The 72,089-nt window shown below is 48.0% G+C and overlaps 2 long non-coding RNA genes across 3 annotated transcripts in view; both read right to left on the reverse strand.

Moving 5' to 3' along the window:
• The window catches only part of LOC142905940 (uncharacterized), a 6,157-nt gene extending 5,879 nt beyond the window's left edge, over positions 1-278 (reverse strand). Inside the window, exon 1 of one of the 2 annotated variants that reach the window (XR_012929961.1) lies at positions 144-277. This is a non-coding gene — a long non-coding RNA (uncharacterized LOC142905940). Of the gene's footprint in view, positions 1-143 lie in introns of both variants that reach the window. The other variant, XR_012929962.1, reaches the window with a different exon arrangement.
• Positions 279-34,177: 33,899 nt separating this feature from the next.
• On the reverse strand, positions 34,178-58,491 carry LOC142905941 (uncharacterized). The gene is made up of 4 exons (XR_012929963.1): positions 58,281-58,491; positions 45,873-45,979; positions 42,633-42,755; positions 34,178-40,903 (listed from the first exon to the last, which is right to left on the reverse strand). It is a non-coding gene; the product is annotated as an uncharacterized LOC142905941 (long non-coding RNA).
• Between the last annotated feature and the right edge of the window lie 13,598 nt (positions 58,492-72,089).

Here is a 72,089-nt window from a genome sequence, read left to right on the forward strand (position 1 = left end):
TGTTTACACATATTCATTAGATCCGATTAGCATGCCTACTCTCAGTGCGAAGAAATGTCAACATAATACATAGTTGACATGATGCTAGGGTTGGATCGGTGGGCCTAGTTTTCCACATGTTTTACATTTTCATGATTCAATACCGATAGTTTCTCTTCCTTGTGAAGCCTCTCTCCAATCTTCCTGTTGTGAAGGTGCATTTCAGCCAGATGCTGCCCCAACAAGCCTGAGCCCCTGTCAGAGTGTACAACACAATAGACCTGTCAAAGAAAACATTAACTTTATCATGTCAACAAACCCCAAGTAATAATTCATATGCAAACTAAACTACATCATATTTGTCCAGGTGGTCTGTGGCCAAGAACCTCGCTTGAAAATACGAATATATCAGTTCACATTCTGGTTTAGGTGACTCAAAACAATATTTTTCTGGGGTTTATACAATGAGTGTTACTTCCTGGGAAGTCAATCCTATGTAGACTATAAATGAAACCATTTTTTATATTACCAGAGCTATTTTTCAGAACCGACCTGGCCACAAATGATAGCCTAACGAAGTGGCTTATCACATGGAAATGTATAGCAGCCAAATGCTCAAAATACTCATGTTTCTAAATGTGCAGGGAAAAACTGGAGAAACCGGAGAAAAATCTGCACGACCACGGGGAGAACATGCAAACTTCAAATATACAGCAGGCGTCAAGGTCGGGATCGAACCTACGAAGTCCAATATACCAGGCGAGGCAGTTAACATCTCCTAGCCACCATGGCGCCCCATTCTCTGACTTATCCACCCACCCACCCACTCGTAAAGCCACCCACTCACTCACCCTGCCACGTACTGAATCTCTAAACCAACAACTCAACCACCCACTCACTCACCCTGCCACGTACTTAATCTCTAAACCAACAACTCAACCACCCACCCACTCATCCAACCTCTCACTTACTAAACCAGCCACTCACCAACCCACCGACCCACTCATCCACCTATTCACTTAAAATAGTTCAACTACAATTGAATTATTTTAAATTCACCAGGCAAGGCCCACTGAGCTATATAGATCCTTGTCGGAAACGACGTGGCAAACAAATCATAGCTCAAAGAAGTGACTTATCACGTGGACATTTATAGCAGCCAAAGCCTCTAAATGTATATTTCTAAATATGCATGAAAAACTCGGAGGTCCCAGAGAAAAATCCATGCAACCACAGGGAGAACATGCAAACTCCAAATATACAGGCGTCACGATCGAGATCGAACCCACGATGTCTTATACAAATGGCGAGGGAGTTAACATTCCGCTACCCTGGCGCTCCACTCTGACTCAGCCTCCCACCCACCCACTCAAACACCCAGCCAAGCACTCATGAACCCAATCACCGTGGCACCCACTCAATCGCGAAACCCACTCACTCATCAACACACCCAGCCACTCACTTAACCACTTACCTACGAACCCACCTGCATACCCCCCACTCACTAACTCAACGACCCACTCACTCAACACTCCACTAACCCACCCAATCACCTATTCATGCCCCAAATCACACACTGACCCATTCACCCACTTAATCTATAACTCATGCACTCACCCACCCACCTGCTCACCAGCCACTTATCTACTCACCCACCCACTCATCCTGCCACCTACTCAACCTCTAACCCACCCACGCACCGAACTACCCACCTACCCAATCACCCATCCAATAAACTACAACTAAACTATTTTGTATTTTACCAGGTAAGCCCCACAGAGCTATATAAAACATTTTAGAAGTGATCTGGTTACAACTGATACGTGAACGAAGTGGCTTATCAAGCTGACATTTCTTCTAAACAAATCTTGACTCTAAATGGGGAGGGATGACTCTGGAGGACCCGGAGAAAGATCTACGAAGACACAGGCAAAACATTAAAACTCATAATATACAGGCAGCAGGGTCAGAATCGAATACACGATTTCCTGTATACTTAGTGAGGTAGTTAATATCTCACCATAGTGGCACCCCGCTCTCTGACCCACTCACCCAATTACACACTAACTCACCCACTCAACCTCCCACATTAACTTACCCACCCACCAGTCACTCCCCCATTCACCCAACCACCCCCTCACTCACCCAACCACGCACCAACTCACCTACCCACTAACTCACCCACCCATCTTCTCCCGCACTCAGCCAGCCACCCGCTCAATCACGTGCCGACTAACTTACTCACACACTCACCGACCAATACACCCATTCACCCATTCACTTACCCACCCACAATCTCACTAGCCAAGCCAACCACCCAGCCCCTCACTCACCCACTTATTCAATCACTCACTACCCCACACACTCACCCAACCACTTGCTCACTTACCCATACGCTAACCCAACCACTCACTCATCGACTCACCCACCCACTAACTCATCAAAATTAATTCTCAACCACTCACCCAACCACCCACGCAATCTCATACCCACTAACTCACTCACCTACCCATTTATGCACTCACGCACCCACTTACTCACTCACGCACCCACCAACCAACCCACCTACCCATCTCTTCACTCACTCACCCACCCACACAGTCAATCACTCACCTACATACCTACCCACTAATACTCACCTACTCATCCAACAACGAACTCACCAACCCACCCGCCAACTCACTCAGGTACTAACCCACTCAACTTCTAACCCACACACTAACCACCTAACCACCTACCCACACACTCACTCACTCACCCACACACTCACTCACTCATCCACCCACCCAAACATCCACTCATCCACCCACTAATTCACCCACCCACTCACTCCCTCATCCATCCACTCACCTACTCGCCCATCCACTCACTTACTCAATGAGCCACTCACCTTCTCACCCAGTACTTACACATCAACTGACTCTGCCACCCACTCAATTCCTAACCCACCCACTCACCCAACCAGCTGCCCACTCCCTCAGCCACTCACCTACTTACCCACCCCACTTACACATCCACTTACCCTGCAATCCACTCAATTTCTAATCCCCCACTCACCCAACCACCCGCCCACTCATCTACTCACCCATTACCACGGAATTATTCACCCACCCATCAGTCAACCACCCAATAATTCAACCACTCACAAACTAAATCGCCTATTAATTAAACCACCCACTACCTCAACCACCCACTAACTTAACCACCGAGCCACTCACCCACTCAGCAAGCCACCCACCTATATCTCTAACCCAATATTTCACTCACCCACCGCCCACTCACCTACACACTAAATTATGTTTATTTTACCAGGTTAGGCCCAATGAGCTACGTAGCTCGTTTTCAAAACAACCTTCACCACAAATAAACCGACCATTAAAATTATAGACTGATCATTTCTTTGTCAGTGGGCAAACGTACAAAATCAGCAGAGGATCAAATACTTTTTTCCCTCACTGTACATTGCGGGGGTCACAAAAATATCTCCAAAATCCTGAATAAACACAAAATCCAGGTCCAATTCAACACAGTACAACAAAATCCGTGATCTGGTTCCATCTGTAAAGGATGTGGTTCCAGACATACAGTACCCGGGCGTTTACAAACTAAAGTGCCTCTGTGGTAGCAGCTACATTGGAGAAACCACACGACATATATCAGACCCCATCCGCGAACATAAAGCAGACTTGAAACACGGTAGGACGAACTCCTCTGCCGTGGCAGATCACTGTTATAATTCAGTGGGCTCACATGACATTGACTTCTCCAAGACAGAGGTTCTTTGCAAGCCAACCGGCTACCATGAGAGATTCGTTCATGAGGCCATCCACATATACAAGCACAGATACAATTTCAACCGAGAAGATGGATTCTGGCTTAGTAACCATTGGAAAGATGTTTTAAACCATTTAGGTTCTTAATTGATTGTATTTTATGGTGATTTTCAGACCGCAGCCCTTTCGCTGGCACTGCCTCTTAATACTTCTCACACCACGGTCAATGGTATGGTTTACAACATGTAGTATAATAATTAATAGTATAACATTGTAATGTTTAACATAACTCATAAGGCAATATATAGCATCGTAATTTCATAATGAATATACATCAGTGTGGTATATAGTTGGGTTCATAGAATAAGACATAGTGTAATATCACAAGTCTAATAGTTTATAATCTAAAGCAGGGGTCGGGAACCTATGGCTCGCGAGCCAGATGTGGCTCTTTTGATGATTGCATATGGCTCGCAGATAAAACAAAATATTCTCACTTGTTTTAATCCATCCATCGATTTTTCACTGCGCATGTCCTGTTCAGGGCTGCAGGAGCAATTGTCCATTATTTTAATTGGATGATACTGGCCTACGTTTGCCGTTGCTGGGTAAAACAGGTAAACGCCCCCTTTTGAATCAGTCTGAGACTGCGTCTGCTCGGTCATTAGCTCAAAGCTAACCCTTCGACGAAGAAGATGGCGAAAAGAAAAAAAGACGACGAGTATCGTACATTTCAGGACGAATGGACCGAAGAATTCGCCTTTGTGGAGAGAGCGGGTTCTGCGGTGTGTCTAATTTGCAATGACAAAATTACATCGTTGAAACGGTCGAATGTAAAGCGGCACTTCGACACGCGCCACGCTACCTTTGCATCAAAATACCCTGCGGGAGACAGCAGAAAGAAAGCGTGCCAAGAGCTTCTGAGCAGGGTGCAAGCTAGCCAGCAGCAACTCCGCGTATGGACCCGGCAAGGTGACTATAATTCGGCTAGCTTTGCTGGTTCTTTAGCAATAGTGAGGAACAGAAAACCATTCACAGATGGCGAGTATGCTAAAACGTTCATGCTGGATGTAGCCAATTAACTTTTTGATGATCTTCCGAACAAAGACAAGATAATCAAACGGATACAAGACATGCCTCTGTCGGCAAGAACTGTTCATGATCGTACCATCGTGATGGCAAACAAAGTGGAGGAAACGCAAGTGAAGGACATAAATGCAGCGCCGTTCTTTTCTCTGGCTTTGGATGAGTCAACAGACGTGAGCCATTTGTCGCAGTTCAGCGTGATTGCAAGCTATGCTGTTGGTGACACACTGCGCGAAGAAAGTCTTGCTGTTCTGCCATTAAAAGGGTCCACAAGAGGTGAGGATTTATTCAAGTCTTTCATGGAGTTTGCTCAAGAAAAAAGTCTACCTATGGATAAACTTCTCTCAGTGTGTACTGATGGTGCTCCGTGTATGGTGGGGAAAAACAAAGGATTTGTGGCGCTTCTCCATGAACATGAAAATAGACCCATCCTAAGTTTCCATTGCATTATACACCAGGAGGCACTTTGTGCTCAGATGTGTGACAGGCAGTTTGGCGAAGTGATGTCGCTGGTCATTCGTGTGATCAACTTTATTGTTGCCCGAGCCTTAAATGATCGCCAGTTTAAAACACTGCTGGATGAAGTTGTAAATAACTATCCTGGTCTGCTTTTGCACAGCAATGTGCGTTGGTTGTCAAGAGGGAAGGTGCTTAGCCGTTTTGCGGCTTGCCTGAACGAAATCCGGACTTTCCTTGAAATGAAAGGCGTCGGGCATCCTGAGCTAGCCGACACCGAGTGGCTCCTCAAGTTTTACTATCTCGTAGATCTGACTGAACATCTGAACCAGCTCAACGTGAAAATGCAAGGCATTGGAAATACAGTGTTATCCCTTCAACAAGCTGTATTTGCTTTTGAAAACAAGCTGGAGCTTTTCATCACGGATCTTGAAACAGGTCGTTTACTACATTTTGAAAAACTGAGCCAATTTAAAGATGCATGCACAGCAAGTGAGCCCATTCAAAACCTTGATCTCCACCAGCTAGCTGGCTGCACATCCAGTCTCCTACAGTCCTTCAAAGCACGCTTTGGAGAATTTCGTGAGCACACTCGTCTTTTTAAGTTCATCACCCATCCAAACGAGTGTTCACTGAACACAGCCGACCTGAATTACATCCCTGGTGTCTCCGTCAGAGATTTTGAAGCAGAAGTGGCTGACCTGAAGGCCTCAGACATGTGGGTGAATAAGTTCAAGTCACTGAATGAAGATTTGGAAAGAATCACACGACAGAAAGCGGAGTTGGCGAGCAAGCACATGTGGACAGAAATGAAAAAACTCCAACCCGAAGACCAGCTGATTCTCAAAACTTGGAACGCGCTTCCTGTCACATACCACACACTGCAGCGTGTGAGTATTGCTGTATTGACCATGTTTGGATCTACGTATGCATGTGAGCAGTCATTCTCACATCTTAAAAACATCAAGTCCAACCTACGATCACGTTTAACGGATGAAAGCCTCAACGCTTGCATGAAGCTTAACCTCACCAAGTACCAACCCGACTACAAAGACATCAGCAAATCCATGCAGCACCAGAAGTCGCATTAATGGTGAGTGTTATAACAACATTATTTAAAAGAATAAATTCAGAGGCTTATTATACTGACATTTAGTTGAATTCACTTTTAAAATATATTATATGGCTCTCACTGAAATAAATTTCCAAATTTTTTGCTTTCATGGCTCTCTTAGTCAAAAAGGTTCCCGACCCCTGATCTAAAGTATAGGGTAGTGTAAAGTAACGCATTGTATAATTCAAAAGTGGAATTTGTCTATGATATGATGTTATACAATGTAGTTTAGATTGGAAGGTATAATATTGTATTATATAGTAGTCCAGTTTACAGCATAGTCATAAGGCAACTCAGGACACAACAGCGCACCTTGGCTGTTGCACTTGCCCCTTTTCTTGTTTCCTCTCTGCCTGTGTTCCCAGCCCCCTCCCTCCTCCTCTCCGGAGGTGATGCAGGTAACATGCAAATTCATATTTTAACTCCGCCCACACAGCTTAATAGACGCGGTCCTTGCATGTCAGCGTTCATTCAAGCTCTGTCTTCCGGACAGACCTGTCTCTTCACTTGAAGAAGGCCACTTGTGTTGTGGCCAAAACGTCGTGAGAATTTTATTGTCTTATTTAATTTTATTATTTTATTCCCATTCTACGTGACTTTACCGAAAGAACCAAGAAGATGAATCCTTGCAGTCATGAAAGCTTTAAACTGAAATTTACTTTTTATTTCACCAGGCAAGGCCCATTAAGCTATACAGATCCTTTTCAGAATAGACCTGGCTACAAATGATAGATATACGAGTGGCTTATCACAGATACATTTATTGCAGCCAAATCCTCTAAACGCATGTTGCTTCTAAATGCAGAGGGAAAACCCTGAGGATCTAGAACAAAATCCAGGCGACCACGGGTGAGAACTTGCAAACTCCAAATATACAGGCGACAGGGTCGGGATCGAATCTACCACCTCCTGTATACTAGGCAAAATAGTGAACATCTCACCACCTTGGCGCCTCACTCTCTGACTCAACCATCCACTCACTTACACACTAACTTACCCACTCAACTTCCCATGTTAAATTACCCACCCAGCCGTCACTCACCCATTCACTCACTCACCCAACCCGTCACTCACCCCTCCACTAACCCACCCACTCACTCATTAACTTGCCCACCTATCTTCTCAACCACTCACCCAGCATCCCACTCAATCTCATACCAAACTAATCTACACACACCCACACACCCACTCACTGACCCACTCACTTATGCACTCGCCCAACCACCCACTTACTCCCTCATGCACTCACCAACCCACCCACCCATCTCCTCACTCACACACCCACCCCATCAATCACCCACCCACTAACTAACACCCACACACTCACCTACTCACCCACTCACCGACCCAGCACTCACTCACCGAGCCACTCAATTGCTAACCCACCCACTCACCCACCCACCTGCCCACTCACTAACCCACCTGCCCACTCACTCACCCAGTCACTAACGCACTCACTCAATGTATAACCCACCCACTACCCACCTAACCTCCTTCCCACACACTCATTCACCCAACCACATACCCACCCACACTCACCCATACACTCACCTACTCGCCCAGCTGCTCAATAATTTACCGAGCCACTCACCTAATTACCCAGCCACTCACCTACTCACTCACCCACTTACACATCCACTCACCCTGCCACCCACTCCATTTCTAACCCACACACTCACCCAACCACCTCCCACTCCCTCAGCCACTCACCGACTCACCAAATCACCCACTACCCAAATAACTAATCATCCACCCACCCATCACTCAACCAAACAATAATAAAGCCACCCAATAATTAAACCACCCATTAACTCAACCACCCACTAACTCAACCAGGTTTATTTTACCAGGTCAGGCCCACTGAGCTATACATATCGTTTTCAGAAGCACCATCGCCAAAAATTATAGCTCAAAAAAGTGGCTTATCATGTATACATTTATAGCAACCAACTCCTCTAAATACATGTTTCTAAATGTGGAGGGAAATCTACAGGCATTAGGGTCAGGATCGAACCCACAACCTTCTGTATACGAGGCGAGGTAGTTAACATATCGCCACTGTGGCCCCCCACTATATGACTCTCCCACCCACTAACCCACACAGTCACCCACTCACTTAAACACCCACCGTCACATGCATCCAGGCACTGACTCACCCAGCCACTCAGTACCCATAAACCCACCCAGGCACTCACCCATGCACTTGCCCACTCACCCACCCACCCAATTATCCACAAACTAAACTAAATTTTCAATATATTTTTTTTATTTTACCAGGTCAGGCCCACAGCAAAATAGATATTTTTCAGAAGCCACGTGACCACAAATAACAGTTCAATGAAGTGGCTTTTCACGTAGAAGCTAAATTCTATAAATGCATGTGTCTAAATGCAGCAGGACAACCCGGAGAACTCTGATTAAATGTCACGCGACCACAGGAACAACATGCACACTCCAAATTTCCAGGCGTCAGGGTCGGGATTGAACTCACAACCTCCTGCATAAAATACGAGGAAGTTAACATCTCGCCACAATGGCACTCCACTATCTGACGTAGCCACCCACTCACAACAAACCCACTCAACCCTGACAACTACTCAATCTCTAACCCACCAACCCAAGCACACAACAACCCACCTACCCATTCACCAACCCAGCCAATAAACTAAACTAATTTTATTTTACCAGGTAAGGGTCACAGAGCTATATACTGTACATCACTTTCAGTAGTGACCTGGTTACAAATGATAGGCCAACGAAGTGGCTTATCACGTAGACATTTATTGCAGCATTATTGCAGCATGTTGATTTTATATGCAGAGGGAAAACCCGGAGGACATGGAGAAAAATCCATGCGACCAAGGGGAGAACGTGCAAACTCCAAATATACAGGCAGAAGGGTCGAGATCGAAACCACAACCTCCTGTTTTCCAGGTGAAGTGGCTCGCATCTCACCACAATGGCGCTCCATTCTCCGACTCTCCCATCCATGAACCCACACACCCACCCACTCAAATACCCACCCATTAACTCAACAACCCATGAACTCAACCACCCACTAACTCAACCAGCCACTTACTCAACCAGCTACTTACTCAACCACCCACAAACTCAACCACCGAGCCACTCACACACTCACCAAGCCACTCTCTCAATCTATAACTCACACTCATGCATCCAGCTACTCACCCATCCACCCACCCACCCACACACCAACCCACTCACCCACGCACCCAGCCAATCATAAAAAAACACTGAACTAAAACGATTTTTTTTTCCAGGTAAGGCCCACAGCTATATAAATCTTTATCAGAAGCAATCTGCCCACAAATAACAGCTCAATGAAGTGGCTTTTCACGTAGAACGTTATAGCAGCCACATTCTATAAATGCATGTTTCTAAATACGGAGGGACAACCCGGAGAACCTGGAGAAAATTCCACCCGACCATGGGGAGAAGATGCAAACTCCAAATGTATACAGGCCTTAGGGTTGGGGGGAACCTACGAACTCCAATATACCAGGCGAGGGAGTTAACATCTCGCCACTGTGGCGCCTCATTATCTGACTCACCCACCAACTCAACTACTAAAGCCACCCACACACTCACTCACCCACTCACAAACCCACTCATTCACTAACCCACTGACTCATCAACACACCAAGCCACTCACTCAAGAACTTACCTATGCACCCACCTACACACCCACTCACTCTAAATATACAGACGTCAGGGTCGGGATCGAACCCATGACCTCGTTTATAAAAGACGAGGCAGTTAACATCTCGCCACCATGGCACTCCACTCTCCGACTCAGCCACCTACTCACCCACCCACTCACAAACCCACCCACTGGATCTCAAACTCACTCACTCACCAATTTACCCACCCACTCACCCTGACACCCACTCAATCTCCAACTGACCCACCCACGCACTCAAAATCCCACCTACCCACTCAACCATCCAATAAACTGAAACTAAACATTTTTTTTTTACCAGGTAAGGCCCACAGAGGTATAGCAAGTGACCTGGTTACAAATAATAGGTTGACGAAGTGGCTTATCACGTAAACATTTATTGCATTCAAATCCTTTAAACGCATGTTGATTTGAAATGCGGAGGGAAAACCCGGCTATTTTAATGCACACAATGGACCAGAAGGACAAGCGCAAAGGGTTCACATAATGCGCATGCATAATGTACGTTGACTCATTAATCTCTCCCCCCCTCCCCACTTTGCATCAAGAGCGCCAAAGTGTGGTCACCACATTTATGCCTCTTTATAAGGAACGAAACAGACTAACTTCTCCACAAATCTGGCTGTCGCCTGATGAAGCTAGTTGTAATTACTGGCGAAAAGTTGTACTCAGATTGTAAATGTTGTGGCTTGACTCTCCAACACACCGGTGTGCTGTACTAGTGATAAATTGTCATGTTCTGATTACGTGACAACCCTTACTAGTTGGCTGTGTCGGGTGGTGGTGGGTTTTAACGACACATTTATATATTTATGCGATCTAACCCAAAAAAACCCTCTATTATGGATAATATTGGTCGCGAAAGCCTACGTGTAAAACAAATCCCAAGGAATAAAAAAAATCGATGCGACCACGGAAGAAGATGAAAACTCCAAATATACAGGCTTCAGGGTCGGGATCGAATTGATTACATCCTGTATTCTGGGCGAGGGAGTTAACATCTAGCCACTGCGGTGCCTGATTATCTGACTCACCCACCCGCTCAACTACTAAAGCCACCCACACCCTCACTCACCCACTCAAAAACGCACTCACCCTGCCACCCACCCGCTCATACAAATCGGGCATCAATACCGTTGCTTTGTATGATCTGTGAAACGCAGAATATTGCAGATAAAATCGGACATTTTGAGCTTGCTGCAGGATCGATTGAGTGGAATCAATACAATTAGTCTTGATTCACGATCAACAAAGACCATATATAGGAAAATCTCTGATCGGTGATTTGGATTGCATCATATTGCAGCGCCCCTTTGATGATGTTATAAAGCACTTGCCCCAACAGTCTGTTAAAGGCTACACGGGGGATCTTTGTGTGCGAGTAGCTCACAGATGCTTGAGAGATCTGGGCACTGTCCGATCATCAGTGAGCTCCTCCGGCAGGCGAGGCTGAGTTGGCTGTTGTCTGTGCATTAAGAGGTGTTAAATATCCCACGCAGAGGAGTCTGCTTACAGGACAGATAAAAGGTTCATCTTCTTTGGTTCTTTCGGTAAAGTCACGTAGAATTAGAATAAAATAATAAATTGATAAAATAAAATAACACAATAATATTTTCCCGACGTTTCGGCCACAACACAAGCGGCCTTCATCAGGTGAAGGGACGAGACTGTCTGGTAGGACAACACTCCAGCGCTGTCCTACCAGACAGTCTCGTCCATTCACCCGATGAAGGCCGCTTGTGTTGTGGCCGAAACGTCGTGAGAATATTATTGTGTTATTTTATTTTATCAATTTATTATTTTATTCTAATTCTACGTGACTTTACCGAAAGAACCAAAGAAGATGAATCATTGCAGTCACGAAAGCTTTAAATCGAAAGATAAAAGGTTCTTCACGTACCGTGTCCCGTGTCACCTAAACGTTAAATGGGGCCCCGGTAAATTCAGTGTCCACCGCTGAATCATCTTTCACCATCACCACTCGTCCATGAAGGCCAATGCGACGAGGCCATAGATAGACGGCGCGTTATAACGGAGAAGGGGGGGGACCAGGAGAAACGTCGTACTACGTGACATCACAACACCCTGCACACAACCGTAGTGGCAGATTAGGGAGCGCATCATTCACGAATATGTGGTTTAAGTGGTTGAGAGTAGATTTTGGTGTAAACTGATCACGATGCTTTGCGTGGCCTGCATTTAAAATGTAATGTGTGGGTGCGTGAGCAGATATGAGTGGGTGAGTGCGTCAGTAAGCCGGTAGGTGAGTATGTGGGTGGATGGAGGGGGATGGGCGGGAACGCCATGGGCTGGAGTGGAGGCGGACTGATGCGTTACGGGAGGATATGGAGCTGAGTGGGCTTTGCCGACGACTGGTACCAGCGGTGTCGGGATCGGCCTCTGCGGGGGAGGCTCGTGAAGGACGCTTCTACTGGACAGTTGGAGACAGTCGCCCTCCACCAACAACGGAGGAGTGACGCTCACAACAACGAGCGGAACACCGGATGATAAATATGCAGCAATTTGGCACAGTACGGGGTACAGGTGGTGCATCTGCCAGTCATCTCAGTCAGCCAACCCATGGCACCTGGGTCTGTTCCAGGACCTCCGGTCAGCGAGCCTTCGACACTTCACGTGGCTTCAAGTGCACCTGGCCTGGCACAGGCGCCGTGGTGACGTCACTGTCACATATTGGCGAATGGCGACGGTCGATAACGCGGCGGTGGTTGTGAGAAATGCCATTTTGGGGAGGGGGGGGGCGCCAAACCTGACCAGCTGTAAACCTCACGTCGCCTCGCAGCCACACAGTGGCAACAGGGAGTTCTGGATGGGTGCAAGGGGCTGGTAATCCCCCTCCACCTTCAACTAAATAACCACACACGCGAGCCCTTGGGGCTCTCTGTGAGTCGATGGATCTGTGTGTGGTGAGTCTATGAGTCTCTGTGAGAGTCCGTGGGTCTCTGTGTGGTGAGTTTATGTGTGTCTGTTTTATGAGTCTATAGGGCTCTGTGCGAGTCTGTTTGATTCGGTGGTTCTCTGTGTGATGAGTCTATGCGTTTTTGTATGACTCTATGGGTCTCTATGTGGTGATTCTATGGGTCTGTTTGGTGAGTCTATGGGCCTCTCTCTGAGTCTATGGGTCTCTGTGGGGTGAGTCTATGCGTCTTTGTGGGGTGAGTCTATGCGTCTCTGTCTGATGTGTCTATGGGTCTCTGTGGTGAGTCTATGGGTCTCTGTGGTGAGTCTATGGGTCTCTGTGGTGAGTCTATGGGTCTCTGTGGTGAGTCTATGGGTCTCTGTGTGAGTATGAGTACGATTGAGTCTATGGGTATCTGTCTGGTGAGTCTATGTCTCTGTTTGGTGAGTCTATGTCTCTGTTTGGTGAGTCTATAGGGCTCTGTGCGAGTCTGTGGATCTGTTTGAGTCTGTGGTTCTCTGTCTGATGAGTCTATGGGTCTCTGTGGTGAGTCTATGGTTCTCTGTGCAAGTCTGAGGGTATGTGCGTGGTGAGTGTATAGGTCTATGTGTGATGACTCTATGGGTCTCTATGTGATGGATATCTGTGGTGCACATATCCTGGCACAAGCGCCGTGGCGTCGTCACCACCACTAAGTGGAGAATGCTCCTACCCCTGCTCCTGCTTGTTCTTGTGCTCGGGAAGGAGAGAGAAAACTAGACTAAGGTCCACTGAGCTAAACATCTCTTTTTCAGAAGCGACTTGGTACCAATGATAGCTCAACGAAGTGGCTCATCATCACAGTCACTAAAGTTTTAAGTCAAAACTTTAAACGAATGTTTCTAAATGTGGAGGGAAAAACCGGAGGACCCGGAGAAAAAGTCCACACGACCACGGGGAGAGACAGAGACACGCAAACTCCAAATATACAGCAGGCATCAGGGTCGGGGTCGAACCCACAACCTCCTGTACACCAGGCGAGGTAGTTAGGGGGGAAAGCAGAGACAGCGAGAGGGAGGAGAATTAGTCAAACTCACACTCAGTATTACTAACCATGATACACTCACCATCATACTCACACACAAGCCCACACACATCAACAGTCGCCATTCACCACTACGTGGCGGTGATGTCCCCACAATAACTCAGGTGCCAAGGTTTGACGGCTGTGCCAGGCTAAGTGCAGGAGGAGGCCACGGGCCAGACTCAGGTGCCATGGGTTGACTGCTCTGCGTGGCTAGGTACAAGAGGAGGGCTAGACCCTGGTGCTATGGGTTAACTCAGGGGTCGGGAACCTTTTTGACTAAGAGAGCCATGAAAGCAAAACATTTGGAAATTTATTTCAGTGAGAGCCATATAATATATTTTAAAAGTAAATTCAACTAAATGTCAGTATAATAAGCCTCTGAATTTATTCTTTTAAATAATGTTGTTATAACACTCACCATTAATGCGACTTCTGGTGCTGCATGGATTTGCTGATGTCTTTGTAGTCGGGTTGGTACTTGGTGAGGTTAAGCTTCATGCAAGCGTTGAGGCTTTCATCCGTTAAACGTGATCGTAGGTTGGACTTGATGTTTTTAAGATGTGAGAATGACTGCTCACATGCATACGTAGATCCAAACATGGTCAATACAGCAATACTCACACGCTGCAGTGTGTGGTATGTGACAGGAAGCGCGTTCCAAGTTTTGAGAATCAGCTGGTCTTCGGGTTGGAGTTTTTTCATTTCTGTCCACATGTGCTTGCTCGCCAACTCCGATTTCTGTCGTGTGATTCTTTCCAAATCTTCATTCAGTGACTTGAACTTATTCACCCACATGTCTGAGGCCTTCAGGTCAGCCACTTCTGCTTCAAAATCTCTGACGGAGACACCAGGGATGTAATTCAGGTCGGCTGTGTTCAGTGAACACTCGTTTGGATGGGTGATGAACTTAAAAAGACGAGTGTGCTCACGAAATTCTCCAAAGCGTGCTTTGAAGGACTGTAGGAGACTGGATGTGCAGCCAGCTAGCTGGTGGAGATCAAGGTTTTGAATGGGCTCACTTGCTGTGCATGCATCTTTAAATTGGCTCAGTTTTTCAAAATGTAGTAAACGACCTGTTTCAAGATCCGTGATGAAAAGCTCCAGCTTGTTTTCAAAAGCAAATACAGCTTGTTGAAGGGATAACACTGTATTTCCAATGCCTTGCATTTTCACGTTGAGCTGGTTCAGATGTTCAGTCAGATCTACGAGATAGTAAAACTTGAGGAGCCACTCGGTGTCGGCTAGCTCAGGATGCCCGACGCCTTTCATTTTAAGGAAAGTCCGGATTTCGTTCAGGCAAGCCGCAAAACGGCTAAGCACCTTCCCTCTTGACAACCAACGCACATTGCTGTGCAAAAGCAGACCAGGATAGTTATTTACAACTTCATCCAGCAGTGTTTTAAACTGGCGATCATTTAAGGCTCGGGCAACAATAAAGTTGATCACACGAATGACCAGCGACATCACTTCGCCAAACTGCCTGTCACACATCTGAGCACAAAGTGCCTCCTGGTGTATAATGCAATGGAAACTTAGGATGGGTCTATTTTCATGTTCACGGAGAAGCGCCACAAATGCTTTGTTTTTCCCCACCATACACGGAGCACCATCAGTACACACTGAGAGAAGTTTATCCATAGGTAGACTTTTTTCTTGAGCAAACTCCATGAAAGACTTGAATAAATCCTCACCTCTTGTGGACCCTTTTAATGGCAGAACAGCAAGACTTTCTTCGCGCAGTGTGTCACCAACAGCATATCTTGCAATCACGCTGAACTGCGACAAATGGCTCACGTCTGTTGACTCATCCAAAGCCAGAGAAAAGAACGGCGCTGCATTTATGTCCTTCACTTGCGTTTCCTCCACTTTGTTTGCCATCACGATGGTACGATCATGAACAGTTCTTGCCGACAGAGGCATGTCTTGTATCCGTTTGATTATCTTGTCTTTGTTCGGAAGATCATCAAAAAGTTCATTGGCTACATCCAGCATGAACGTTTTAGCATACTCGCCATCTGTGAATGGTTTTCCGTTCCTCACTATTGCTAAAGAACCAGCAAAGCTAGCCGAATTATAGTCACCTTGCCGGGTCCATACGCGGAGTTGCTGCTGGCTAGCTTGCACCCTGCTCAGAAGCTCTTGGCACGCTTTCTTTCTGCTGTCTCCCGCAGGGTATTTTGATGCAAAGGTAGCGTGGCGCGTGTCGAAGTGCCGCTTTACATTCGACCGTTTCAACGATGTAATTTTGTCATTGCAAATTAGACACACCGCAGAACCCGCTCTCTCCACAAAGGCGAATTCTTCGGTCCATTCGTCCTGAAATGTACGATACTCGTCGTCTTTTTTTCTTTTCGCCATCTTCTTCGTCGAAGGGTTAGCTTTGAGCTAATGACCGAGCAGACGCAGTCTCAGACTGATTCAAAAGGGGGCGTTTACCTGTTTTGCCCAGCAACGGCAAACGTAGGCCAGTATCATCCAATTAAAATAATGGACAATTGCTCCTGCAGCCCTGAACAGGACATGCGCAGTGAAAAATCGATGGATGGATTAAAACAAGTGAGAATATTTTGTTTTATCTGCGAGCCATATGCAATCATCAAAAGAGCCACATCTGGCTCGCGAGCCATAGGTTCCCGACCCCTGGGTTAACTCGTGTGCCACCACCTGCACAACCACCACAATAACAACCACACAACAATAACCACGACCAACAACTGTAACCACAGTTTAACACGTAGGCTTTCGCGACCAATATTATTCATAATAACGGTTTTTGGGTTAGATCGCGTTTATTTATAAATGTGTCGTAACCCTCCACCACCCGACACGGCCAATCAGCAAAAAAAGTGTCACGTTGACAAAAGACAAATAATTCACTACTTTAGCCCACCGGTGTGTTGAAGAGTGAATCCACATTTACAGTTTGAGTACTGGGCTAAAGTAGTGAATTATTTGTCTTTTGTCAACGTGACACTTTTTTTGCTGATTGGCCGTGTCGGGTGGTGGAGGGTTACGACACATTTATAAATAAACGCGATCTAACCCAAAAACCGTTATTATGAACTGTAACCACAACTATAATTTAACCACAACTATAATTCCCATCAGCCACACGGCCCTCTGGGAGTGCCTCTCAACAGCAGCAGCAGCAGGGCCGAGCTCTGCTTGAAGCAAACTCAGCAGAACGTGACGGCTGTGGGCCAGGCGCCTCCTCTGTCTCCCCCCACCGCCGCCGCCGCCACTGCTGATGTGGACACACCGCGCGAGGTTCTCACCTTCAGGCTGAGTCGACGTAGAGGAGGCCCAGCGAGCCGCCGCTTCAGAAGCTTTCGCGAGCCACTGACGGTGGCCGTGAGCTGGAATCCAAATCAGCCGCTCGCCACCCACAATCCACAGCGCGCGCCGCCTCCACTCGGCCCCGGCCTAAGCGGAAGTAGCAGCGGGGGAGGGGGGCGGGGCATGGGGGGTGAGGGGGCGGGTGACGAGGGGAGGGGGTTGGGGCATGGGGGGTGAGGGGGCGGGTCGCGAGGGGGGGCATGGGGGGTTGTGAGGGGGCATGGGGGGTTGCGAATGTGGAGGGGCGGGGGGGGAAGGGGGGTCACGAGGAGGGGCGGGGGGGGGCAGGGGGGGTAGCGAGGGGGAGGGAAATGTCGGGCCATGGGGCGTGGTCGCGCATGGGGAGCAGGGGGGGAGGAGCTCAGGTGTGAGGGGGAGGAGCTCATGGCTCTGACGTCACGGGGGCGTGGTTACTTTGTACCGCCCCCGCGTCTCGTGCCACGTGCTTCCCATTGGCAGTTTGGCCGTTAGAGAGGCCCGGACAGACCCCAGAGCAGGAGTGGAACCGAGCTGTGGGTGAGTGGTGGCGGTGGTGGTGTGAGTCTCTCTGTGCGAGGCTGTGTGAGTCTCTCTGTGTGAGTCTGTGTGTGAGTCTCTCTGTGCGAGTCTGTGTGTGTGTGAGTCTGTGTGTGTGTGAGTCTGTGTGCGTGAGTCTCTCTGTGTGAGTCTCTGTGTGCGTGTGAGACTCTGTGTGAGTCTCCCTGTGTGAGTCTCTGTGTGTGTGTGTGAGTGTGTGTGTGAGTCTGTGTGTGTGTATCTCTGTGTGAGTCTCTGTGTGTGTGTGAGTCTCTGTGTGAGTCTGTGTGTGTGTGAGACGCTCTGTGTGAGTCTCTCTGTGTGTGTGAGTCTCTGTGTGAGTCTGTGTGTGTGTGGAACGGTCGTGGAGCTGACAGCGCGCTGCGCTATGAACCCGGCGTCCCCGAGTTGGATTCCCTCTAAAGGCCAACAGCAGTAACGATTATCTGAACCGGTGCTGGGCCTCCCCTAGATCGACTTAACCTCGAATGAGTACCTGGTGTGGTGTGTAAAGATCGCCACTGGGGAGACAAAGGCGGCCGGGCGTGGTCCTGGCAATCCAACACCCTCGTGTGTCGTGCCGGCCTTCATACGTACTGCTGGCTAACAGCACTTGCCCCTACAGCCTGTTAAGTCTCTACGGGGATCTTTGTCTTTGGTGTCCCATACTGGCAGGGGGAGGAGTGGTGGTGTTAATGTTGGTGGTGTTAGTGGTGGTGGTGCTCGTGATGGTGGTGGTGTTAGTTGTGTTAGTGATGGTGGTGTTAGTGATTGTGGTTGTTAGTAGTGGTGATAGTGGTGGTGTTACTGGTGTTAGTGATGGTGGTGTTGGTGTTGGTGGTATTAGTGATGGTGGTGTAAGTGAGGTGATCGGATGCCATGGTGATCCCCATCTTTAAGAAGGGAGAACGCACAGACTGTAACAACTACAGGGGCATCTCACTCAGTGTGCCGGGAAAGGTCCTGGCAAGGATTATTCAACACTGCCTTACCAGGCATGCTGAGGAGAGGCTTGCGGAGCCCCAATGTGGTTTCAGGAAAGGGTGGTCCTGCACAGATGCCATATTTTCTGTCCGTTTGCTAAAGCAGAGGTGTAGGGAATTCCAACAAGACCTTCATCTCTGCTTTATTGACCTGGTAAAGGCCTATGACACCATCAGTAGGCCTGGGCTCTGGGTTCTTCGTGCTTTCGGAGTCCCTGACCCGCTGCTCACGATCTTTAAGGACCTTCATTATGGTTAGCGGACCCGGGTAAAACTGCATGGCCGGGAGTCGGAGCCATTCCCTGTTCACCTTGGGGTGCGACAGGGATGTCCTCTGGCTGCAACATTATTTAACATCTATTTCAACCACGTAGTTCGTGAAGCCTTCAGTAGCAATACCGGAGGAATTTCCATCTGGTACAGATACAGTGGGAGGCTGATCAATGCCCGGATGCCGTCAAGGGATGGCTCCCTATTGGTCAACCACGTTATGTATGCCAATGACCTGATAATTGCGGCTCACTCAGAGGAGGAGTTGGAGGCGCTTCTGCTAAAACTGGAGTGTGCCACTAAGAGGTGGGGCCTTACCATCAGCCCCACCAAAACGAAGCACCTGTCTGGGTATTTTGTACCATCGGGCACTCCACCCCCACAACTCCCAATCGGTGATGGGGCAGTTGTGGAGAGAGTGGAAAGTTTCCCATACCTGGGCAGTGTGCTCATGACCGTCTCCGGTTTAACAGCAGAGGTCTCACTCCGAATCAGTCGAGCGGCATTATCTTTTCAGCAGTTGCGTAACGCTGTGTGGAAGCTACCTGGTCTGTCGCTCCACACGAAGCTTCGGGTCTTCTCAGCCGCAGTCATTCCCTCCCTTCTCTACGCTTGTGAAACATGGACCCCCCTAATGGAACATCTTTGCCAGTTAGAAACGTTGAGGCTGGCCTGCCTCCGATCAATCCTGGGTTTACCCATGCTGGATTGTGTGAGGAGCTCACAAATCCTCGAAAGATCTGGACAAAGCCCCATCAGTGAGCTCCTCCAGCAGGCAAGGCTGCGTTGGCTGGGCCATGTAGCCCGCATGCCCAATCACCGCATGCGCAAGCAGCTTTTATTCGGCCGGATCGAGGGGGCTGAACGGACGCGGCACGGGCTAGAGAAGAGATGGAGTGATGTGGTACAGCAGGATGTGGAGCTGAGTGGACTTGCCGATAACTGGTACCAGCTGTGTCAAGATCGGCCTCTGTGGAAGAGGCTCGTGAAGGACGCTACTGGGCAGTTGGAGGCAGTCGCCCTCCAACAACAACGGAGAGCGCAGGAACGACGCTCACAACAACGAGCAGAGCGCCGGATGGCTAAAGCACAGCAAGTTGGCACAGTAAGGGGCACAGGTGGTGCATCAGCCAGTCATCTCAGTCAGTCGACCTATGGCACCTGGGTCTGCCCTGTGACCTCCTGCCAGCGGGCGGGCGTTCGACACTTCACGTGGCCTCAAGGTGCACATGGTCTGGCACAAGCGTCGTGGTGACATCACCGCCACTTAGCAGCGAATGGCGGTTGTTGTTGTTGGTGTTAGTGATGGTGGAATTTTTGTTGCTGGTCTTAGTCGTGGTGGTGTTAGTGATGGTGGTATTATTGGTGCTGGTAGTGGTGTTCGTGGTGGTCTTAGTGGTGGTGTTAGTGGTGGTGGTATTATTGGTGGTGGTATTAGTAGTGGTGTTAGTGATGGTGTTAGTGGGGTAGTGTAGCGGTTAGCGCGCTGCGCTAAGAACCTGGCGACCTGGGTTTGATTCCCGCTCACGGCCAACATTGGTGACGATTATCTGAACTGGTCCTGGGCCTCACCCTAGATCGACTCAGCCTTAAATGAGTACCTGGTGCGAGGTGCAAACATTGCCACTGGGGAGACAAAGGCGGCCGGGCGTGGTGTTGGCCACCCACCCCCTCGTGTGCCGTGCCAGCCTTCATAGGTGCTCGCGGACAGCACTTGCCCCAACAGTCTGTTAGGGCTATACGGGGGATCTTTGTCTTTGTTCTTGGTGTTAATTGTGGTGTTAGTAGTGGTGTTCGTAGTAGTGGTGTTCGTAGTGGTGGTGTTCGTAGTGGTGGTGTTCGTAGTGGTGGTGTTGGTGGTGTTAGGAGTAGTGTTAGTAGTGGTGTCCGAACAGAGGAGCAACGCTCACGACAACAACCTTTGAGCCGGGCATCTAAAATGCAGCAAGTTGGCACAGTCATCTCAGTCACCTGGGTCTGACCTGTGACCGCCTGTCAGTGAGCCTTCGGCACTTCACGTGGTCTCAAAGTGCACCTGGCCTGGCACAGGCGCCGTGGTCACATCACCGCTACTTAGTGGCGAATGGCAGTTGTTGTTTTTTGTGTTTTTCGTGTTGTGGGTGACTGGTAAGGATGTGAGTCCGTGTTGATGATGAGAGTCCGCATTGTGACGTGACGTGCGTTTAGACGTGGGTGTGTCACGCCCCTTCAACTCTGCGTGTCCCTCACCTCTGTCTCCCGCTCTCAATGCAGAGACCCGGACTGCGCGAGAGACACGGTGAGCTCTGAGCACCCTCGTCTGCAAGTTGCTACTATGGAGGTACATGTGGCTCCTCGACTCGTGTGGTGAAGTATGGGTAGACGTGTGTTCTCCCCTCTGCGTGTGCCTACCTGTCACCTGTATACCTGGGTGTGCTTCTCCTTGCCCGCCTAAGTGTGTGCGCGTCTATCAGAGTGTCTCTCCGAGATCCTGTTGGTGTACGTGCCCGTCTACGCGTGAGCATCTACAGCGCTGTTATCTATCCACTGATGGATGAACGCCTCCCTCCCTGAGACCCTACTACCCCTCACATCCTGTGATGGAATAATCCAAGCGCCGATTTTGTCGCACCATCTCTCTGGCGGCTCTCCTCTCTGATGTGTTCTGTTCCTTGGTTGTCGCTCCGTTATTATTCTTGACCGTGAGCCATTATTGTCCCTCCTAGCCATGGCTCGTCCGGACCGAGTCCCACTCACTCCTCTTACCAGTTTGAACGATCCCATTGACCTGCGTGTGACCTCGAAAGCCACACGTCTTTCATTGTAAATCCAAGCATGGCAACTGATATTGAACAAATATCCCAACGCTGAGAACTGGCAACATCTCGGCAGGACCCTCCTGAATGTGGAGCCCAGGATGTCAGAGATGCTGGCTCAGTGCTCGCCCACTGCACTTGCTCCAACATCTTAATCAAGCCCATGTGGTGGACCTTTGTCTTTGTGTGTAGATCAGCCGAGCTGGAGAGGCTCAGAGTAACGGCGAGTCTTGCACCACGTGGAGTGCGCTGTCCTCAGCGCGCACCGGCTCCATCCGCAGCAAATTGCCACAAGGTAAGAACAGAAATGAGTGACGTCAAGATGGCCACGCTGAATGGTGGGACATCACGATGGTCATGTTTCAAGGGGGACGTCACAGTGACCATGATGCATGGGGGGACTTCATGGTGGCCATTTGGCATGGGTGATGTACCGTTCGACTTTTGCCGTTCTCTGGTCTAATACCGACGAGACAAGGTCATAAAGAAGGCTGTCTCTGGTGCAGGCCAGTCAGTTTCAAAGACAATGCCCATATATTATCAGAGCATGTTTGTTTGCATATTTTTCCACAAGTACGTGTGGTAAAAGGTAGCTATTTGGTGTTTGAACATATTAACACCTGTTTTTGTGCCAGAAAGGGTAAAAGCTATTCTTATTTCATAAAATCCTTCTTGGCATATCTGTGTTATATTTATCTAATTCATTAACCCTGTTGTCAAACCCAAGCAACCTAAGATGTCCTCAGAGCTGCATATAGCTGGACATCGAACAAAGATGGTCACTGCATGGCACGCTTTCAGATGTGCTTCTGCAGTCATCTGGAATGCTCTTCCGACATTAGGCAGCCATTGGAGCGATGCACTTTTAAATCAATATTTTTTGCGAACTTGTTAGTTTGTTGTCTTTCCCCCTCACTTCTGATTAGCAGGGCTCCCGAAGCAAGGTTTAACATACGGACATAACTGGTATTGGCCAAAACATCCAAATCCCTTGCAAATTCCTCAAATTGGGATCACACAGCAGACGTAATGGCAGCAGCGTCACCCCCATTCTCTGTAAATCATCTGCAGGAACCTCCTGAAAAGGAATCTTGAGACTTTTTGAGGCTGTGCTGCGTAAACGAAAGATCACCGACAGCTGTTGTTATTCTCTTGCCTGCAGAAATCCTGGCTCTCTTTGGCCCACAAATGACCCACCGGGAGAAGCTGGAGCTTGTCGCCATACAGAAAGTATGGTACTTTGCGCTCAGCAACAGATCCCGTGGACACAACAACGATGGATACGACGACCACGAACATCATTACATTCCGGTGAGACTCGCCACAAAGCCCCCGCCGTGGGGGCGGTCACAGGGCGCAGCGGTCGCGGGGTTCGTGGCTTCTTGTTATTGCAATTTAAGCACCAACCAACCAGAGAAAGCACACGTGCACTCTCCCACACACTTCACAATCAGAAGTTTATTTCCCAAGTTAAGCCCATTGAGCTAAAGAGCTTTTTTTTAGGGTGACTCGGCCAGCAGACATCAGAGCATTCCACAATTACAGATTTAAGAAAACCAAACACTTAATAAAAGCAATTATTTTGTAAAATAATGCTCACATGTTGTGATTTTCAAAATATAGTCAGTCTAAATTTGTGTAATTTTGTGCAGGTTCACCATGAGCACCTCCACTACCGCTATGAAGTGCTGAAGAAGATTGGGGATGGAGGTCAAGGCCAGGTGATCCGGTGCCTTGACCACAAGATGAACACCCTGGTGGCAGTGAAGATCTTGAGATCACCATTGAGGTAAGAATTCAGAGTGGTGTCGTCACAAGGACGACGTTGTTGTTACGTCCAGTGCTGTCGGCGGCCGTGTGATGAGGTGGTGACAACTCGTGCCTCACGTAGAGGGTCCCCGGTTCGACTCCTGATTCGGGTGCTCTCCTGTGTGGAGTTTGTATGTTCTCCCCCTGTTCTGGATCAGTTCACTCTTACATTGCATTAAGTCTTCATTTAACCCGGTAGATGCATTCCTGAAAAGTTCCGCGTTAAGGGAAATCACATTAAGCAAACATAATATCCCCATATAAAATGTAACGATAAAGTTTTGCAAGATATAATACACGCACACAGTGATGTGAAGAGATCGATAACGGAGGGCATGCTGTCACGTCACGTGATCATTCCGCATTCCGCCTACTGTGTCATACCGCTCAGCCTTGCAATTTTATAGCGGGCACATTCCACGTTATAATGGGCGCTTTCCTGCATTAGAACAGAAGCATTCCGGATTATAATGGGTGCGGTCCGCGTTATAACGGGAGCCTTCCACGTTATCATGGGCACGTTCCATGCTATAAAAGGCATGTTCCACGCTGTAATGGGGTTGTCCCATGTCATAACAGGCGTGTTCCGTGTTATGACGTGTGCGTTCTGCGTTATAGCAGCTACATCATGGGACCTCCTTTGCCAGTACCAAAATATACTCCCAAAGAAGGTCCATGATGTAGCCGTTCACCCTGAGCTCTCATTACTCTGATAACGCTTGTCTTTGTGCTGTACGCCTTTTGGCGTCCTCTGGTCTAACATCATTTTTGAGACGAGGCTCAGAAGAAAGCTGTCTCTGGTGTGGACCAATCAGTTTCAAAGACAATGCATATATTATCAGAGTATTTTTTTTGTTTACATTCTAACCACAAGTATTATGGTTAATGCAGACATGATTCCTTGTAAAAGGTTTCAGTTTGGTGTTTTAACATCTTAACACCTGTTTTGTTGCCAGAAAAAAAGGGAAAATCTATTCTGATATTTTGGTACTGGCAAAGGAGGTCCCATGATATTCCACGTTATAATGCCTTGCTCTGTGAGAGCCACATTCAGTCACGACTCAGCTGTGGCTCAGTCTCTAAAACTCAGGCTCAGCTCTCGCTCAGCCGTGGTTTGGCTCAGGCTTGAGCCGCTCAGCTGCTGTTAAAGATACATGAGTGGCTCAGCCGTGGCTTGGCTCAGCTCCTGGGAATCCTGAGTGTGGCTGGGGCCATGCTCGGAGTCGGCTCAATTCACACATTAGGGAATCACTACGTTCAGGCAGCACCCCAAGCCCCCTTCTATCCCTTGCTTATTTGATCCTCTTCTCGATCCTTTCTGGAACCTTCCATGAGCGCGCTACCGGAACTCACAATGCCATTACACTTGGGGAACGAATATTTATTTATTTAATTCGGAATAGGATTTGATTCTGGTCATTCCTTTAGCAAGTCTAAGTCATGATTCATTTGTGGATTTTCTCTGCACAGCTCCAAGGATGATACATTTCAGAGAAAGGAGCTCCAGATGGCTCTGGAACTTCAGGGCGAGGGCAGTGATGAGGAGTACAACGTCATCAAAGTCCTGAACCATTTTGACTTCAGAGGACACCACTGCATTGTCCTGGAGCTGTTGAAGTACGTACCATGTGTTCCCACCGCCCCCCCCCCCCCCGCCATAGCGTGGTTAACTTCATTAGCTAAACTAAAACTTTTATTTAACAGGTAAAGCCCACTGCCCTATCAGTTATTTTTCACAAGCGGCCTGGCTACAAATGATAGCTAAAAAAGTGGCTGATGTGGAAATGTATAGCAGCCAAATACTCTAAACACAAGTTTCTAAATGTGGAGGGAAAAACCAGAGAACCCGGAGAAAAATCCACGCTTTGATCCCGTCACGGTCGGGATCAAAGCCCCGATCTCTTCCACACCAGGGGAGGGTGATAACGTCACACCACTGGGGCTAGATGTTACTTTTGGGATTCCTGTGCCACCCACGCATTGCGGTACTGTGGAGCTGTAATGTGTCCCGGGTGCACGAGGCCACTCCTCTTTTCTCAATCAGCCCCGCCCACTTTTATATAGCCACGCCTCCACTAGATCAGCAGGTTGGCTGCAGCGCAGTGGAGACACTTGTGCCCCTCGGTGAAAATCCCTGAGTTCGATTCTCAACTCGGACGCCTTTCTGCGTGGAGTTTGTATCTCCTAATGGATAATTCCACCACCCAGAAACAGAGCCAATGAAAGCAAGTGGACAGATGTGCTAACTGATTTGGTTTATCAGCAAACCGATGACCTAAACCCACACTGAGCTATGAATCATATCGGTCGTGAATGTGCAAATATAATATTAATATTGTCGTTATCAGAATCCACGCAGTATTGCAGGGTATGACACTGACGCTGCTTCGTTGTTGTCATTGTTGTTGCTGCTGCTGCCTCTTTCACAGGGAGAGCCTCTATGATGTGATTACGGAAGCGGGGCTCCGGAAATTGCACATGGGGATGGTGAAAACTTACACCAGGGGCATCCTCAAGTTCCTTTGCCACACCAAGGCCAGGAGCATCATCCATGCGGACATCAAGCCAGTGAGTGGACACAGCATTCAGCGTGACTTTGTTCCGGAGTTGTCATTATTGGGGACTCGGTCCATAGAGAAAACTAACCACGTTGGTCACAGGGTCGATGTGTTAGCTCTGTCCGTCTATCTGGAAGGAAGCAGGGTCACGTTACCTCTGGTGATGATCTGGTATGAATTAAACTGTCGTGTAGAGTCGTGTCGCTATTGGGGGATTCACCACAGATAAAACCAGCAATGTAGATGACAGCGTTGCCCCAAACTTTGGGAAACACAAACCGGAGCCGAAAAGAATGATTTTCAAAACGTGCCAAACACGCGTTTGAACTGACAGCTGCCCGTTGTCAGCTTCCATGCTGTGAATTGAAAACTTCCCAAGACAAACGCGCGGTGGAAAGCGTCATGAAATCCGTGCGCCCTCGAGTGTGGTTTTTGGTCCATAACTCGTTATCGGGCAGCTGTGAGCAACTAGGATAAGTTGTCTATAGAGCCGCACCCTTTTACTTAGATGGTGCTTGAGAGAGCTTTAAATGTGATGAGCCTCGACTAACATCGCTCATCTTGACGCATTTGAAAGGGGCACCCCCAGTGGCAGCTGTCAGAAAACAGCGAATGTTGCACTTGACTCAAGGTTGATGACGGCGCTACGCCTCACCTAGTTCCCCTGTTTAGTTTGTACCGTGGTAAGTGATTGATCCACTGCTGGCTGAATGCTATCGGCGTAACCTCCGAGTGTGAATTCCTTCTGCCTTTCTTCCTTTAGGAAAATGTTCTACTCAAGGATACCGTGGCTGGCACCATCAGGGTCACGGACTTTGGCACCAGCTTTTTTGTGAAAAGGCAACGTGAGTAACCTCACCTGGGTGTGAGTTTCTGCGTGTGGGTGTGAGTTTCTGCGTGTGGGTGTGTCTGTGTTCCAGTGTGTGTGTGTTTGCAAGTCTCTTAGTGTCTGTACATGTGACAGTGTGTGATAACGATGATGTTCATGACACAGTGAGTATACACACACACGTACATATATATTTGTTGTTGTTGTGCAGCTCTGCGTGTTGGTGGGACCCTGCCATACCTATCTCCGGAGGTATTGCTGGGCTACAGATTAACGTGTGCAGTGGACATGTGGGCACTGGGCTGCACAGTGGCGGAGTTGGCGACCGGCAGGGAATTATTCCATTCGGACAGCCGCGACGACCACCTCCCGTGCTGCATGGAGGTATTTCCAACTGGGCGTTCACCCGCTCGTGATTCCCCCCTCCTTTCTTGAAGTTGTAGGCTATAGGGGGGGGGGGGGTGGAGCCAGGAGAGGGGGGGCGATTGGCTACTTGGTGATCTGGCGAATGGCAGCCATCGTATGTTGTATGTGTGTGTCTTGTACGTGTGGGGGGAGCAGTGGTGTAGCGGTTAGCGTGCTCAGCTACAAACCCGGTAATGCGAGTTTGATTCCAATTCACGTCCAACATCAGTGAGGATTATTTGAACCGGTACTGGGCATCCCCTAGTACAAATCAGCCTCAAATGTGTACCTGGTGCCGTGTGTACCTACTTCTATATGGCCAACCATCCCCTCTCTGTGTGTGCCACAGTCCTGGCCCTCAACTGGTGCCGCTACTGTTGCTGCTGCTGTTTCTACTCACTACTATAAGCACTTGCCCCTACAGTCTGCTGCGGCTACACGGGTGACTTTTGCCTTTATCTCAACCATGTGCAGATCCTCGGGTTGCCTCCAAGATGCATGATGGATGCAGCTCCTGACGGAATGCACTACTTTGGTGAGTTGAAGGGTGGGGCGAGCAACCGGTCGGATTCAGTGTTAGGGTGTGGCCTGGAGTTGTAGTTTTTTTGGGGGGATGGCCATGGGGGGGGGGGCCTCTTTGTATTTTCAATTCCTTGGGTGAGTGGGTGGGTAAATGGGCACGTGGGCAAGTGGGTAGGTGGGCAAAGTGGTGGTTGGTGACTGTGTGTCTCTCCTGCTGTGCATGTCTCCTGCAGATCGTTTGGGCATGATGTTCTCCCCAGTCAAGAGAAGGGTGCCAGGGAGCTTATCACTTCACGGGGCACTCAAAAGCCACGACCCGGAGTTTGTTGACTTTGTCAGCTCCTGCCTGCGGTAAGAATCATCCCCCACCCCCTCCCCCCTCCCCATGAGGATTTCTCCCACCAAGGTGATCAACGATCGCCCTCCACCGATCACCAGGAAGATGTGGAGCTGAGTGAACCTGCCGATGACCAGTATCACCGGTGTTAAGATCACCCTCTTTGGAGGTCCGTTAAAGATGATCCTCGGCAGTGCGGGGCTCAGGGCATTTTTAGAGTACTGCGTATTGAAGGATTGCCGCTGCTACCATGACTACCGCTGCTGCTGTGCGTTCCTGGACCTCGTGGGAGAAGGGAAGGAACGTCAATCCTCTTACCACGCCTCTCTCACCACGTGCGCTGCGTGTGACCCCGGTGCGTCTCTCAACAGATGGGATCCGGATTGTCGCATGACGCCAGCGCAGGCGCTGGGTCACAGCTGGCTCCGGACCGTGGCCACCAGCACCACCAGCAACGCCACCGCCACCACCATTGCTGCTCCTGGCAGTGTACAGTGTTTTGGAGCTGCTGAGCGACGGTAAGCCATGAGGTGCTTGTCCAATGTTCAAGGCAGTCCATAGGGAGGTTTGGGGCCCGGGGCAAGTCACAATTAAATCGGAAGTATTACCAACAATACAGGGGTTTTTTCGGTTAGATCGCATAGATATACATGTGTTGTTAAACTCACCACCACCAAACACAGCCAATTAGTAAGGTGTATCATGTAAACAAAATGTGCCAATTAGTTACTAGATCAGCACACCAGTGTGTTGGAAAGTAAACCCACCACATTTACTATTCGAGTACGACATTTTGCCGGGGATTGCAACCAGCCTCATAAGGTGACGGCCAGAATTGTGGAGAAATACTCCTGTTTCGGTCTTAAATAGTGATAAATGTGAATGTGATGTCATCATTTGTGAGCCAATCTGGTGCGAAAGCCTACGTGTTAAAAAGACATTTTATGTCTGACACCGTGACATCGAAGCACAGGGCCACCAAAAGCACGGTGCCCGGGGCGGTTTCCCCAGTACACCGTACCCGGGGGACGGCTCTGCTCCTGTTAATGTATTTACATTATAATGTACAATTTCATTGAGGGACTGTGTGTTGTCTTGGTGGGGTCTGGGACTGTTTTGTTGATGTTTTGCTGCCTTGCCCAAGTTTACATTTAGTGTTGAAAATCTGGCAGGATTTTATGTACTTTGTGCTTATGTGCTCAATTTTTTGTGACTTGCTTACATTTTTACACGTTGCACTCCTTTTGTTTGTTGTTGTAACTTGCTGACCCTGTGCCTCGACTGCATATCTGTGAAGGAAGAGCTTCATAGCTTATCGGATGCCTCTTCATCCAGTCTAAATAATGTATTCTGATTTTGGAAACAATGCAGGACAAAACGGGGGGGGGGGGGGAGGGGGTAGAACACACTCCACATTCCACACGGAGAAAGTGGCCCAAGTATGGGAATCAAACCCAGGTCCCTCTTTGACTGAGTTCCAGCCCTGCCGCCTGCAAACGAACACATGTACAGTTCAAACCCCACGTGTACATTCAGTTATATACGGATGTATTTTTATAATTGGTTCCTTGTGAGGACAAATAATGAGGCAGCCATATCTTTGCCATGTAGCCCTTCATCCAGTGTGATATCGCAAGACTAATGCCCATTCTGTAACCAGACCCACGATGGGCATGGTATGCTGCATTATTGCAGCATCGTTATTAACCTGGTTAATCTATCTCCGCACACAGTTAGTCCGTACGCGGACGATGGTGGGGGGGGGGGGACTGCGATCTCTGCTGTAGCAGGAAGTTGGAACGGTGTCGTGCGCATCTCTTCACAGAGCGGAGCCGGCGCTGCCCCCATCCTCCGCGCTTGCCCTGGCCTCTAAATGGAAGCTGACGGTTGTGGTGGAAGAGGAGACCCTGGTAGAGGAGCTCGTGGTGCAGGGAGAGGAGACCCTGGTGGAGGAGCTGGTGGTGCAGGAGGAGACCCTGGTGGAGGAGCTGATGGTGCAGGAGGAGACCCTGGTGGAGGAGCTGGTGGTGCAGGAGGAGACCCTGGTGGAGGGGCTGGTGGTGCAGGAGGAGACCCTGGTGGAGGAGCTGGTGGTGCAGGAGACCCTGCTGGAGGAGCTGGTGGTGCAGGAGGAGACCCGGGTGGAGGAGCTGGTGGTGCAGGAGGAAGAGACCCGGGTGGAGGAGCTGGTGGTGGAGGAGGAGACCCGGGTGGAGGAGCTGGTGGTGCAGGACGAAGAGGAGATGGGGGGGGAGACAGAGGAGGTGGCGACGAAGAAGGAGCAGGAGGAGGAGATGGTGGTGCAGGATATGGTGGTGGAGGAGAAGGAGATGACAAGGAAAGAGGATCAGGCGATGGTGATGCAGGAGGAGAAGAGGAAGCGAGGGGGCCTGGCCCGCATAGGGAGAACCATCCGTTCACTCCTCCGACGCGCGCTGCTGTGTGGTGGCCGGTCCACCACACAGTAGAGGTGGTGGTCATGGATAGTTGTGAACCACGACCACTATCACCACACCCACTATCACCACACCCACCACATGCACACTCCACACATACACCCCCCTGTGATATCCACCACCCACCACACACACCCCGTGACACCCACCACACACTACACAAAGGGCTAGGGGTTTAGAGGGTTAGGGGTTTATAAAGTTATGGGTTTAGAGGTTTTGGGGTATTTTGGGGATAAGGGGTTTATATGTTTAGGTATTTCGAGGGTTATAGGGTTTAGGGGTTGAGAGTATTTGGGGTTTAGGGGGTTAGGGTTTTAAGGGTAAAGGGGTTTAAAGGGTTAGGTGTTTAGAGGATTAGGCTATTAGTGGTATAGGGGTTTAAAGAGTTAGGGGTTTAGGGGTTCAGAGGGTTATGGTTTTAAGGGTAGAGGGGTTAAGAGGGTTAGGGATTTAGAGGGTTTTGGGTTTAAAGATGTTGTGTTTAAGGGTTTAGGGTAGGGGTTCAGTGGGTTAGAGGTTTGGGGGTTTATGGGTTAGGATTTTAGAGGGTGATGGGTTTAGACCGATATGGTTTTAAGGGTAAAGGGGTTTTGAGGGTTGAGTTTTAGAGGGTTACAGTTTAGAAGGTTGTGGTTTTAGAGGGTTCTCGGTTTAGAGAATTAGGTGTTTAGAGAGTTTATGGGGTTTGATTGTTAAAGGGTTAGTGGTTTAGAGGGTTAGGAGTTTATAAGGTTATGGACTTAGGGGTTTAGAGGTTTTGGGGCTTTTAGGGGGTAAGCAGTTTAGAGGTTTGGGGGGTTTTAAGGGTTATGATGTTTAGGGGTTGAGCGTATTAGGGGTTTTGAGGGTTAGGGTTTTAGTGGGTTAAGGGTGTAGAGGGTTAGGGGATTAGAGGGTGAGGGGTTTAGAGGGTTGGGGTTTTCGTGGTATTTGGGTTAGGATTTCAAAGGGTGAGGAGTTTAGACAGATAGGGTTTTAAGGGTGAAGAGGCTGAGGTTTTTATTTGGTAGAGTTTAGAAGGTTATGGGTTTAGAGGGTTAAGGGTTTAGAGTTACTGTCGGTGTTTAGAGGTTTAGGGGGTTTATGGGTTTTGATTGCTCGGTGTTTTGGTTTACAAGGTTACGAGTTTTAGAAGGTTTTGGGTTTAGAGGTTTCGGTGTTTTGGGGATTAGAGGTTTATAAGGTGAGGGGTTTAAAGGGTTATGGTTTTACAGGTTTAGGGGTTTAGACAGTTTGGGGTTTAAGGGTTTAGAACAGGGGTGGGCAAATTTTTTGACTCGTGGGCCACAATGGGTTCTAAAATTTGACAGAGGGGCCGGGCCAGGAACAGATGGATGGAGTGTTTGTGAACTAATATAAATGTCGTGTAAAAATAATAACATGAAAGGATTTGGCCTTTAACAGGTAGCAAAGCATTTATTTGCAAGGCAATTTAACAAATTGCACGAACATGAACAATACAAAAACATGTCGTAACTCCCGGTCAAAGTGCGCCATCTAATGGGGAAATGGGGGCATTACAGTAGAAAGGTAAAATTTAATTTAATAATATTTGTACAATTTCGGCGGGCCGGATTAAAAAGCCCAACGGGCCGTATACGGCCCGGGGGCCGTACTTTGCCCATGTCTGGTTTAGAAGGTTAAGGGTTTAGACAGTTAAGAGTTTTTGGGGTTTATGGGTTAGGGTTCTAAAGGGTGAGGTGTTTAGACGGTTGGAGTCTTCAGGGTAAAGTCCTTTAGAGGATTTGGTGTTTAGAGGGTTAGAGTTTAGAACGTTTTGAGTTTAGAGGGTTTAGAGAGTTACGTGTTTAGAGGTTTATGGGTTTCGATTGTTGGTTGAATAATGGTTTAGATGGTTAGGAGTTGAGGAGGTTATAAGGGTATGTGTTTAGGGGTTTAGAGGTATAGGGGTTTCAAGGGTTAGGGATTTAGAGTGTTAGGGGTTTAGTGGTTTGAGAGTTTAGAGGGTTTAACACCTAGACTTTCACAACTAATATTGGGTTAGTCTCCAACACTAAATGGCACTTTTTGTTGATGTGACAAATTTTCCTAATTGGCTGTGTCGGGTGGTGGCTGGTTTAACGACACATTTATAGTTACACAATCTAACCCCAAAAAACATTTATGGGTTTAGAGGGTTAGACGTTTAGTGGGTTATGTGTTTAGAGGGTTATCATTTTAGGGGTATAGGTGTTTTAAGGGTTAGGCATCTAGAGGGTTAGTTCTTTAGAGGGTTGGGGTTTAAATGTGTTGGGATTAGATTAGGGATTTAGGGTTTTGAGGGTTAGGGTTTTGAGGGTTAGGGTTTTAGAAGTTGAGGATTTAGAAGGTTACGAGTTCAGAGGGTTAGGGGTCTAGAGGGTTAGTTCATTAGAGGGTTGTGGTTTAGATTGGTTGGTATTTAGAATATTAGGGATTTAGGGTTTTAGAAGGATAGAGTTTCAAGGTTTAGAGGGTTAGGGATTCAGAGGGTTGAGGGTTTGGTTTTTAATGGCTTCGAAGGTTAGGGTTAAAAGACTAAGGGGTTTGGAGAGTGAGGGGTTTTTGGTGGGTTAGGGTTTTAAGGGTAAAGGGTTTGAGAGGGTTAGCGGTTTAGATGGTTATGGGTTTAAATGGTTAGGGATTTAGATAGTTACGGGGTTTAGAGGTTTAGAGGGTTTTATTTGTTTGAGGTTTAGTGGTTAAGGTCTCTGTGCGAGTCCAACAGGTTTATTTTAGTCTATGGTAAGATAAAAACAGTTCAGTTTAATTTGTATATATTTAAACAATTTTACCTTTCCTGTCGAGTTTTTGTATTGTATTTTTGTTATGTTCTGACCCGCCCGATTGGACGTCTGTGAAAACAGATCGTCATAGCTCATCAGATTCATCCAGTATAAATAAATATTCAGATTAAAATTCTATTGACCTCTGTGCGAATCTATGGATTTCTGTGTGAGTTTTTGGGTCTCTTGAGTGTATGGATCTCTGTGTGAGGCTATTGGTCTCTGTGCATGTCAAAAGGACTCTGTGTGAGTCTATGGGGTTGCCGTGTGAGTGTCTGTAGGAATGCATGGGTCTCTGTTGGAGTCTATGGGTTTCTGGGTATGGTTGTTTGTGCGAGTTTTACATGCACAAATGGAACTTAAAAAGGCCATTGAGGGTTGCAGAATCCAAGTTGAATATTAAGTTCCCCGCAGTGCAAGCCAGCTCCCTAGTCGTGTCATCAAACAGCCCCTGTAATTCTTTATAATAAAATACGTACTCCAAGAAATCCACACTGAGTCACAGTAGGGTCCTGAATTGGGGATTTTATTTTATAATCTTTGGTTTAATTCGGTTAAGTCACGTAGGTAAAAAAATAAATTTAAATTAAATAAAAGAAAAAATTAAAACATGATGTTTCGAAGGCAACACAAGCTTCCGTCTTCAGGTGGAAACAGTCACAGCAAAAAATCGCTGCACCAAGTGGCGAGGCTCTGGGAACCTCTGGCTTAAATACAGGTTAAGGGAGGGGGGGGGGGAGCCATGTAGGGGGACCTTGGTGGGGTGAGGGGCTGAGTTAATCCGTCTTTTGTTGGGTAGAGGGTGCGGGGGATGGGTCACTGTGTGTGTGCAATAGAAACGGAAAAAAAATAGAAAAATTAAAGATCGGCAAGAATGTGCTGTAAGGGGGAAGTAGAAAAAAGGGAAATAGAAAGTTAAGCAGGAATATGCTTGGTATACCACGACTTGAAATTGCTGTTAGAAATTAGTTGACGTTTGGTATGATTTAAAACGTGCTTCCAGTGGTTGCTTAATTTGAAACTATCCTCTCGGTTGAAGGTATGCCTGTATTTGTATATCTGAATGGCTTGGTGAACACATCTCTGGTCATAACCTATAGGTTTACAGAGAACCTTGGTATCGGAGAAGACAATCTCATGATCACCCATAGCGTTGTGACAATGATCAGCCACAGCAGAAGAATTCGTTCTGCCGTGTTTCAAATCTGATTTGTCCTCGCGAATTCGGTCAGAGACATGTCGCTTTGTCTCCCCGATATAGCAATCACCAAAGGTACAACTCAATTTGTAAACCCCGGGGTACTGTAAGTCAGGAATGACATCCTTCACGGATGGGATCAGATCACGAATTTTGTGTACTGTATTGAACCGGACCTGGATCTTGTGTTTGTTTAGAATTTTGGAAATCTTTTTAGTAACGCCTGCTATATATGGTAGTGTGATGGTTTTGACCGGAGTATCAAGTGGTTGTTTCTGTATGGAGGGAGAAACAGCTTGGCGGATGGTACGGTCAGAGTATCCATTCCTTTCGAGGGCCAGGTGTACATGTTTTAATTCACTGGTCAGGTGGTGTTGGTCCGAAATGCAATAAACCCAATGGTATAAAGTTTTGATGAGATAATTCTTTTGGGCTGGGTGGTGGTGGGAATCAGGTTTCAAGTAGGAATCTGTGTGGGTGGGTTTCCTGTAGACAGAATGCCCCAATGAGCCATCAGGTCTCCTCTCAAACAGAACATCTAAGAATGGTAGCTTGCCAACTTTCTCCACTTCCATGGTGAATTTGATGGCGGGATGTCTGGAATTGATGTGGTGTAGGAAAAGATTCAAAGCTGGGAGGCTATGTGGCCAAATGACGAAAGTGTCATCCACATATATCTTCCCCTGGGAAGGTCTGAGGGTGGAAGTCTGGATGGCGTCTGATTCAAATTTCTCCATGAAAATATTGGCTATCACTGGTGACAAGGAGGAACCCATGGGGGGTACCCTCAATTTGTTTGTAGAAGGAGCCATTCCAAGTAAAGTAGGTATTGTTGAGGCAGTGCCTAACCAGTGCAGGTGTATCGGCGTCTAGTCCATGTTGGACCAAATTTTCAATTATTTCAATGGTATCAGGTACTGGGACCTTGGTGAACAAAGAGACCACATCGAAGCTGACAAGGATATCGTCAGGGGACAGTACAACGTCTTTGACCATAGAGACCAATTGGGCTGAGTTAAGTACTGCTGAGGTGGTCTTGCCAGTGAAAGGCAGCAAGGAATATGACGGAAAACGGGCTAGTCTATAGGTAGGGGAGTTGATCGTGGATACGATGGGTCGTAGTAGGAGCCTTCTTTATGGATCTTGGGAAGACCATAGAATCTAGGGAGTCTTGCAGCAGAAGGTTTTAGGGAGGGACGTTTAGTTGGGTCGATTAGGGAGTAGCGTTGCCTTTATCGGCTGAGAGGATGACTATATCACTTCTGTTTTTTAAAATTCGCGAGTTAAGAGCGTTTATTTTTGCTGATGTTACTAATGGGTTTCTTAGCATTCTTAAGAATAGTGGCTATTTCAGCTCTCGCAACGTCTGCTTGGATGTGTCCCACGCCTTTGAGGGCTACATCGACCTGAGAGATGATATCATCTACTGGTATGTGTTTTGGGGTGACAGCAAAATTCAGTCCCCTAGCCAGTACTGTTTTCAGATTGTCCGAAATCGGCGTTCTACTCTGATTAATGACGATTTTGTTGACGTCGAGTTTTGTTATATGTGGAACTGGGTTCTTCTTTGATAGGTGGTTGAATTTAGAAATCAGGTTAGCTTTACATTTGACTGACAGTGAATCAGCAGAAGAAGCAGTCATGTTGTCTATGTGATTCCAATCCGCACCAACCGGCATGTGCACCTGCATGTACACCACCTCTACACCGTTCATCATGCTAAGTCGGCCAATCAAATGCTAATTTTTATGCTAATTCCTTTGTCAAGGCACCTTGTTTCCTCGCACACAGCTTAACGGTCGCGGTCTGAGCGTGGCTGTGTTTCACTCCAGCGCTGTCCTCGAGACAGCCTGGTTCCTTCACCTGATGAAGGCCGCTTGTGTTGTGGCCGAAACGTCGTGATTTTTGTTGTTTTATTATTTACCTACGTGACTTTACCGAATAGAACCAAAGAGTATGGATCCTTGCAGTCACAAAAGCTTTAAATCTAGAATTGATCACCTCTACGGGGAGGGCTTTCACCTATCTGTTAGAGCTTTTAACAGACAACGGGACAAGAAGTCACAGATCATCGAGACGCTGACCTTCCTCAAAAGATGCCGCAATCACAAGGTAATACCCATCGCTTTCACACTCATTTCTTCTGCTGTATCTTCTCCGAATTCTAAACAGATTCTCTTTAAGGCCAGCCTATCTTAAATCTCAGAGAGGATAAGGCTACTCCGATTTGAACTCGATACTTTAGACAGGACTCTCCTACAAGCTCATTTAATGTTAACACAAAAAATGTCACCTTCTGATTGGAATCACATAGACAACATGACTGCTTCATTCTGCTGATTCACTGTCAGTCAAATGTAAAGCTAACCTAATTTCTTTCTGATTGAGAAGGGGTCAAATATATAACATTTTTGACATGCGTTTTTTCTAGATTTTGTTGTTGTTATTCTGTCTCTCACTGTTCAAATAAACCTACCATTAAAATTATAGACTGATAATTTCTTTGTCAGTGGGCAAACGTACAAAATCAGCAGGGGATCAAATACTTTTTTCCCTCACTGTATATGAGTGCATGTTTACGTGCTCTAACCCAAAAATCTCGATTGTGGACTCAAAAAACCGCTGGGAGACTTCTCACTCAGACCCGTAGCAAGACAATATCGCCCCAATATTCAAATTGTTCAAATATCCCCCGAACGAGTCCAGGATCAATTTAAAGATCATACTCGGCATTCTGAAGGTCCTCCGTGGCCTGACAATGATCACGTTGCCATGTTTACGCTTCTTACAAATATTTTTGCCCCGTTGAATCGATCACCAAACCCAAGTGACGGTAATGTTACGGTAAAGAAAATCTCAGTGGGTGACCTCTGGGCAGAGCATGACCTTGCAAACAGACGACCAATCGAGTGAAATAAACATGGGAAACGCACCTCGATGAACAGGCTGACTTCCCTGTGTGTTTGGACAAACTCATTCATCACAGGCAAAACGAACATGTCCCGAATGCCCACGTCCTTCAGGAACTGCATCTGGAGGTGTTGGCACACCAATTGCATCACCTAGCAAAAGAGGAAAACAGCAGGAACGACGTGAATACATCATCGCCATGCAGCAGTCTACGCCCGTCAATTTCTCACAGCGGTAGTAAGGTCCTTAGGTGTCTGGGAGCACAAGGCAGGTGCAGGTGGGTGAGTCATAATTTCCTTCCCTTACGCCAAAACTTATTTCAGGCTGTGCAAGAGATAATGACATGGGTTAATTGTCACACAAGCCACTTAGAAAGCTGCCATGCTGTTAGTGGTTAGTAAACTGAACTCACAGACCAGAGGTCGCTAAATGGGCACACCACAGTTAGCTGATCGGCAAGTCACGTGCGATGCAGCAAAGTGTGGCTTTCAGCCGGCTCTTCCAACACACCTGGTCAACGTGGAAAAGTAGAATATGGGACCGTCCTGGTGTGGACTAATCAGTTTCAAAGACAATGCATATATTATCAGAGCATGTTTCCATGTTCACCACAAGTACGTGTGGTTAATGCAGACAGGATTCCTTGAATGAGGATTCTGTTTGGTGTTTTAACATCTTGACACCTGTTGTATTGCCAGAAAGGGTAAAACCTATTGTTATATGGAAAAGTAGACCAAATACTCGTAAAGAGTTCGCTCTCATGAAGGTCTTTTCACCAGCGGTGGTGTGACCAAGCAATTGCAGAGCTGCACTTTTATATAAGTCAGGTCAAAGCCAGATACACATTGGAGGATAAACATCCCACGGTGGCTGGGCAATTGTTGTGCAATAATGTCAGGTCAAACTTACTTAGGATATTTACAGGTGCATTTTATTCATGCCGTATATATTAATGCACACATTGTGTAGTAGTGGTATTACTATTAAACTCACCTTTAATGACGATGACCATAAACATGATTAAGAGTGTGACTATTAATGAATGTGCGACTGTACGATGTGGACGCAGCGGAGGGGCCCCCCACGGTGAGCGGTGACGCAACGCGCGCAGTGGCCCGCGTCACGTGGTTGGCACCTCACGTGCACAGAGCGAGGCAGGCAGAGCCAGAGGGGCGGGGGGGCGGCGTTGCCTAGGCGACGTTGGCGTCCTCGCGGTCTACTCCACGGTCAAGCTGCGTGTCACTTGGTGACCCCCCCACCGCCTCTTACTGGACACCTGTGAGTGAGAGCTTGATAGCGCTTCGGATTTCTCCAGGGTCAAAACAGATTTTGATTCCCAGTACAGTGTGCACAGCACCTGTACGACGGGTCCTCGTTTAACGCAGTAGATGCGTTCCTAAAAAGTGCCGCGCTAAGCGAAAACTATTTCCCCCGTAATGAATGTCCAAGCGCAGTCAGAATTGGGTTACAAACAACTTGAGGGGACGCCGCCGCGTTACCGTCTCGTCTCGCTCAACCGCGCAGCTCAAGAAAGTAGTTCGGCGTCGACTGCTCACAAGTCGCCTTATGGCGGTGCGCGTTCCCTAAATGAAGGCAACCGCGTTATAGCGTGAACACGCGGGACAGACCCAGTTGTCGTGTGCGGGTCAACTCCCTGAGATAAACTTGCTGCCGACTTCATGCGTTGTATACGCCCAGTGCTCAGCCAATTGTTGTGAGCGTCGCTCCTCTGCCCTCTGTTGTTAATGGAGGGAGACTGCACCCAACTGCCAAGTATCATCCTTCGCGAGCCTCTTCAAAACGCTCACCTTGACACCGCTGGAAGCAGCCATCGGACTTGACCTCACCCCACAACAGTGCAAGTTTAACCGCTCAACATTAAAACACAACGATGGGTCGCTTGCACCAATCGCACAACATCACAGCGTTGACTCTCAACTGTTACTTGTGTAGAGGGGGTCAGATTGTCCAGACATTCGGTTGATACTAATAGGGTTTATTTTTCCAGTATTGTAGATTATTTGAATTACATTTGTTTGGGCGTCAGGGTGGTGCAGTGGTCACGCCCGTGCATGGCATCTTCTGAAGGAGTGCCTGGCATCGCTTTCCTAATTCTGGTCCCTTTCTCTGCATGGGTTTACTCCCATAGCAAAACAACAACAAAAACATACACTGTAACTGGTACTAGCCAAACATCTGGGATTGTTTTTGTTATGCTGCCTTGCCCAAAATGGCATTTGGTGATAAAAAAATTTGGCAGGAATTGATGCACTAATGCAATTTGAACTCTTATATATTTTCATTTCATGACTTGCTTAGCGTTCATATTCTTGGTAAAGTCACGTAAATAGAAAACAAGAAATAAAATTCAAATTAAATAAAAAATTAAAAAAATAACAAATAAAAAATAAATTGAAAATAATAAAAGCAAAAAACCCAGGACGTTTCAATCGCAACACAAGTGGTCTTTATTTTATTGTTTTTTGTTTTCTATTTACGTGACTTTACCGAAAGAACCAAGAATATGATTTCCTGCAGTCACGAAAGTTTTAAGTCAAAATTTGCTTCGCGTTCCTTTACTTTGCCCTCCTATCTGTTTGTATTGCTGTTTGTTGTTGTAACTTTCTGACTCGCCCCGACTGGACATCTGTGAAAAAAAGAGCTTCATAGCTCATCAGATTCGTCCAGCCTAATTAAAGATTCTGATTCTAACATTAACTGACCCAGTTTTCGCGCGGATATCATGGCCAGGATGCGGAACAAAGGGACCCCCGGTCACACTCACGTGGAATGCCTAGGGCATTGCACAGCATTTAAATGGACTAGTTTTGTGAGATTTACTTGGTGGCTTAGGGAAGGCCTTTATTCAACAATGTATATCATGGCCGATAAGAATTTTTATAGTTATACACCATAGCCCACGATTTCCTGCACCGTTCATTCACTTGAGGAGACTGCGCATGGTGGAGATGGATTACCCTCGGTATCCTGTCCCAAAGTAATTCCAGTGGTTCAGGTAGTGGAAGAGTTGCTAGAGCTTCTGGTTCTTGCCGAAGCCTTGTGACTTTGGGATGAGAGCGTGGTAGGATGAGTGAAGCGTAGAGCTAAAGCTCCTGGAACATCCTGTACCCAAACAACACCAAACATTCAAAATCTTACAATGCTGCTGTTCCAGCACGAACAACATAACAATGAACAAATTTTCACAAATTCAACGTAATGCAGGTAATTGAGTGGCTCGAGGTTAATTTCAATGTCAGAGCACCGAGCCAATGCCATTGAGGTCCTCCATTCAAAATTCAGTGAGCCATCTATCAACAAACGTTCCTGCGAATTAAGTGCAGGAATGCTGTGGTCTCAACTTGGTCACCAATGGCTGCACAGTAAACATCATGTCAAATGTGTTTTTGTTCACTGAAGCATATCCCAGCTCTGAGGGTTTGAATTCCATTTGACGTGTAATGAATTATCTTCAGCTTGGATTTCTGGTAAAGCACATCAGTGGCAACTTGTCTCTGAAACAGGGGTTCCTTGTTCGACAAACTGTGTTTCTGGAACATTCAAGCATCCTCAAGTGCCGTGGATAAGTAAGAGTTTTATCGTTCCACTATTGTTTTGTTGACTGTATCAGCTTTAACAGGATTTGCCCAAAACGCCTTAGCAAGGAAGGATGAGTCTTTGTAAGTTAGCAAATAGAGAGGGTGGAGACCTCAGCATGTAGACATCTCAACCACAACTCTACCTGGTCTCTGTTATTTATTAAATGAGCCAGCCCTTGCCACACTGAGGTTATACGAATGAACCTTGCATGCCACAGACAGGGCAGTGAACGGCAGTTGCTGCTATTGTTTTGGTTGTTTGTAGCTTTTTTTTGTACCCAGCGATGGCAAGCTCGTACTCCGAGTGCCCATAGAAGGAGGCTGGGTCAAAGATGACGGGCCCTTCATTAATCTCTGCAGCATTCCCAGTCCATATATCACCGTGGAGCAGTGCCAGAACCACCTCTACGTCCCGGAAAAAAATCCCCCAACCGAAGCTGCACACCACGCAAAAAACAACACCACTTTATTCATGATAACGTTGTTTTCGAGTTAGATCGCATGAATTTACATGCGTCGTACACCCACCTCCAATTGCAATGAGGCAATTGCCAGAAGTCAGAACGCTTCTGGCAATTGCTTGATGATGCTGGTTGTAATCACCAGCGAAAGGTCGTACTCATTTTAAAATGTTCCGCGTTTCCTCTCTAACACACCAGAGTGCCGAAGCAATAACATAAATGGCATGTTCTGTTCATGTCAGAAACATTACTAATGGGCGATCTAAGCCAAAAAAAACTTTATCATGAATAATATTGGTCGCGAAAGCCTGCGTGTGAAACACCACTTTACCTTTAAAGTCACCTCGAAAACCCACTGTGATCAAATGGGTTTCCCATATGGCTGTGCACATGATGAGCTACACTGCTGCATGTATTAACTCTTTCCTGCTCAGAGATGACCGCAAGTTGCGGGGTGCATCCCGTTCACCGCTGAATCTCGTGTACGTCATCGGAACGTAATAGGAAGTAAATATTAATTAACTTTATTAGTACCGAGGATCCCACAAGGCCGTGCGGGAACGTGTGTAGCACAGTTTGGTACCAGCTATAATAGAGTGCTGTCCTGTTGCTACGGTGCTCTGCGGCGAGTACAATGTCTTTAAAAACAACGGCGCTATGCCTCTCTAAATAAAATTACCGCTGAACCGCTTGCGGGTTCCGAGATTCGGTGGTGAACGAGACCCATCCTGAAATGAGCAGTCGTCTCGGAACAGGAAAGGGTTAAGGGCGAGAGTGAAACAGCTTACGAACCTGAAGCCGAGACCAGAGCTCGCGGGTTTCCCGTTCACCGTAGTCCTTCTCTATCATGTCCAGCTGAAGCTGCAGTTGCTGCCATGAGAAGAACGTCACCCAGTCCTCCTGCCACTCATTCAGCTGGTGGCATAAATATAGTTTTATTACGGACATTTAGAAACATAAGCAAATAATACCTACTTTATTTGGCCAATCCTTGACCTAAAACAGTGATATTCACTCATTTTCGGAGGGGGGCCACTTTCGCGAATAAGACATTATCAGTGAAAGAGCCATCTCACATTTGAAACCATTGGGGGGTTTGACAGCATGATGGGGTGTTTTCACTTGTGTGTATTGTCGGGGACTGCACGTCAGGGGTCGCAGTAAAAAGGACACCAGGGACTGCCACCGGCCCACGGGCCTTGCAATGAAGAACACGGACTTAAGATGTCACCCAGAAATGTTGAATTTTACGTACAAATGGCTGGGTAATTCTTAAGACATAATTCGACACTCATGTTATGTACCGATTATCATGCTGTAGTCTTTGAACATCTCATTTTAGCCACCAATTGATATCCTCATAAAAAATTACAACAGCATTGATCCTAACGATAGGTTCTGCGCTTAATTCCCACACCTCCGTTTAGCACGGTTGGCTATGTACGGTGGAAAGGAAGTTCAACATACATTCATACAAGTCTCTCAAACCCGGCTGAGTGTAATTGGTAATTAGCGAAAACATAACTGATTACGTGAACACTGGTTATGCAAGATCGATCTCTGAGGGAACTTCAGTGATATCTGGTGATGTCAGTTGTAACTGTGTGCCCTGTTATCAATGGTACAACTGTGTGCAATGGAAGAAAATATATGCATTTTTTTATCAAATATATTGTTTTATAAATTTGTGTACTTACACAAGATAAAATGTACGCCAATCTAGTTCTTCTTAAAATGTAACCTTAAACCAATGTTACCATCATCAGTGGTTAATAGAATATTACACAAAGGACTCTCATATTTCTACGATGTAATACTAATTAGACTGACATCTGAACAACAGCTGATTTCACCGCTCCATGATAAAACTAATTTAATCAAGTAAACATTATTGCCGTTCCTATAAAACTTTGGTCACCCAGGCTGTCCTTCAACAAAAGGGTATATTAAATCTATAACATAGTTTTTTCTGGGTTAGATCGCATAAAAATGAATGAGCCGTTAAACCTACCACCACCTAACAGCCAATTAGTAAGGTTGTCACGTAAACGGAACATGCCAATCCGCTACTTGTACAGCAAACCGAAGTGTTGGAGAGAAAATCCACAACATTTACAATCTGAGTATGACGTTTCGCTGGTATTTACAACTATCATCATTAGGTGGACAGCCAAATTCATAGAGAAATCCTCCTGTTTCATTCCTTGGAGGGATAGATGTGATGACGTCACTTGTGAGCCCTTCACGAATTGGAATGTTCTGTTTATGTGACAAACCTTACGAATTGGCTGTCGGTGGCGGGTTTAACGACAAATTTATATTTCAACGATCTAACCCAAAAAAAACCGATATTATGGATGATATTGGCCGCGAAAGCCTACGTGTTAAACGGGTATATTAAAATTTAAATGGGCTACAACCAGTTTCATGACTTTAAAGCGGAGATCACATGTGGGATGTAACCACAGCATATAGCCGTATGAAACCCACATACTCTACATCCTCCTGCCCAGGGTCTATACCTGTTTGGAGAAATTCAAGACTGAAATTTTTATCAAAATCTGTAAAACACATGAGAACCTTAATTTAGCAGTCTCAAACTGACTGGGACCCCTGTCGTGACGGAGCAGCTGAACATTGCACAAAATCATCAACGCATATACAGATATATACCAAGGGTGACCAACTTTCCTGACCCTACCAGCAGCATACCATAATCTTCAGATGGCCGCGGGAGCCACAAGAGATAAAGATTAGCCATACAGAAGTTGACTCGTGTCGACTGGCTGTGGAATTTTGACTTTAGAAATCTCAGTGCCCTGGGAGTACTCATGGCCTGCCTCCGATACCAGATTGTTCTCACTTCATATAAAGTTAAATTGAAGAGTTACAAATTAGCAGCGCCTCTGCAGAGCCACACTTGAACTGCCCAGGAGCCACATGCAGATGCCGAGCAATGGTCTGGCCAACCATGGTATTTTCTGTACATTATAGACTTGTAAATCTAGCGTATATAAATAATTAGCTGAAAACATTTATTTTAGCATTTACTCTATTGCCCTTTAATGAATGAATAGCAAAACTACATGAACTCTCTCCTAAAGCCTTCTTTTGGCTAGCAGACCTTGACATTTATCTCCTGAACATATTGCGATTATATTCTTGGTTCTTTCGGCAAAGTCACGTAGAAGGGAAATAATACAAATAAAACATAATATAATAAAATTCTCACAACATTTCGGCCACAACGCAAACAGCCGTCCTCAGGTGAAGAAACAGAGCTGTCGGAAAGACAGCGTCTTAATGAACACTGCCCAGCGTTCATTAAGACGCTGTCTTTCCGACAGCTCTGTTTCTTCATCTGAGGACGTCTGCTTGCGTTGTGGTCGAAACTTCGTGAAAATTTTATTATATAATGTTTTATTTGTATTATTTTATTATTTCCTTTCCACGTGACTTTACCGAAAGAAACAAAAATATGAATCCCTGCAGTCACGAAAGCTTTAAATCGAAAAATATTGCGATTAGCAAAAATATAAAGGGACGCAATGTTGAATGCTCTAAGTCTCCTTTGCAGAAGAGTTTGCCCTGATGGACTTAAATACAGATACTTTTAATAGCCATAATTCATGTATTACCCAACATAATTCATATTCTGAAAAGTACATTGCACACACATGAACAATACAGTTCCCTTCATCACAAAGATGGCTAAAACAAAGAGATGAATGTGATTAGGTGTGGAAAAGCATGACCGTTGGCTGGCTAGTTGTGTTCATGTATGAAATAATGACAGCATGTGTCTATCTCATTCACTAGCTCAATCGCTTGATTTTTACGATTAATAAACAGCTGTATGAAATGTGTGTTTGTTTACACACAAATCGCCTGTTTACACATATTCATTAGATCCGATTAGCATGCCTACTCTCAGTGCGAAGAAATGTCAACATAATACATAGTTGACATGATGCTAGGGTTGGATCGGTGGGCCTAGTTTTCCACATGTTTAACATTTTCATGATTCAATACCGATAGTTCTCTTCCTTGTGAAGCCTCTCTCCAATCTTCCTGTTGTGAAGGTGCATTTCAGCCAGATGCTGCCCCAACAAGCCTGAGCCCCTGTCAGAGTGTACAACCTGTCAAAGAAAACATTAACTTTATCATGTCAACAAACCCCAAGTAATAATTCATATGCAAACTAAACTACATCATATTTGTCCAGGTGGTCTGTGGCCAAGAACCTCGCTTGAAAATACGAATATATCAGTTCACATTCTGGTTTAGGTGACTCAAAACAATATTCTTCTGGGGTTTATACAATGAGTGTTACTTCCTGGGAAGTCAATCCTATGTAGACTATAAATGAAACCATTTTTTATATTACCAGAGCTATTTTTCAGAACCGACCTGGCCACAAATGATAGCCTAACGAAGTGGCTTATCACATGGAAATGTATAGCAGCCAAATGCTCAAAATACTCATGTTTCTAAATGTGCAGGGAAAAACTGGAGAAACCGGAGAAAAATCTGCACGACCACGGGGAGAACATGCAAACTTCAAATATACAGCAGGCGTCAAGGTCGGGATCGAACCTACGAAGTCCAATATACCAGGCGAGGCAGTTAACATCTCCTAGCCACCATGGCGCCCCATTCTCTGACTTATCCACCCACCCACCCACTCGTAAAGCCATCCACTCACTCACCCTGCCACGTACTGAATCTCTAAACCAACAACTCAACCACCCACTCACTCACCCTGCCACGTACTTAATCTCTAAACCAACAACTCAACCACCCACCCACTCATCCAACCTCTCACTTACTAAACCAGCCACTCACCAACCCACCGACCCACTCATCCACCTATTCACTTAAAATAGTTCAACTACAATTGAATTATTTTAAATTCACCAGGCAAGGCCCACTGAGCTATATAGATCCTTGTCGGAAACGACGTGGCAAACAAATCATAGCTCAAAGAAGTGACTTATCACGTGGACATTTATAGCAGCCAAAGCCTCTAAATGTATATTTCTAAATATGCATGAAAAACTCGGAGGTCCCAGAGAAAAATCCATGCAACCACAGGGAGAACATGCAAACTCCAAATATACAGGCGTCACGATCGAGATCGAACCCACGATGTCTTATACAAATGGCGAGGGAGTTAACATTCCGCTACCCTGGCGCTCCACTCTGACTCAGCCTCCCACCCACCCACTCAAACACCCAGCCAAGCACTCATGAACCCAATCACCGTGGCACCCACTCAATCGCGAAACCCACTCACTCATCAACACACCCAGCCACTCACTTAACCACTTACCTACGAACCCACCTGCATACCCCCCACTCACTAACTCAACGACCCACTCACTCAACACTCCACTAACCCACCCAATCACCTATTCATGCCCCAAATCACACACTGACCCATTCACCCACTTAATCTATAACTCATGCACTCACCCACCCACCTGCTCACCAGCCACTTATCTACTCACCCACCCACTCATCCTGCCACCTACTCAACCTCTAACCCACCCACGCACCGAACTACCCACCTACCCAATCACCCATCCAATAAACTACAACTAAACTATTTTGTATTTTACCAGGTAAGCCCCACAGAGCTATATAAAACATTTTAGAAGTGATCTGGTTACAACTGATACGTGAACGAAGTGGCTTATCAAGCTGACATTTCTTCTAAACAAATCTTGACTCTAAATGGGGAGGGATGACTCTGGAGGACCCGGAGAAAGATCTACGAAGACACAGGCAAAACATTAAAACTCATAATATACAGGCAGCAGGGTCAGAATCGAATACACGATTTCCTGTATACTTAGTGAGGTAGTTAATATCTCACCATAGTGGCACCCCGCTCTCTGACCCACTCACCCAATTACACACTAACTCACCCACTCAACCTCCCACATTAACTTACCCACCCACCAGTCACTCCCCCATTCACCCAACCACCCCCTCACTCACCCAACCACGCACCAACTCACCTACCCACTAACTCACCCACCCATCTTCTCCCGCACTCAGCCAGCCACCCGCTCAATCACGTGCCGACTAACTTACTCACACACTCACCGACCAATACACCCATTCACCCATTCACTTACCCACCCACAATCTCACTAGCCAAGCCAACCACCCAGCCCCTCACTCACCCACTTATTCAATCACTCACTACCCCACACACTCACCCGACCACTTGCTCACTTACCCATACGCTAACCCAACCACTCACTCACCGACTCACCCACCCACTAACTTATCAAAATTAATTCTCAACCACTCACCCAACCACCCACGCAATCTCATACCCACTAACTCACTCACCTACCCATTTATGCACTCACGCACCCACTTACTCACTCACACACCCACCAACCAACCCACCTACCCATCTCTTCACTCACTCACCCACCCACACAGTCAATCACTCACCTACATACCTACCCACTAATACTCACCTACTCATCCAACAACGAACTCACCAACCCACCCGCCAACTCACTCAGGTACTAACCCACTCAACTTCTAACCCACACACTAACCACCTAACCACCTACCCACACACTCACTCACTCACCCACACACTCACTCACTCATCCACCCACCCAAACATCCACTCACCCACCCACTAATTCACCCACCCACTCACTCCCTCATCCATCCACTCACCTACTCGCCCATCCACTCACTTACTCAATGAGCCACTCACCTTCTCACCCAGTACTTACACATCAACTGACTCTGCCACCCACTCAATTCCTAACCCACCCACTCACCCAACCAGCTGCCCACTCCCTCAGCCACTCACCTACTTACCCACCCCACTTACACATCCACTTACCCTGCAATCCACTCAATTTCTAATCCCCCACTCACCCAACCACCCGCCCACTCATCTACTCACCCATTACCACGGAATTATTCACCCACCCATCAGTCAACCACCCAATAATTCAACCACTCACAAACTAAATCGCCTATTAATTAAACCACCCACTACCTCAACCACCCACTAACTTAACCACCGAGCCACTCACCCACTCAGCAAGCCACCCACCTATATCTCTAACCCAATATTTCACTCACCCACCGCCCACTCACCTACACACTAAATTATGTTTATTTTACCAGGTTAGGCCCAATGAGCTACGTAGCTCGTTTTCAAAACAACCTTCACCACAAATAAACCGACCATTAAAATTATAGACTGATCATTTCTTTGTCAGTGGGCAAACGTACAAAATCAGCAGAGGATCAAATACTTTTTTCCCTCACTGTACATTGCGGGGGTCACAAAAATATCTCCAAAATCCTGAATAAACACAAAATCCAGGTCCAATTCAACACAGTACAACAAAATCCGTGATCTGGTTCCATCTGTAAAGGATGTGGTTCCAGACATACAGTACCCGGGCGTTTACAAACTAAAGTGCCTCTGTGGTAGCAGCTACATTGGAGAAACCACACGACATATATCAGACCCCATCCGCGAACATAAAGCAGACTTGAAACACGGTAGGACGAACTCCTCTGCCGTGGCAGATCACTGTTATAATTCAGTGGGCTCACATGACATTGACTTCTCCAAGACAGAGGTTCTTTGCAAGCCAACCGGCTACCATGAGAGATTCGTTCATGAGGCCATCCACATATACAAGCACAGATACAATTTCAACCGAGAAGATGGATTCTGGCTTAGTAACCATTGGAAAGATGTTTTAAACCATTTAGGTTCTTAATTGATTGTATTTTATGGTGATTTTCAGACCGCAGCCCTTTCGCTGGCACTGCCTCTTAATACTTCTCACACCACGGTCAATGGTATGGTTTACAACATGTAGTATAATAATTAATAGTATAACATTGTAATGTTTAACATAACTCATAAGGCAATATATAGCATCGTAATTGCATAATGAATAAACATCAGTGTGGTATATAGTTGGGTTCATAGAATAAGACATAGTGTAATATCACAAGTCTAATAGTTTATAATCTAAAGTATAGGGTAGTGTAAAGTAACGCATTGTATAATTCAAAAGTGGAATTTGTCTATGATATGATGTTATACAATGTAGTTTAGATTGGAAGGTATAATATTGTATTATATAGTAGTCCAGTTTACAGCATAGTCATAAGGCAACTCAGGACACAACAGCGCACCTTGGCTGTTGCACTTGCCCCTTTTCTTGTTTCCTCTCTGCCTGTGTTCCCAGCCCCCTCCCTCCTCCTCTCCGGAGGTGATGCAGGTAACATGCAAATTCATATTTTAACTCCGCCCACACAGCTTAATAGACGCGGTCCTTGCATGTCAGCGTTCATTCAAGCTCTGTCTTCCGGACAGACCTGTCTCTTCACTTGAAGAAGGCCACTTGTGTTGTGGCCAAAACGTCGTGAGAATTTTATTGTCTTATTTAATTTTATTATTTTATTCCCATTCTACGTGACTTTACCGAAAGAACCAAGAAGATGAATCCTTGCAGTCATGAAAGCTTTAAACTGAAATTTACTTTTTATTTCACCAGGCAAGGCCCATTAAGCTATACAGATCCTTTTCAGAATAGACCTGGCTACAAATGATAGATATACGAGTGGCTTATCACAGATACATTTATTGCAGCCAAATCCTCTAAACGCATGTTGCTTCTAAATGCAGAGGGAAAACCCTGAGGATCTAGAACAAAATCCAGGCGACCACGGGTGAGAACTTGCAAACTCCAAATATATAGGCGACAGGGTCGGGATCGAATCTACCACCTCCTGTATACTAGGCAAAATAGTGAACATCTCACCACCTTGGCGCCTCACTCTCTGACTCAACCATCCACTCACTTACACGCTAACTTACCCACTCAACTTCCCATGTTAAATTACCCACCCAGCCGTCACTCACCCATTCACTCACTCACCCAACCCGTCACTCACCCCTCCACTAACCCACCCACTCACTCATTAACTTGCCCACCTATCTTCTCAACCACTCACCCAGCATCCCACTCAATCTCATACCAAACTAATCTACACACACCCACACACCCACTCACTGACCCACTCACTTATGCACTCGCCCAACCACCCACTTACTCCCTCATGCACTCACCAACCCACCCACCCATCTTCTCACTCACACACCCACCCCATCAATCACCCACCCACTAACTAACACCCACACACTCACCTACTCACCCACTCACCGACCCAGCACTCACTCACCGAGCCACTCAATTGCTAACCCACCCACTCACCCACCCACCTGCCCACTCACTCACCCACCCACCTGCCCACTCACTCACCCAGTCACTAACGCACTCACTCAATGTATAACCCACCCACTACCCACCTAACCTCCTTCCCACACACTCATTCACCCAACCACATACCCACCCACACTCACCCATACACTCACCTACTCGCCCAGCTGCTCAATAATTTACCGAGCCACTCACCTAATTACCCAGCCACTCACCTACTCACTCACCCACTTACACATCCACTCACCCTGCCACCCACTCCATTTCTAACCCACACACTCACCCAACCACCTCCCACTCCCTCAGCCACTCACCGACTCACCAAATCACCCACTACCCAAATAACTAATCATCCACCCACCCATCACTCAACCAAACAATAATAAAGCCACCCAATAATTAAACCACCCATTAACTCAACCACCCACTAACTCAACCAGGTTTATTTTACCAGGTCAGGCCCAGTGAGCTATACATATCGTTTTCAGAAGCACCATCGCCCAAAAATTATAGCTCAAAAAAGTGGCTTATCATGTATACATTTATAGCAACCAACTCCTCTAAATACATGTTTCTAAATGTGGAGGGAAATCTACAGGCATTAGGGTCAGGATCGAACCCACAACCTTCTGTATACGAGGCGAGGTAGTTAACATATCGCCACTGTGGCCCCCCACTATACGACTCTCCCACCCACTAACCCACACAGTCACCCACTCACTTAAACACCCACCGTCACATGCATCCAGGCACTGACTCACCCAGCCACTCAGTACCCATAAACCCACCCAGGCACTCACCCATGCACTTGCCCACTCACCCACCCACCCAATTATCCACAAACTAAACTAAATTTTAAATATTTTTTTTTATTTTACCAGGTCAGGCCCACAGCAAAATAGATATTTTTCAGAAGCCACGTGACCACAAATAACAGTTCAATGAAGTGGCTTTTCACGTAGAAGCTAAATTCTATAAATGCATGTGTCTAAATGCAGCAGGACAACCCGGAGAACTCTGATTAAATGTCACGCGACCACAGGAACAACATGCACACTCCAAATTTCCAGGCGTCAGGGTCGGGATTGAACTCACAACCTCCTGCATAAAATACGAGGAAGTTAACATCTCGCCACAATGGCACTCCACTATCTGACGTAGCCACCCACTCACCCACCCACTCACAACAAACCCACTCAACCCTGACAACTACTCAATCTCTAACCCACCAACCCAAGCACACAACAACCCACCTACCCATTCACCAACCCAGCCAATAAACTAAACTAATTTTATTTTACCAGGTAAGGGTCACAGAGCTATATACTGTACATCACTTTCAGTAGTGACCTGGTTACAAATGATAGGCCAACGAAGTGGCTTATCACGTAGACATTTATTGCAGCATTATTGCAGCATGTTGATTTTATATGCAGAGGGAAAACCCGGAGGACATGGAGAAAAATCCATGCGACCAAGGGGAGAACGTGCAAACTCCAAATATACAGGCAGAAGGGTCGAGATCGAAACCACAACCTCCTGTTTTCCAGGTGAAGTGGCTCGCATCTCACCACAATGGCGCTCCATTCTCCGACTCTCCCATCCATGAACCCACACACCCACCCACTCAAATACCCACCCATTAACTCAACAACCCATGAACTCAACCACCCACTAACTCAACCAGCCACTTACTCAACCAGCTACTTACTCAACCACCCACAAACTCAACCACCGAGCCACTCACACACTCACCAAGCCACTCTCTCAATCTATAACTCACACTCATGCATCCAGCTACTCACCCATCCACCCACCCACCCACACACCAACCCACTCACCCACGCACCCAGCCAATCATAAAAAAACACTGAACTAAAACGATTTTTTTTTTCCAGGTAAGGCCCACAGCTATATAAATCTTTATCAGAAGCAATCTGCCCACAAATAACAGCTCAATGAAGTGGCTTTTCACGTAGAACGTTATAGCAGCCACATTCTATAAATGCATGTTTCTAAATACGGAGGGACAACCCGGAGAACCTGGAGAAAATTCCACCCGACCATGGGGAGAAGATGCAAACTCCAAATGTATACAGGCCTTAGGGTTGGGGGGAACCTACGAACTCCAATATACCAGGCGAGGGAGTTAACATCTCGCCACTGTGGCGCCTCATTATCTGACTCACCCACCAACTCAACTACTAAAGCCACCCACACACTCACTCACCCACTCACAAACCCACTCATTCACTAACCCACTGACTCATCAACACACCAAGCCACTCACTCAAGAACTTACCTATGCACCCACCTACACACCCACTCACTCTAAATATACAGACGTCAGGGTCGGGATCGAACCCATGACCTCGTTTATAAAAGACGAGGCAGTTAACATCTCGCCACCATGGCACTCCACTCTCCGACTCAGCCACCTACTCACCCACCCACTCACAAACCCACCCACTGGATCTCAAACTCACTCACTCACCAATTTACCCACCCACTCACCCTGACACCCACTCAATCTCCAACTGACCCACCCACGCACTCAAAATCCCACCTACCCACTCAACCATCCAATAAACTGAAACTAAACATTTTTTTTTTACCAGGTAAGGCCCACAGAGGTATAGCAAGTGACCTGGTTACAAATAATAGGTTGACGAAGTGGCTTATCACGTAAACATTTATTGCATTCAAATCCTTTAAACGCATGTTGATTTGAAATGCGGAGGGAAAACCCGGCTATTTTAATGCACACAATGGACCAGAAGGACAAGCGCAAAGGGTTCACATAATGCGCATGCATAATGTACGTTGACTCATTAATCTCTCCCCCCCTCCCCACTTTGCATCAAGAGCGCCAAAGTGTGGTCACCACATCTATGCCTCTTTATAAGGAACGAAACAGACTAACTTCTCCACAAATCTGGCTGTCGCCTGATGAAGCTAGTTGTAATTACTGGCGAAAAGTTGTACTCAGATTGTAAATGTTGTGGCTTGACTCTCCAACACACCGGTGTGCTGTACTAGTGATAAATTGTCATGTTCTGATTACGTGACAACCCTTACTAGTTGGCTGTGTCGGGTGGTGGTGGGTTTTAACGACACATTTATATATTTATGCGATCTAACCCAAAAAAACCCTCTATTATGGATAATATTGGTCGCGAAAGCCTACGTGTAAAACAAATCCCAAGGAATAAAAAAAATCGATGCGACCACGGAAGAAGATGAAAACTCCAAATATACAGGCTTCAGGGTCGGGATCGAATTGATTACATCCTGTATTCTGGGCGAGGGAGTTAACATCTCGCCACTGCGGTGCCTCATTATCTGACTCACCCACCCGCTCAACTACTAAAGCCACCCACACACTCACTCACCCACTCACAAACCCACTCACCCTGCCACCCACCCACTCATACAAATCGGGAATCAATACCGTTGCTTTGTATGATCTGTGAAACGCAGAATATTGCAGATAAAATCGGACATTTTGAGCTTGCTGCAGGATCGATTGAGTGGAATCAATACAATTAGTCTTGATTCACGATCAACAAAGACCATATATAGGAAAATCTCTGATCGGTGATTTGGATTGCATCATATTGCAGCGCCCCTTTGATGATGTTATAAAGCACTTGCCCCAACAGTCTGTTAAAGGCTACACGGGGGATCTTTGTGTGCGAGTAGCTCACAGATGCTTGAGAGATCTGGGCACTGTCCGATCATCAGTGAGCTCCTCCGGCAGGCGAGGCTGAGTTGGCTGTTGTCTGTGCATTAAGAGGTGTTAAATATCCCACGCAGAGGAGTCTGCTTACAGGGCAGATAAAAGGTTCATCTTCTTTGGTTCTTTCGGTAAAGTCACGTAGAATTAGAATAAAATAATAAATTGATAAAATAAAATAACACAATAATATTTTCCCGACGTTTCGGCCACAACACAAGCGGCCTTCATCAGGTGAAGGGACGAGACTGTCTGGTAGGACAACACTCCAGCGCTGTCCTACCAGACAGTCTCGTCCCTTCACCCGATGAAGGCCGCTTGTGTTGTGGCCGAAACGTCGTGAGAATATTATTGTGTTATTTTATTTTATCAATTTATTATTTTATTCTAATTCTACGTGACTTTACCGAAAGAACCAAAGAAGATGAATCATTGCAGTCACGAAAGCTTTAAATCGAAAGATAAAAGGTTCTTCACGTACCGTGTCCCGTGTCACCTAAACGTTAAATGGGGCCCCGGTAAATTCAGTGTCCACCGCTGAATCATCTTTCACCATCACCACTCGTCCATGAAGGCCAATGCGACGAGGCCATAGATAGACGGCGCGTTATAACGGAGAAGGGGGGGGACCAGGAGAAACGTCGTACTACGTGACATCACAACACCCTGCACACAACCGTAGTGGCAGATTAGGGTGCGCATCATTCACGAATATGTGGTTTAAGTGGTTGAGAGTAGATTTTGGTGTAAACTGATCACGATGCTTTGCGTGGCCTGCATTTAAAATGTAATGTGTGGGTGCGTGAGCAGATATGAGTGGGTGAGTGCGTCAGTAAGCCGGTAGGTGAGTATGTGGGTGGATGGAGGGGGATGGGCGGGAACGCCATGGGCTGGAGTGGAGGCGGACTGATGCGTTACGGGAGGATATGGAGCTGAGTGGGCTTTGCCGACGACTGGTACCAGCGGTGTCGGGATCGGCCTCTGCGGGGGAGGCTCGTGAAGGACGCTTCTACTGGACAGTTGGAGACAGTCGCCCTCCACGAACAACGGAGGAGTGACGCTCACAACAACGAGCGGAACACCGGATGATAAATATGCAGCAATTTGGCACAGTACGGGGTACAGGTGGTGCATCTGCCAGTCATCTCAGTCAGCCAACCCATGGCACCTGGGTCTGTTCCAGGACCTCCGGTCAGCGAGCCTTCGACACTTCACGTGGCTTCAAGTGCACCTGGCCTGGCACAGGCGCCGTGGTGACGTCACTGTCACATATTGGCGAATGGCGACGGTCGATAACGCAGCGGTGGTTGTGAGAAATGCCATTTTGGGGGGGGGGGGGGGCGCCAAACCTGACCAGCTGTAAACCTCACGTCGCCTCGCAGCCACACAGTGGCAACAGGGAGTTCTGGATGGGTGCAAGGGGCTGGTAATCCCCCTCCACCTTCAACTAAATAACCACACACGCGAGCCCTTGGGGCTCTCTGTGAGTCGATGGATCTGTGTGTGGTGAGTCTATGAGTCTCTGTGAGAGTCCGTGGGTCTCTGTGTGGTGAGTTTATGTGTGTCTGTTTTATGAGTCTATAGGGCTCTGTGCGAGTCTGTTTGATTCGGTGGTTCTCTGTGTGATGAGTCTATGCGTTTTTGTATGACTCTATGGGTCTCTATATGGTGATTCTATGGGTCTGTTTGGTGAGTCTATGGGTCTCTCTCTGAGTCTATGGTTCTCTGTGGGGTGAGTCTATGCGTCTTTGTGGGGTGAGTCTATGCGTCTCTGTCTGATGTGTCTATGGGTCTCTGTGGTGAGTCTATGGGTCTCTGTGGTGAGTCTATGGGTCTCTGTGGTGAGTCTATGGGTCTCTGTGTGAGTATGGGTACGATTGAGTCTATGGGTATCTGTCTGGTGAGTCTATGTCTCTGTTTGGTGAGTCTATGTCTCTGTTTGGTGAGTCTATAGGGCTCTGTGCGAGTCTGTGGATCTGTTTGAGTCTGTGGTTCTCTGTCTGATGAGTCTATGGGTCTCTGTGGTGAGTCTATGGTTCTCTGTGCAAGTCTGAGGGTATGTGCGTGGTGAGTGTATAGGTCTATGTGTGATGACTCTATGGGTCTCTATGTGATGGATATCTGTGGTGCACATATCCTGGCACAAGCGCCGTGGCGTCGTCACCACCACTAAGTGGAGAATGCTCCTACCCCTGCTCCTGCTTGTTCTTGTGCTCGGGAAGGAGAGAGAAAACTAGACTAAGGTCCACTGAGCTAAACATATCTTTTTCAGAAGCGACTTGGTACCAATGATAGCTCAACGAAGTGGCTCATCATCACAGTCACGAAAGTTTTAAGTAAAAACTTTAAACGAATGTTTCTAAATGTGGAGGGAAAAACCGGAGGACCCGGAGAAAAAGTCCACACGACCACGGGGAGAGACAGAGACACGCAAACTCCAAATATACAGCAGGCATCAGGGTCGGGGTCGAACCCACAACCTCCTGTACACCAGGCGAGGTAGTTAGGGGGGAAAGCAGAGACAGCGAGAGAGAGGAGAATTAGTCAAACTCACACTCAGTATTACTAACTAACCATGATACACTCGCCATGATACTCACCATCATACTCACGCATTCACCATCATACTCACACACAAGCCCACACACATCAACTGTCGCCATTCACCACTACGTGGCGGTGATGTCCCCACAATAACTCAGGTGCCAAGGTTTGACGGCTGTGCCAGGCTAAGTGCAGGAGGAGGCCACGGGCCAGACTCAGGTGCCATGGGTTGACTGCTCTGCCTGGCTAGGTACAAGAGGAGGGCTAGACCCTGGTGCTATGGGTTAACTCGTGTGCCACCACCAACAACTGTAACCACAGTTTAACACGTAGGCTTTCGCGACCAATATTATTCATAATAACGGTTTTTGGGTTAGATCGCGTTTATTTATAAATGTGTCGTAACCCTCCACCACCCGACACGGCCAATCAGCAAAAAAAGTGTCACGTTGACAAAAGACAAATAATTCACTACTTTAGCCCACCGGTGTGTTGAAGAGTGAATCCACATTTACAGTTTGAGTACTGGGCTAAAGTAGTGAATTATTTGTCTTTTGTCAACGTGACACTTTTTTTGCTGATTGGCCGTGTCGGGTGGTGGAGGGTTACGACACATTTATAAATAAACGCGATCTAACCCAAAAACCGTTATTATGAACTGTAACCACAACTATAATTTAACCACAACTATAATTCCCATCAGCCACACGGCCCTCTGGGAGTGCCTCTCAACAGCAGCAGCAGCAGGGCCGAGCTCTGCTTGAAGCAAACTCAGCAGAACGTGACGGCTGTGGGCCAGGCGCCTCCTCTGTCTCCCCCCACCGCCGCCGCCGCCACTGCTGATGTGGACACACCGCGCGAGGTTCTCACCTTCAGGCTGAGTCGACGTAGAGGAGGCCCAGCGAGCCGCCGCTTCAGAAGCTTTCGCGAGCCACTGACGGTGGCCGTGAGCTGGAATCCAAATCAGCCGCTCGCCACCCACAATCCACAGCGCGCGCCGCCTCCACTCGGCCCCGGCCTAAGCGGAAGTAGCAGCGGGGGAGGGGGGCGGGGCATGGGGGGTGAGGGGGCGGGTGACGAGGGGAGGGGGTTGGGGCATGGGGGGTGAGGGGGCGGGTCGCGAGGGGGGGCATGGGGGGTTGTGAGGGGGCATGGGGGGTTGCGAATGTGGAGGGGCGGGGGGGGAAGGGGGGTCACGAGGAGGGGCGGGGGGGGGGCAGGGGGGGTAGCGAGGGGGAGGGAAATGTCGGGCCATGGGGCGTGGTCGCGCATGGGGAGCAGGGGGGGAGGAGCTCAGGTGTGAGGGGGAGGAGCTCATGGCTCTGACGTCACGGGGGCGTGGTTACTTTGTACCGCCCCCGCGTCTCGTGCCACGTGCTTCCCATTGGCAGTTTGGCCGTTAGAGAGGCCCGGACAGACCCCAGAGCAGGAGTGGAACCGAGCTGTGGGTGAGTGGTGGCGGTGGTGGTGTGAGTCTCTCTGTGCGAGGCTGTGTGAGTCTCTCTGTGTGAGTCTGTGTGTGAGTCTCTCTGTGCGAGTCTGTGTGTGTGTGAGTCTGTGTGTGTGTGAGTCTGTGTGCGTGAGTCTCTCTGTGTGAGTCTCTGTGTGCGTGTGAGACTCTGTGTGAGTCTCCCTGTGTGAGTCTCTGTGTGTGTGTGAGTCTGTGTGTGTGAGTCTGTGTGTGTGTATCTCTGCGTGAGTCTCTGTGTGTGTGTGAGTCTCTGTGTGAGTCTGTGTGTGTGAGACGCTCTGTGTGAGTCTCTCTGTGTGTGTGAGTCTGTGTGAGTCTGTGTGTGTGTGGAACGGTCGTGGAGCTGACAGCGCGCTGCGCTATGAACCCGGCGTCCCCGAGTTGGATTCCCTCTAAAGGCCAACAGCAGTAACGATTATCTGAACCGGTGCTGGGCCTCCCCTAGATCGACTTAACCTCGAATAAGTACCTGGTGTGGTGTGTAAAGATCGCCACTGGGGAGACAAAGGCGGCCGGGCGTGGTCCTGGCAATCCAACACCCTCGTGTGTCGTGCCGGCCTTCATACGTACTGCTGGCTAACAGCACTTGCCCCTACAGCCTGTTAAGTCTCTACGGGGATCTTTGTCTTTGGTGTCCCATACTGGCAGGGGGAGGAGTGGTGGTGTTAATGTTGGTGGTGTTAGTGGTGGTGGTGCTCGTGATGGTGGTGGTGTTAGTTGTGTTAGTGATGGTGGTGTTAGTGATTGTGGTTGTTAGTAGTGGTGATAGTGGTGGTGTTACTGGTGTTAGTGATGGTGGTGTTGGTGGTATTAGTGATGGTGGTGTAAGTGAGGTGATCGGATGCCATGGTGATCCCCATCTTTAAGAAGGGAGAACGCACAGACTGTAACAACTACAGGGGCATCTCACTCAGTGTGCCGGGAAAGGTCCTGGCAAGGATTATTCAACACTGCCTTACCAGGCATGCTGAGGAGAGGCTTGCGGAGCCCCAATGTGGTTTCAGGAAAGGGCGGTCCTGCACAGATGCCATATTTTCTGTCCGTTTGCTAAAGCAGAGGTGTAGGGAATTCCAACAAGACCTTCATCTCTGCTTTATTGACCTGGTAAAGGCCTATGACACCATCAGTAGGCCTGGGCTCTGGGTTCTTCGTGCTTTCGGAGTCCCTGACCCGCTGCTCACGATCTTTAAGGACCTTCATTATGGTTAGCGGACCCGGGTAAAACTACATGGCCGGGAGTCGGAGCCATTCCCTGTTCACCTTGGGGTGCGACAGGGATGTCCTCTGGCTGCAACATTATTTAACATCTATTTCAACCACGTAGTTCGTGAAGCCTTCAGTAGCAGTACCGGAGGAATTTCCATCTGGTACAGATACAGTGGGAGGCTGATCAATGCCCGGATGCCGTCAAGGGATGGCTCCCTATTGGTCAACCACGTTATGTATGCCAATGACCTGATAATTGCGGCTCACTCAGAGGAGGAGTTGGAGGCGCTTCTGCTAAAACTGGAGTGTGCCACTAAGAGGTGGGGCCTTACCATCAGCCCCACCAAAATGAAGCACCTGTCTGGGTATTTTGTACCATCGAGCACTCCACCCCCACAACTCCCAATCGGTGATGGGGCAGTTGTGGAGAGAGTGGAAAGTTTCCCATACCTGGGCAGTGTGCTCATGACCGTCTCCGGTTTAACAGCAGAGGTCTCACTCCGAATCAGTCGAGCGGCATTATCTTTTCAGCAGTTGCGTAACGCTGTGTGGAAGCTACCTGGTCTGTCGCTCCACACGAAGCTTCGGGTCTTCTCAGCCGCAGTCATTCCCTCCCTTCTCTACGCTTGTGAAACGTGGACCCCCCTAATGGAACATCTTTGCCAGTTAGAAACGTTGAGGCTGGCCTGCCTCCGATCAATCCTGGGTTTACCCATGCTGGATTGTGTGAGGAGCTCACAAATCCTCGAAAGATCTGGACAAAGCCCCATCAGTGAGCTCCTCCAGCAGGCAAGGCTGCGTTGGCTGGGCCATGTAGCCCGCATGCCCAATCACCGCATGCGCAAGCAGCTTTTATTCGGCCGGATCGAGGGGGCTGAACGGACGCGGCACGGGCTAGAGAAGAGATGGAGTGATGTGGTACAGCAGGATGTGGAGCTGAGTGGACTTGCCGATAACTGGTACCAGCTGTGTCAAGATCGGCCTCTGTGGAAGAGGCTCGTGAAGGACGCTACTGGGCAGTTGGAGGCAGTCGCCCTCCAACAACAACGGAGAGCGCAGGAACGACGCTCACAACAACGAGCAGAGCGCCGGATGGCTAAAGCACAGCAAGTTGGCACAGTAAGGGGCACAGGTGGTGCATCAGCCAGTCATCTCAGTCAGTCGACCTGTGGCACCTGGGTCTGCCCTGTGACCTCCTGCCAGCGGGCGGGCGTTCGACACTTCACGTGGCCTCAAGGTGCACATGGTCTGGCACAAGCGTCGTGGTGACATCACCGCCACTTAGCGGCGAATGGCGGTTGTTGTTGTTGTTGGTGTTAGTGATGGTGTAATTTTTGTTGCTGGTCTTAGTCGTGGTGGTGTTAGTGATGGTGGTATTATTGGTGCTGGTAGTGGTGTTCGTGGTGGTCTTAGTGGTGGTGTTGGTGGTATTATTGGTGGTGGTGTTAGTAGTGGTGTTAGTGATGGTGTTAGTGGGGTAGTGTAGCGGTTAGCGCGCTGCGCTAAGAACCTGGCGACCTGGGTTTGATTCCCGCTCACGGCCAACATTGGTGACGATTATCTGAACTGGTCCTGGGCCTCACCCTAGATCGACTCAGCCTTAAATGAGTACCTGGTGCGAGGTGCAAACATTGCCACTGGGGAGACAAAGGCGGCCGGGCGTGGTGTTGGCCACCCACCCCCTCGTGTGCCGTGCCGGCCTTCATAGGTGCTCGCGGACAGCACTTGCCCCAACAGTCTGTTAAGGCTATACGGGGGATCTTTGTCTTTGTTCTTGGTGTTAATTGTGGTGTTAGTAGTGGTGTTCGTAGTAGTGGTGTTCGTAGTGGTGGTGTTCGTAGTGGTGGTGTTCGTAGTGGTGGTGTTGGTGGTGTTAGGAGTAGTGTTAGTAGTGGTGTCCGAACAGAGGAGCAACGCTCACGACAACAACCTTTGAGCCGGGCATCTAAAATGCAGCAAGTTGGCACAGTCATCTCAGTCAGACAACTCATGGCACCTGGGTCTGACCTGTGACCGCCTGTCAGTGAGCCTTCGGCACTTCACGTGGTCTCAAAGTGCACCTGGCCTGGCACAGGCGCCGTGGTCACATCACCGCTACTTAGTGGCGAATGTCAGTTGTTGTTTTTTGTGTTTTTCGTATTGTGGGTGACTGGTGAGGATGTGAGTCCGTGTTGATGATGAGAGTCCGCATTGTGACGTGACGTGCGTTTAGACGTGGGTGTGTCACGCCCCTTCAACTCTGCGTGTCCCTCACCTCTGTCTCCCGCTCTCCACGCAGAGACCCGGACCGCGCGAGAGACACCGTGAGCTCTGAGCACCCTCGTCTGCAAGTTGCTACTATGGAGGTACATGTGGCTCCTTGACTCGTGTGGTGAAGTATGGGTGGACGTGTGTTCTCCCCTCTGCGTATGCCTACCTGTCACCTGTATACCTGGGTGTGCTTCTCCTTGCCCGCCTAAGTGTGTGCGCGTCTATCAGAGTGTCTCTCTGAGATCCTGTTGGTGTACGTGCCCGTCTACGCGTGAGCATCTACAGCGCTGTTATCTATCCACTGATGGATGAACGCCTCCCTCCCTGAGACCCTACTACCCCTCACATCCTGTGATGGAATAATCTGCCAAGCGCCGATTTCGTCGCACCATCTCTCTGGCGGCTCTCCTCTCTGATGTGTTCTGTTCCTTGGTTGTCGCTCCGTTATTATTCTTGACCGTGAGCCATTGTTGTCCCTACTAGCCATGGCTCGTCCTGCCCGAGTCCCACTCACTCCTCTTAACAGTTTGAACGATCCCATTGACCTGCCTGTGACCTCGAAATCCACACGTCTTTCATTGTAAATCCAAGCATGGCAACTGATATTGGCCAAATATCCCAACGCTGAGAACTGGCAACATCTCGGCAGGACTCTCCTGAATGTGGAGCCCAGGATGTCAGAGATGCTGGCTCAGTGCTCGCCCACTGCACTTGCTCCAACATCTTAATCAAGCCCATGTGGTGGACCTTCCTCTTTGTGTGTGTAGATCAGCCGAGCTGGAGAGGCTCGGAGTAACGGCGAGTCTTGCACCACGTGGAGTGCGTTGTCCTCAGCGCGCACCGGCTCCATCCGCAGCAAATCGCCACAAGGTAAGAACAGAAATGAGTGACGTCAAGATGGCCACGCTGAATGGTGGGACATCACGATGGTCATGTTTCAAGGGGGACGTCACAGTGACCATGATGCATGGGGGGACTTCATGGTGGCCATGTTGCATGGGTGATGTACCGTTCGACTTTTGCCGTTCTCTGGTCTAACACCGACGAGACAAGGTCATAAAGAAGGCTGTCTCTGGTGCAGGCCAGTCAGTTTCAAAGACAATGCCCATATATTATCAGAGCATGTTTGTTTGCATATTTTTCCACAAGTACGTGTGGTAAATGCAGACTTGATGCCTTGCAAAAGGTAGCTATTTGGTGTTTGAACATATTAACACCTGTTTTTGTGCCAGAAAGGGTAAAAGCTATTCTTATTTCATAAAATCCTTCATGGCATATCTGTGTTATATTTATCTAATTCATTAACCCTGTTGTCAAACCCAAGCAACCTAAGATGTCCTCAGAGCTACATATAGCTGGACATCAAACAAAGATGGTCACTGCATGGCACGCTTTCAGATGTGCTTCTGCATTCATCTGGAATGCTCTTCCGACATTAGGCAGCCACTAGAGCGATGCACTTTTAAATCAATATTTTTTGCGAACTTGTTAGTTTGTTGCCTTTCCCCCTCACTTCTGATTAGCAGGGCTGCCGAAGCACGGTTTAACATACGGACATAACTGGTATTGGCCAAAACATCCAAATCCCCTGCAAATTCCTCAAATTGGGATCACACAGCAGACGTAATGGCAGCAGAGTCACCCCCATTCTCTGTAAATCATCTGCAGGAACCTCCTGAAAAGGAATCTTGAGACTTTTTGAGGCTGTGCTGCGTAAACGAAAGATCACCGACAGCTGTCATTCTCTTGCCTGCAGCAATCCTGGCTCTCTTTGGCCCTCAAATGACCCACCGGGAGAAGCTGGAGCTTGTCGCCATACAGAAAGTATGGTACTTTGCGCTCAGCAACAGATTCCGGGGACACAACAACGATGGATACGACAACCACGAACATCATTACATTCCGGTGAGACTCGCCACAAAGCCCCCGCCGTGGGGGCGGTCACAGGGCGTAGCGGTCGCGGGGTTTGTGGCTTCTTGTCATTGCAACTTAAGCACCAACCAACCAGAGAAAGCACACGTGCACTCTTCCACACACTCCACAATCAGAAGTTTATTTCCCAAGTTAAGCCCATTGAGCTAAAGAGCTTTTTTTAGGGTGACTCGGCCAGCAGACATCAGAGCATTCCACAATTACAGATTTAAGAAAACCAAACACTTAAAAAAAGCAATTATTTCGTAAAATAATGCTCACATGTTGTGATTTTCAAAATACAGTCAGTCTAAATTTGTGTAATATTTGTGCAGGTCCACCATGAGCACCTTCACTACCGCTATGAGGTGCTGAAGAGGATTGGGCGCGGAGGTCAAGGCCAGGTGATCCGGTGCCTTGACCACAAGATGAACACCCTGGTGGCCGTGAAGATCTTGGTATCACCATTGAGGTAAGAATTCAGAGCGGTGTCGTCACAAGGATGATGTTGTTACGTCCAGTGCTGTGGGCGGCCGTGTGATGAGGTGGTGACAACTCGTGCCTCACGTACAGAGTCCCCGGTTCGACTCCTGACTCGGGTGCCCTCCTGTGTGGAGTTTTTATGTTCTCCCCCTGTTCTGGATCAGTTCACGCTTACATTACATTAAGTCTTCATTTAACCTAGTAGAGGCATTCCTGAAAAGTGCCACGTTAAGGGAAAGCACATTAAGCAAACATAATATCACCATATATAATGTAACGATAAAGTTTTGCAAGATATAATACACGCACACAGTGATGTGAAGAGACCAATAACGGAGGGCATGCTGTCACGTCACGTGATCATTCTGCATTCTGCCTACTGTGTCATACCGCTCAGCCGTGCAATTTTATAGCGGGCACATTCCACGTTATAATGGGCGCTTTCCTGCATTAGAACAGAAGCATTCCGGATTATAATGGGTGCAGTCCGCGTCATAATGGGAGCCTTCCACGTTATTATGGGCACGTTCCACGCTATAAAAGGCATGTTCCACGCTGTAATGGAGTTGTCCCATGTCATAACGGGTGTGTTCCGTGTTATAACGTGTGCGTTCTGCGTTATAGCAGCTACATCATGGGATCTCCTTTGCCAGTACCAAAATATACTCCCAAAGGATTTCCCATGATGTAGCCATTCACCCCGAGCTCTCATTACTCTGATAACGCTTGTCTTTGTGCTGTACGCCTTTTGGCGTCCCCTGGTCTAACACCGTTTTTGAGACGATGCTCAAAAGAAAGCTGTTTCTGGTGTGGACCAATCAGTTTCAAAGACAATGCATATATTATCAGAGTATGTTTTTTGTTTGCATTCTGACCACAAGTATTGTGGTTAATGCAGACAGAATTCCTTGTAAAAGGTTTCAGTTTGGTATTTTAACATCTTAACACCTGTTTTCTTGCTAGAAAAAAGGAGAAAATATATTGTGATATTTTGGTACTGGCAAAGGAGGTCCCATGATATTCCACGTTATAATGCCTTGCTCTGTGAGAGCCACATTCAGTCATGACTCAGCTGTGGCTCAGTCTCTAAAACTCAGGCTCAGCTCTAGCTCAGCCGTGGTTTGGCCCAGGCTTGAGCCGCTCAGCTACTGTTAAAGATACATGAGTGGCTCAGCCGTGGCTTGGCTCAGCTCCTGGGAATCCTGAGTGTGGCTGGGGCCATGCTCGGAGTCGGCTCAATTCACACATTAGGGAATCACTACGTTCAGGCAGCACCCCAAGCCCCCTTCTATCCCTTGCTTATTTGATCCTCTTCCCGATCCTTTCTGGAACCTTCCATGAGCGCACTACCGGAACTCACAATGCCATTACACCCGGGGAACGAATATTTATTTATTTAATTCTGAATAGAATTTGTTTCTGGTCATTCCTTAAGCAAGTCTAAGTCATGATTCATTTGTGGATTTTCTCTGCACAGCTCCAAGCATGATAAATTTCAGAGAATGGAGCTCCAGATGGCTCTGGAACTTCAGGGCGAGGGCAGTGATGAGGACTACAACGTTGTCAAAGTCCTGAATCATTTTGACTTCAGAGGACACCACTGCATTGTCCTGGAGCTGTTGAAGTACGTACCATGTGTTCCCACCGCCCCCCCCCTCCCACCCATAGCGTGGTTAACTTCATTAGCTAAACTAAAACTTTTATTTAACAGGTAAAGCCCACTGCCCTATCAGTTATTTTTCACAAGCGGCCTGGCTACAAATGATAGCTAAAAAAAGTGGCTGATGTGGAAATGTATAGCAGCCAAATACTCTAAACATATGTTTCTAAATGTGGAGGGAAAAACCAGAGAACCCGGAGAAAAAGCCACGTGACCAGGGGTAGAACATGCAAACTCAAAATATACATGCGTCACGGTCGGGATCAAAGCCCCGATCTCTTCCACACCAGGGGAGGGTGATAACGTCACACCACCGGGGCTAGATGTTACTTTTGGGATTCCTGTGCCACCCACGCATTGTGATACTGTGGAGCTGTCATGTGTCCCGGGTGCACGAGGCCACGCCTCTTTTCTCAATCAGCCCCGCCCACTTTTATATAGCCACGCCTCCACTCGATCAGCGCAGTGGTGATGCTTGAGCCCCTCGGTGAAAATCCCTGAGTTCGATTCTCAACTCGGACGCCTTTCTCTGTGGAGTTTGTATCTCCTAATGGATAATTCCACCACCCGGAAACAGAGCCAATGAAAGCAAGTGGACAATGGTGCTAACTGATTTGGTTTATCAGCAAACCGATGACCTAAACCCACACTGAACTATGAATCGTATTAGTCGTGAATGTGCAAATAGAATATTAATATTTCGTTATCAGAATCCACGCAGTATTGCAGGGTATGACACTGACGCTGCTTCGTTGTTGTCATTGTTGCTGCTGCTGCCTCTTTCACAGGGAGAGCCTCTATGATGTGATTATGGAAGCGGGGCTCCGGAAATTGCACATGGGGATGGTGAAAACTTACACCAGGGGCATCCTCAAGTTCCTTTGCCACACCAAGGCCAGGAGCATCATCCATGCAGACATCAAGCCAGTGAGTGGACACAGCAATCAGCGTGACTTTGTTCCGGAGTTGTGTCATTATTGGGGACTCGGTCCATAGAGAAAACTGACCACGTTGGTCACAGGGTCGATGTGTTAGCTCTGTCCGTCTATCTGGAAGGAAGCAGGGTCACGTTACCTCTGGTGATGATCTGGTATGAATTAAACTGTCGTGTAGAGTCGTGTCGCTATTGGGGTACTCACCACAGAGAAAACTAGCAATGTAGATCACAGCGTTGCCCCAAACATTGGGAAACACAAACCGGAGCCGAAAAGAATGATTTTCAAAACGTGCCAAACACGCGTTTGAACTGACAGCTGCCCGTTGTCAGCTTCCATGCTGTGAATGGAAAACTTCCCAAGACAAACGCGCGGTGGAAAGCGTCACGAAATCCGTGCGCCCTTGAGTGTGGTTTTTGGTCCATAACTCGTTATCGGGCAGCTGTGAGCATCTATGATAAGTTGTCGATAGAGCCGCACCCTTTTACTTATATGGTGCTTCAGAGAGCTTTAAATGTGATGAGCCTCGACTAACATCGCTCATCTTGACGCATTTGAAAGGGGCACCCCCAGTGGCAGCTGTCAGAAAACAGCGATTGTTGCACTTGACTCAAGGTTGATGACGGCGCTACGCCTCACCTAGTTCCCCTGTTTAGTTTGTACCGTGGTACGTGATTGATCCACTGCTGGCTGAATGCTATCGGCGTAACCTCCGAGTGTGAATTCCTTCTGTCTTTCTTCCTTTAGGAAAATGTTCTACTCAAGGATACCGTGACCGGCACCGTCAGGGTCACGGACTTTGGCAACAGCTTTTTTGTGAAAAGGCAACGTGAGTAAATTCACCTGGGTGTGAGTTTCTGCGTGTGGGTGTGAGTTTCTGCATGTGGGTGTGTCTGTGTTCCAGTGTGTGTGTGTAAGTCTCTTAGTGTCTGTACATGTGACAGTGTGTGATAACGATGCTGTTCATGACACAGTGAGTATACACACACACGTACATATATATTTGTTGTTGTTGTGCAGCTCTGCATGTGGGTGAGACCCTGCCATACCTCTCTCCGGAGGTATTGCTGGGCTACAGATTAACGTGTGCAGTGGACATGTGGGCACTGGGCTGCACAGTGGCAGAGTTGGCGACCGGCAGGGAATTATTCCATTCGGACAGCCGCGACGACCACCTCCCGTGCTGCATGGAGGTATTTCCAACTGGACGTTCACCCGCTCGTGATTCCCCCCTCCTTTCTTGAAGTTGTAGGCTATGGGGGGGTGGGGAGCCAGGAGAGGGGGGGGCGATTGGCTACTTGGTGATCTGGCGAATGGCAGCCATCGTATGTTGTATGTGTGTACACGTGTGTGTCTTGTACGTGTTGTGGGAGCAGTGGTGTAGCGGTTAGCGTGCTCAGCTACAAACCCGGTAATGCGAGTTTGATTCCAATTCACGGCCAACATCAGTGAGGATTATCTGAACCGGTACTGGGCATCCCCTAGTATAAATCAGCCTCAAATGAGTACCTGGTGCCGTGTGTACCTGCTTCAATATGGCCAACCATCCCCTCTCTGTGTGTGCCACAGTCCTGGCCCTCAACAGGTGCCGCTACTGTTGCTGCTGATGTTTCTACTCACTACTATAAGCACTTGCCCCTACAGTCTGCTGTGGCTACACGGGTGACTTTTGCCTTTATCTCCACCATGTGCAGATCCTCGGGTTGCCTCCAAGATGCATGATGGATGCAGCTCCTGACGGAATGCACTACTTTGGTGAGTTGAAGGGTGGGGCGAGCAACCGGCCGGATTCAGTGTTAGGGTGTGGCCTGGAGCTGTTGTAGTTCTTTTTGGGGGGGTGGCCATGGGGGGGGGGGCCTCTTTGTATTTTCAATTCCTTGGGTGAGTGGGTGGGTAAATGGGCGCGTGGGCAAGTGGGTAGGTGGGCAAAGTGGTGGTTGGTGACTGTGTGTCTCTTCTGCTGTGCATGTCTCCTGCAGATCGTTTGGGCATGATGTTCTCCCCAGTCAAGAGAAGGGTGCCAGGGAGCTTGTCACTTCACGGGGCACTCAAAAGCCACGACCCGGAGTTTGTTGACTTTGTCAGCTCCTGCCTGCAGTAAGAATCATCCCCCACCCCCTCCCCCCTCCCCATGAGGATTTCTCCCACCAAGGTGATCAACGATCGCCCTCCACCGATCACCAGGAAGATGTGGAGCTGAGTTAACCTGCCGATAACCAGTACCACCCTTGTTAAGATCGCCCTCTTTGGAGGTCCGTTAAAGATGATCCTCGGCAGTGCAAGGCTCAGGACATTTTTAGAGTACCGCGTATTGAAGGATTGCCGCTGCTACCAAGACTACCGCTGATGCCGTGCGATCCTGGACCTCGTGGGAGAAAGGGAAGGAACGTCAATCCTCTCACCACGCCTCTCTCACCACGTGCGCTGCGTGTGACCCCCGTGCGTCTCTCAACAGATGGGATCCGGATTGTCGCATGACGCCAGCGCAGGCGCTGGGTCACAGCTGGCTCCGGACGGTGGCCACCAGCACCACCAGCAACGCCACCGCCACCACCATTGCTGCTCCTGGCAGTGTACAGTGTTTTGGAGCTGCTGAGCGACGGTAAGCCATGAGCTGCTTGTCCAATGTTCAAGGCAGTCCATAGGGAGGTGTGGGGCCCGGGGCAAGTCACAATTAAATCGGAAGTATTACCAACAATACAGGGTTTTTTTTCGGTTAGATCGCATAGATATACATGTGTTGTTAAACTCACCACCACCCAACACAGCCAATTAGTAAGGTGTATCATGTAAACAAAATGTGCCAATTAGTTACTAGATCAGCACACCAGTGTGTTGGAAAGTAAACCCACCACATTTACTATTCGAGTACGACATTTTGCCGGGGATTGCAACCAGCCTCATAAGGTGACGGCCAGAATTGTGGAGAAATACTCCTGTTTCGGTCTTAAATAGTGATAAATGTGAATGTGATGTCATCATTTGTGAGCCAATCTGGTGCGAAAGCCTACGTGTTAAAAAGACATTTTACGTCTGACACCGTGACATCGAAGCACAGGGCCGCCAAAAGCACGGTGCCCGGGGCGGTTTCCCCAGTACACCGTACCCGGGGAACGGCTCTGCTCCTGTTAATGTATTTATATTTATTACTACTACCCTTATTTAGCCAGCATGAGCCTCACTCAGTCTCAAGACTCTTTTTCAGTAGAGTCCTGCCAAGTTGTTTGCAGTACAGAACAAATTTGCTTTTGCTACTGCTGCTATGCGATCCCGATTGAATGATTTGGAGGTTCAATTTCTAACACTGACGAGGATGTCCATCCAAAACTGGTTGCGTGGCGTGTGTCAGGGTTCAGTTACGTGGAGGAAAATGCCAAACCCAAAGGAATGAAAGTTACATTTTAATGTACAATTTTATTGAGGGACTGTGTGTTGTCTTGGTGGGGTCTGGGGCTGTTTTTGTTGATGTTTTGCTGCCTTGCTCAAATTTACAGTTAGTGTTGAAAACTGGCAGGATTTTATGTACTTTGTGCTTATGTGCTCAATTTTTTGTGACTTGCTTACATTTTTACACGTTGCACTCCTTTTGTTTGTTGTTGTAACTTGCTTACCCTGTGCCTCGACTGCATATCTGTGAAGGAAGAGCTTCATAGCTCATCGGATTCCTCTTCATCCAGTCTAAATAATGTATTCTGATTTGGAAACCAATGCAGGACAAAACGGGGGGGGGGGGGGAGGGGTAGAACACACTCCACATTCCACACGGAGAAGTGGCCCAAGTATGGGAATCAAACCCAGGTCCTTCTTTGACTGAGTTCCAGCCCTGCCACCCGCAAACGAACACATGTACAGTTCAAACCCCACGTGTACATTCGGTTATATACGGATGTATTTTTATAATTGGTTCCTGGGTGAGGACAAATAATGAGGCAGCCATATCTTTGCCATGTAGCCCTTCATCCAGTGTGATATCGCAAGACTAATGCCCATTTTGTAACCAGACCCACGATGGGCATGGTATGCTGCATTATTGCAGCATCGTTATTAGCCTAGTTAATCTATCTCTGCACACAGTCCGTACGCGGACGATGGGGGGAGGGGGGACGGACTGTGATCTCTGCTGTAGCAGGAAGTTGGAACGGTGTCGTGCGCATCTCTTCACAGAGCGGAGCCGGCGCTGCCCCCATCCTCCGCGCTTGCCCTGGCCTCTAAAGGGAAGCTGACGGTTGTGGTGGAAGAGGAGACCCTGGTGGAGGAGCTGGTGGTGCAGGATGAGGAGACCCTGCTGGAGGAGCTGGTGGTGCAGGAGGAGAACCTGGTGGAGGAGCTGGTGGTGCAGGAGGAGACCCGGGTGGAGGAGCTGGTGGTGCAGGAGGAGGAGACCCGGGTGGAGGAGCTGGTGGTGCAGGAGGAGGAGACCCGGGTGGAGGAGCTGGTGGTGCAGGACGAAGAGGAGATGGGGGGGGAGACAGAGGAGGTGGAGACGAAGAAGGAGCAGGAGGAGGAGATGGTGGTGCAGGAGATGGTGGTGGAGGAGAAGGAGATGACAAGGAAAGAGGATCAGGCGATGGTGATGCAGGAGGAGAAGAGGAAGCGAGGGGGCCTGGCCCGCATAGGGAGAACCATCCGTTCACTCCTCCGACGCGCGCTGCTGTGTGGTGGCCGGTCCACCACACAGTAGAGGTGGTGGTTATGGACAGTTGTGCACCACGACCACTATCACCACACCCACCACATGCACACTCCACACATACACCCCCCTG

The sequence above is a fragment of the Petromyzon marinus genome, chromosome 59 (assembly GCF_048934315.1).
Source record: "Petromyzon marinus isolate PM22_M1 ecotype Great Lakes invasive population chromosome 59, UKy_Petmar_22M1.pri1.0, whole genome shotgun sequence".
Taxonomy (NCBI): domain Eukaryota; kingdom Metazoa; phylum Chordata; class Hyperoartia; order Petromyzontiformes; family Petromyzontidae; genus Petromyzon; species Petromyzon marinus.